The sequence below is a fragment of the Artibeus jamaicensis genome, unplaced genomic scaffold, assembly GCF_021234435.1.
Source record: "Artibeus jamaicensis isolate MK-2021 breed Jamaican fruit bat unplaced genomic scaffold, CSHL_Jam_final scaffold_916, whole genome shotgun sequence".
Lineage (NCBI taxonomy): Eukaryota > Metazoa > Chordata > Mammalia > Chiroptera > Phyllostomidae > Artibeus > Artibeus jamaicensis.
In genome coordinates, this window is record NW_026522059.1 from 35610148 (window position 1) to 35671095 (window position 60948).

Below are 60948 nucleotides of genomic sequence, written 5' to 3' on the forward strand. Positions count from 1 at the left end.
AGGATAAAGTTAATCAAGTATTCAAATACTCCTTTTCTAAAAAACACAATGGCTGAAAATAGGCTATTTTTTTCCTAAATAAAAATGCTCTGTTTTAGGGACATGGATACATGGAGCAGAATGACAGCTCTTAGTAGGAGGGGACAAGGGGGCTGGATGAAAAAAAATGAAGGAATTTGCCAAAGAACATCCATAGACACAGACAACAGTGTGGTGATGGCCAGAGGGAAGAAAGGGCAGGGCCTGAGGGGAGGTGGGCAAAGTAGGGGAGAGAGAATGAGGACGTCTGTAATGGTGTCAACAATAAAAACAAAGATAAAAGAGGTTTGTTTTATATTTCCTTATTCACTATCACGGAATTATACTGTATATAGCTCATTTTTTCTAGTACTGTCTGTACAATATTATGGCAATTCAGCCCTAATTATATTATGATCTATTTTTTTTGTTTAAAATCTCTAAAGGCTATTAATTATTTTGATAATATATTCCAATGATTCTCAATTCCACAGCAAGAAATTCTTGCTACAGAACCTAGATTTAATGTTCTTTAAGAACTTGAGGGCTTTGTTTCTACTGTAGGTGAATAATGAAATGGACACAATTTTATCCTCAGTATTTCTGGTGCACTTCCTTCGGCACACCCCCAACTCTTTTATAGGAACACCTGTCCCCCCGACCAAGGAGAATCCCTGATTCAGGAGTTCTCATTCCCCTTTCTACCCCACCCTCACCCCCACCCCATCTCCATTCAAAGCTTCACTCATGGGGATAATCTCCTAAACACACTTGACACATGAAAATATTTTAAAATACTAAATAAAAATATCTTAATCTTTTTCTAACAGCGTTTTTCTCTTACCAGAAATTCTAGTTTTCCGTACACCTTTTTAGCAACCATAAGAATTTGAGTTCCTGAATATATCAATTATAAGTGGTTCCTATTAGAAAGAAGTAGAAAAAGAAGGAACTAGTGATTGGAAAAAGAAAAGATAGAGTGGACGGCAGAGCAAATATAGAAATGTTTGCATCAGCCCTCTCCAGAAATGAAGGAAGCTGAGGAAAAGGAACACTGGGCCTTGGAATTATGCTTCAACTTCTGTAGGGAGGGAGGAAGTTGAGTTACATATTGAGTATAGTGATTGAAATGTTACTGATTGTACTTTTTATTTCATGCACTATGTTCATTATTTTATTTACTTGATTTATAGATTATTTATAAGAACTTTTGTAGGATTCTAAAAAATTTCAGTGTCTCTAACTCCATTTTTCTGATAATGTCTTATATACTTTATGAATTTTCCTACCAAAAGTTTGTAAAAAACTTGGCCCTCTCAGTCTGTGGGGGGGGTGGGCATGTGGGTTCGGAAGGTAAGGGGAACCTTCTCCGTTTGCATGTGCAGAGTAGGTGAAGTCTTAAATCTGGAGTGGGGAGCAGGGATGGCAGGAAACAAGTCACGTTTGCCACTAAGGCACCTTACTGCTCAGAACCAACTTTGGCTGAGTACTGAAATTGTTCATTTCACCACCCTGGGCAGTCATTAAGTTCAAATGATCACCTAACCTACTGCCAGAAGTTTAACCTATTCTCCTTTCTTTTCTTAAATTGTTATTTATTATTATAAAATATAATTGGTAAATCATATTTTATGTATTGAGGCAAGTATAAGTAGTATAATAGTTTGAGGGGAAATTAGCAGATTTAAACATAAAGAGTCCTTCACCTTCTACTTGTATTACTCATAATCATAAATATTCCTATTGTTCCCAATCTAAAATAATTTTGATAAAATCTTCTTCTATGACAATTATGATAAATGAACAAAACTTGTAATTAAACTACTAAAAACTGTCCTGATGAAATTTATAGAAGAAAAATAAAATTGCTTCTAATCAAAATATTGTTGCTTAGAAAAAAACATCTAAAAATGTTATGGAATACAATGAATTAAACTGACTTTTAATCCAGTCAATATACATGCTGAGATGGTTCTGATTCCCTTTACAATGAAATAATGGGTTAAGTCTTTGAATTAATGCATCTATAACCCCCTTTAATACACGCTAACAATATTCACCCAACTATATGTTCTAAGAGACATGACAAGGAAGAGTGTTTTCTATGAGCCAGCCTCTCTTTGAAGGCTGGAAGGTCACTTAAAACACTCTAGGGAAAAAAAAACACACTCTAGGGTTTCTTTCTCCACTTTCCTCCAAATCTCATCACATAGCCTGACATCTGTTCCATCTGCAAAAATAAACTGTGGCCCTAGAGAAATTATTAACTAATGGTTGGAGAATGTCAACATTTTCTTTAAAGAAAGGGAGGAAAAAGACTTCGGCAAGAACAATAGTACTTTACATTTGCAAGGAGCTTCACGGGATGTAAAACACCTTCACGGGATGTAAAACACCTTCGCATCCATTATTTTATTTGATTCTTAAAATAACCCTATGAGCTAGGTAGAGCAGCTGTTATTTTTATTTTACAGAAGGAAACTGAGGCTCAGAAATGTTAAGTGACTTTCCTAAAGTCCTCAAATTGTTAAGTGACAGAGTCATAATTTGAACCCTTTTTTAAATTCTAGGAATAACACTCTTTTCATAACCATTCAGGAAAGACTGAATACCAGAATACCAGTGGAAAGCTTCCTTAAATATAGTCCAGTCCCTCAGGAAAAAAAGGAAAAAGAATGGCTAAGAGATATGATTCTTTTTCTCAACTTTCCTGAGATATCACTATTTTCTTTCAAGGAAGCAACAGAGAAACAGAATGTTGTCTCCACTCTCAATCTTCAAGTGGAACACTCTGAGACATCTATAAGCATCTTATCAATAAGTCAGACTGAGAGAAAGCGGAAGGTGTAATAGACAAACCAGGAAATCTGTTTCCACACAGTACTGAACAAACAGCTCAAGGGGGTGAGAGAACAGATCCAGGCTGCGGTCCCCAGGCAGCCAGCTCTCTCTCCTCACAGCTTCCTGGTGTACGTCTTTGCCTGTAAGCAGTGTTATGAAATAGTGTGATTTTAATCAGCTTTGACTGTACCTTGCTCTAAAGGTTTACTCAGTGCAGTCCTTAGAGGCACATTACCATTCGGCTCTATTCCAGGGAAGAAGTCTGTTCTTCATCAGCTTTAGAAAAGACAGGAGTGCTTTTGTCTTACCATTCCAGAGCAAAAGAAGGACCTACAACACAGATGGCCAGCCATGGACTTGGCCTTGCCAAATTGCAGCCACACTGTAAATAGGCTAGTGTGTAACCCAACTCTCTAGTAATGACTTAGCAGAGTATGTCAAAATGACACAGTCTCTAAGACCACTCAATCCCCAGTGACATTTCCCTACAGCAATTTAGTGAAAACAAATGTCCTGGACCATCAAATATATTCTGAATAACCCAGCACAAATGTCGTCTAATGCTAACAACTGGTAAGGCCACTTGCACCCAGATTTCACAGATTTCTCCAGAATCTCTGAGGACTTTCACATAAATTCCTTCACTTATTCAACTAATAGATACTAGTATTATGGTAATAAACACTGATAGTTTAAGTGTTAGTTATATTACAATAAATAAAAGTCATAATCTCTACACTCATGAAGGTTATAGTCTAAGTAAGAGACAGTCAACAAACAGGTAAATTAGTAAATAAACAATATAATTACAAAGTAAGGAAGATGATACATAAGAAAAATAAATAAATAAGACACTGTTTTAGGAAATAAGAGTGCCTGGATGGGGAATGATTTTTAGAAGAAGTGACCATGGTGGATGGATTATAATAATCAAAGAGAAGAACTTTGAGATGAGAAAGGTAAGTATCACAGAGCAGAACATGTAAGGCCTTGTAGTTCATGACACAAGGTTTTGATTTTATTTACAAATACAGTGGGATTGTGGAAGAGGGGGATGGGTGGGGCAGGGGAGAGTAATGGCGGAGGGGATTGGGACAACTGTAATGGAATAACAACAAAATAAAATAAATAAATAAGTAAACACAATGGGAAATTGGTCAGGTGTTCAAAGCTTAGGATTAAAATAAACTTGCTTATATTTTTAAAAGACCATTCGCTCTCAATGGTATGTGGAAATGGGTTGGAAGGAGATAAAACAAGAAGAAAAATACCAGTTTGTTATGACTGTCGAAGTTTATGCAAAAAACATCTGTAGTGAATTGACTAAGATAATGTCAGCAGAGATAGAGAAATGTAAACAGAAATAAGATATATTTTAGAAATAAACTTTGAAAGTCTTACTGAGGGATTGAAGAAAGGGGGTGAATATTGAAGGAGAAGAAAGACTCATGGATGACTCCTAGGTTTCTGGCTTGAATGATAGTGCCATTTAGTTAGAAAAACACTAAAGGAAGAGCAGGTATCAGCAAGAATGGCAAAGCACTCAATATCGCTAGCCATCAGAGAGACACAAATTAAAACTACAATGAAATATCATTTCACACCTGTCAGAATGGCCATCATAAACATATCAACAAACTATATGTGCTGGCGAGGTTGTGGAGAAGAGGGAACCCTTGAACATCATTGGTAGGACTGCAGACTGGTCCACAATGGAAAACAGTATGGAACTTCCTCAAGGAAACTAAAAATGGAACTGCCTTTTGACCCAGCAATTCCACTGCTTGGATTATACCCTAAGAACCCTGAAACACCAATCCAAAAGAACCTATATACCCCAATGCTCATAGCAGCATTATTTACAATAGCCAAGTGCTGGAAACAGCCTAAGTGCTCATCAGTAAATGAGTGGATCAAAAAACTATGGTACATTTACACAGTGGAATACTATGCAGCAGGAAGAAAGAAGGCACTCATATCCTTCACAACAGCATGGATGGAACTGGAGAGTATTATGCTAAGTGAAATAAGCCAGGTGGTGAAAGACAAATACCCAAACGCACAAGTTGAGACCACTTTATAGCAAACAGGATCATCCCATTCCGGATGTGAGTGGAGCTTGTTCTAAGCTCTAAGTTCTAAGCCAAGGTACAAGTCAGCCTGATGGGAAGAAGAACAAAAGTTGTGTTGCTCTATGACCATGACCAGTAGTGTGCACTTGGTTAACTTCTTCCAGGCATAATAAAACATCACTAACAGAGCCCATTTGTTACTGCATAGTCTCTGGAAGAATTAAGCCATAGCCCTGCTGTGCTACATACCACTATAGCCTTAGACATGCTAAATAATATCCCTTTTTCAGCTGGGCAACCCAAACTAAAAATCCCTGAAACACATTTATAAACTGCTTACCTCACCATATTGGTCTCATCTGTTTTTAACCACTCAAAGAACATCTCTGAACACTCAGTAGTCCTAATATTAGGGCTTTTTACAAAGTAACAAGACTTGTGTTATAATAGTAAAATTACTATGTATTAGGTTTATCACAAACACATTTCTCTTACATGCACAAATAACATTTTACTGTAATATTTTCATAATCCATTGATTTCTTATCAAGCCCATGGGCATAGCCTTAAGAAAATAATGATAATTCTCAAAACACTCAACTTAAACCAAGAATACAATACTTTTGTTCCTTGGATTAAAATTTTTAAACAGTCATACCAAAACATTTACTTCATACCTGGCTAGAAATGGGGAAAATTGAAACATTTTCAAGTCCTAAAAAGCAAAGACTTGCAACACATAAATTAGAAATCAAAGGACTGATTTTGTTGCTCATCTTCTCACAGGTTGTTTCTTTTCAAACATTTGTATGAATAAAAAATGTTGCCATGGTATTTCAGCATGGTGTTTTGACCAGGAGATAACACAATCAAGAGGACTTGCCGTACATCAAATGAAACCTTATTCAGCATATATTTTCTAACTCCTTTCAGTGTTGTAAATGTTATAGGACTTCTGGATTGTTTGCCTGTGGGGGCTATGATAAGCAAGGCACTTCATGACATTTTAAACTAGATTAGATTGCCAAGACACCTGTTTCTCCCCAACTATCCCTATTATTAAATTGGACCATTCAAAATTATTTCAAGGTCAGCATAAGTTGAAATTCAAATTGTTAGGTTCCTCCATCACAGAGTTATTGCCCCAAGCATAGAACACTAAAAGTAAATATACATAGATTTCTTGGTGCTATGTTTCACAAGTTTTTTGTTCAGAGATAAGCAAAGAGCTACACAGATAGCAAATGTGTTAGCATTTACAATGTTCCAGTTAATCATGCTAGAGTCAGGGGTCACAAAAGTGCATAAGACATAGTCCTGGTCTCAAGTTGCATACAGTCTAGAAGAGAAAATACACTTGAATTACGAAAAATAGAGGCTTTCTCATTGTGTTATGGCATTAACTTTCCATTGTAAACCCATTTAGGAAAATTTGTTTCATAAACTAATTTTTATTGACTTTTTAAAAGTGATTCTTGAAAAGAACTGTCAATATCCAAAATTATCTTTTTGCCAGGCCCTAAAATATTTATGCTACATCAGTATTAGACCATCTATCTCCTTTACCCAGATCTCAGGAAACAGGAAAACAGTCCTGACAAATGAGAATGGGTTCTCTGATGAACAATCCACAAGATATCATTAGTGAACACAGTCAAGAAACAATTCAGTTACTACCACATTACATATCATTGGATACGGGCTATATTTTCTTCTTTTTTGAATTATATTTTATTAATTATGCAATTACAGTTGTCCCAACCTTCCTCCTTTGCCTCACTCCACCTGGCCCCAGCCCACTCCCTCAGGGAATCCCCATACCCTTGTCCATGTCCACGGGTCATGCATATGTGTTTTGGGCTGCTTTATTTCTTATGATGTACTTTACATCCCCATGACTATTTTGTAACTACCAATTGTACTTCTTAATACTTTCACCTTTTTTGACCATCCCCCCGTACCCCTCCCATCTGGCAACCATCAAAATGTTCTCCGTATCTATGATTCTGTTTCTGTTTTACTTGCTTGTTTGTATTTTAGATTTAATTATTGATAGATATGTATTTTTTACCATTTTATTGTTTCTATTTTTGATGTTCTTTTTTTAAGTAAGTCCTTTTAACATTTCATTTTAAAAAATGGTTTGGTGGTGATGAACTTCTTTAGCTTTTTCTTGTCTGGGAAACTATTTATCTGTCCTTCGATTCTAAATGATAGTTTTGCTGGGTAGAGTAGTCTTGGTTGTAGGTCTGTGCTTTTCATCACCTTCAATATTTCTTGCCAATCCCTTCTAGCCTCCAAACTTTCTTTTGAGAAATCAGCTGACAATCTTAAGTGGGCTCCATTGTAGGTAACTGATTTTTTCTTGCTGCTTTTAACATTCTTTCTGTCTTTAACCTTTGGCATTTTAATTTTGATTTTGGGTTCATCTCATTCAAGACGCTCTGTGCTTTCTGGATGTATATGTCTATTTCTTTCACCAAATTAGGGAAGTTTTCTATCATTATTTTTTCAAATAGATTTCCAATTTCATTCTCTCCAGCACCCCAATGATGTGAATGTTGATATGCTTGAAGTTGTTCCAGAGGCTCCTTACAGTATGCTCATTCTTTTAATTCTTTTTTCTTCTTGATGCTCTGATTGGGTGGTTTTTGCTTCTTTATATTACAAATTGCTTATTTGATTCTCAACTTTATCCACTCCACTGTTGATTCCCTATAAATTGTTCTTTATTTCAATTAGTATATCCTTCACTTCTGTTGTTTTTATGAATTTCACATCTTTTTTATGCTGTTGAAGTTCTCACTAAGTTCAATGAGCATCCTTATAACCAATACTTTGAATTCTGAGTCTAGTAGCTTGTTTGTCTCCATTTTTTAGTTCTTTTTCTGGAGTTTTGTCCTGTTTTTTCATTTGGGCCATGTTTCTCTGTCTCTTAATTTTGGCATCCTCCCTGTGTTAGTTTTTATATATTAGGTAGAGCTTCTATGTCTCCCAGGCTTGGTAGAGTGGCCTAACTTAGTAGGTGTCCTTTAGATCCATTGGCACGGCCTTCCCTATCACCAACCTGGTTACTTGAGATGGGTCCATTGTGAGGGCTATGTACACCCTCCTGTTATAGTTGATACTTGGTTGCTGTTAGCACATCCAAGGTCAGTCATAACTTGTGTTCTATCTGGGGTCACACAGCATAAGCTACAAAGTGATTTGCAGATGGCTACTACTTGTTCTGGACTTGGAGGTACCCAGGCAAGGCCAATATGTGAGCCAGGGCCAGCTGCTGCTAGACCAAGCCTGGAGCAACTTAACAAGAGGTATGGGGTCACTGAAGATGGATGCTGCTTTTTGATATAATTTAGAAAAATATGAAGCATGGGTCAAGACAAGCCATTTATATGAAAATCCACCATAAACAGCTTGGGTGGGTCCAGAAGTTGAGTGAAAAAGAGCCTCAAGGAGTCACCAGTGTGTGACAAACAATGTGAGCCAGATTAATGGAGTCTCAGATATGGCTCCCACCTGCTGGCTCCACAGCTCTGTGGGGAGAGGACTCAAAAAAAAACAGTGTCAGAAAAAAAAAAAAAAGAAGAGTGTCCTCGGCCAACACTTCTGATTCTGAGAGAAAGCTGCCCCCAACTCTTGTCCTGGTGCCAGACAGTTCAGTTCCTCCCCTTATGATTCTGATGCCTTTCAATCTGCTGCCCCCATGCTGGAGCTCACAGGGAGTGAGTCTGAGTAGGTCTGTACACAGGCCCTTTAAGAGGATCTGCCAGGGAGTCCAGCAGTTTGTTTTCCACAACCTCAATCCCCACTGGTTTTTACAGCCAGAAGTCATGGTGACTTCTCTTCCTGGCACTGAAACCCTGGGCTGGGGGTTCTGGTGTGGCTCTGGGACACTTCACTCCTGAAATATCCCTCCTGATTTTTATCCACCACACATGGGTATGGAACCAGCCCATTCCACATCTCCACACCTCCTACCAGTCATATTGTAGGGTTTTTTTTTAATTCTGTAGTTGTAGGGTTTCCATTTACCTCAATTTCTGATGGTTCTGAATAATGGTTATTCTATAATTTAGTTGTAATTTGGATGTGGTTGTGCAAGAGCTGAGCCATGTTTATCTACACCTCCATCTTGACCAGAAGTCCCCTATATTTTCTTCTGAGTTAGTCTAACCCTATCTTCGCTGATAGGCTAATGACATGCAAACCAAATTAACTAAAACAGTCACTTGATCTATAGATAACAAGCATAATATTTTTGAAGTATGTTAACAGGCTTTCCTCTTTTATATGCTATATAGACATCCTAAGGTGTTCATTTTCCTTGAGAATGTAGGTGAAGAGATTAAAACTATTGCAGCATTAATATAAAGAGAAATATAAGATAGTAATCACTTGTTGAATTTTCATAACAAGGATAGGAAATGGTCGTGAAAGTCAGGTTTTGTATGAGAGGATTTTCTAAATTTCTTTATGGACCTGCTTAACAAATGAAAAGGCAGATCTGGCTGACTCAATCACAGATTTTTACATAAAAGGGGCTCAGATAAGGTAGTAAGAAATGTGAAAGCCTATATCTTCCTTTGCAAGTGAATTTTGAGAAGAGAAAGGAATACAGAGGAAAGAGAAGCAGCAAAAAATACAAGTATTTACGCATCTCCCTTCTCTAGGGTTAAGTCCCAGAGAGAAGAAACTTTGAGATAAGAGGAAAGAAATATTGAGGGCAAAGGAGGTCTATGCCCATTGAGACTCAAGGCAGCCCTATCCTGCTAATACAGTACAGCCCCAACAGGGTAAAGAAGGTGGAAGAGGATAGTCAGAGAGAATGAGGGCCTAATCATCATTCTTAATTTCTCACTTGGTGGAGTAACCCAAAGGTTTCCACATACCCATGAGGAAACAATGAGAAGGTAACAGAATAATAACAGTCATGATGTGAGGCCTTCTATGGGGAGGATCAAGCAGCCCCACAGAAGAAGCTATATAAGGAGGCAGCCTGCATGGCAGAGACTTGAGACAAATGCAACATCAGTGAGAGCCAAGGTAAAGCTCTGACAGGATGAACCATCAGATTCTGACAAAGCTGAGTCTAAAGTTTCATCAGGAGTAATATCAATGGCAGACTTCAGGTGCAGATGCCAATATATTACTTAGGAACGGAGGCTATTCTATCTAGCTCACTGGTTATCAGCCGGTGCACACAAAAGGCCCACCACAAGGCCAGGGTTTAAGTCCCCATCCCTCATACTTGAATACTAATTTGAAGAGGAGCAACACCATCATTTGGATTTGTGCTTCAAATAATAGGAAGAGACAGCTGACCAGCCTTATATCTACTATAAGATGACAGGGAAAAAGAACCTATTTCTTCAAAAAATGAGTGCTAAATGTACTTTTTTAATCTGAAATTTCATTTGGCTAAAAAGTTCAAATACCTATAAATTAAATATATGTATTGCTTATAAAAATGATGTACATGTAGAAAGAAAATGTTACTGAGATCTCCCAAGGGCCAGAGCAGCAAACCATGAATTCTAAAATTCTGTTTCAAGTAGGTGCTGTAGGAAGATTCTGACCTCAAACCCAAATCTGCAGAAATGCTGAAAAGCAGCAGAATGCAAATTGACAAAATACGCAAAGGGTATCTTATGAAATTTTAGCTAGATGGTCCCTGCTCTCCCTTGCAAAAAAGCCCAGTAAGTGCCTTGAACAAATGGGCTAAGTAAGAAAGACCACTGTGTCTCAACATTTTTAAAAAATCAATCACCATTCTTCTGAAATAATGTTCCACGCCTACATGAATTAAGTTTTCTCTCAAATTCTAGGCAGAGAATATACAGTGGGAATCTCTCAGTTCACATCACAACTCACAATTATCCCTCTCTAACCTCTTTCTCATAAACCTCAGACTAAGATTCCATCTTATTCAGATCATGTAAATGGTAGGAAGTACTATCACAATTACAATCCCTCTTTATATCTCCAGTTGTGGTAGGCACTTAGACAAACATGAGCAGAGCAAGGAGGACAGACCAGATACAGAAGGTCACCAGGGCAGAAAGCACCAGGTGCCTAGTAACAGACAAAACTAGGAAAACAAGGACGCTGCCCCCAGCATAACCTCTCCTCCCCTAGTATATTGCTAGTCATGCAGTTTAGACCCCTTGACCTTTCATGTCACTGGTCATATGGTTCTGTCCCTCCCCTGACCCTTACTCCCCTGGCATGTCGCTAATCTTGCAGTAGACCCCCTTGGAAGAGGAACAATGGGTCAAAGAGTGGCCTCATGTGACTCCCATGCAGACCACTCCCTTAAGCATTAACCCCTAGGGATAATGTCTAGACCTCAGCTGGGTTTCAACTCTGGCCCAGAAAAAAAAACAGCAAAGCCATACAAGCAATGACATGGCTGACATTAGGCCCAGCTGCATTGACTAATGACTCCCTGCCCTGATGCCAACCAATCAGTAGAGACCACAACTCTGAAATGATACACCTGGAAAGCAGATGAATATTCTATCGGGATCCTCCCCTGATCCAGATAAATACCCTCAAGATGGAAGACGCAGTGTGGCTCTTTCTATAGAGTACACATATGCCTTTCCCCGCCCTCCTCTCCCAGGCCATTTTCCTTCCCTCTCTCTTTCTCCTACACTCCAAGGGCCCTTTTTTGTCTCTGTAACTTGTTTCCTGAACCCATTTTTCTATAGCTCACTTCTTCTACCTCTGTTACTTTCTAAATAAAGTTTCCCTTATATTTTGAGTTTTGTCTCTGAGTTCTTTCTTAGCCAAAAGTCAAGTACCGAGCTTGCTGAAATGAGATCTGGCCTGACTCCACTGGTCTAACACCTTGCATTGTTTCACCACCAATACAATCATAAAATTATTCAGGATCTGACCATAAAATTATGCAGATTTAACCTTTCTTGACCAAAATATGGTTCATAATATCAATGGTGATTTCTATATTTTTGTGAAAAAGAAAACAAAAGTATTTTTTAATTATTTCTGTTTCTCAAATAAATAAAACTCACCAAATTTTACAACAGACTTGAGACTATTGCAAGTGACTGAATTCTCCTAAGACTTGAAGACTGTTAAGGGTCCTTTAAGATCAGCGACCTTATCTTATTTATCTCTATCTCACTGGCTATTGCTGTACTGAGAACACAGCACTGCTTTTTAAACCTGGATTGATATGAACAGCTGAACTTAACCTGGTTATATATAAACATTTCTTTAAAAATCATGACGTACAATGATTCCAACACTTGGTAGAAGGAATGACACTTTTAATAAATCTTTAAAGGGGTTAGTGATGTTCCTCAAAAAGTTAAACACACAATTAGCATATGATCCAGCAATTCCACTCCAAAAGAATTGAAAGCAGAGATTCAAACAGATACTTGCACATGGCAGTATTCTTCACAATTGCCAAAAGACAAAAATAAGCCAAATGTCCATTGACAGATGAATGGATAATCAAGATGTGGTATACACATACAATAGCATAGTGCTCAGCCATAAAAAGAAATAAATTTTTGATACATGCGTGACCCTTGAAAATACTATAAGTGAAATAAGCCAGACACAAAAGAATATTATATGACTCAACTATATGTGGTACCTAGAATAGTCAATTTATAAAGAAAGTAAAAAAGAGGTTACCAGGGGCTGGAGGGAGGTAGGAATGGAGAGTTAATGTTTAATGCATACAGTTTCTGTTTGAGATGATGAGAAGGCTCTAGAAATGCATAGTGATGACAGTTGTATAACATTGTAAATGTACTTAATGCCACTGAATTTTATAACTCCCTAAGATGATAAATTTTATATTACATATATTACACCACAATAAAAAAAGAAGGTAACGACTCTTAAATATTAATATAAGATTTATAAAGTGCTTTGTAATAATGTACTCTACAAAGTGAAGGCTCTAAGACATACATGCTACATAAATGAGTATCTTACTTATTGATGTAAACACCCAACAGAAACAAAGACTAATCTGTTAATGAGAAAACAGATAAAACAGCCAAAATACTTAAAATGAAGGTGGAAGATAATTTTCTTATCAGAAGCTTTACCATTTTACAAACTAGTATGAGGTCGCTGTACATTTTGTTCTTATTTAGAAGTAAACTAAATAAAAATGGATAAAAATAAGTTGTAACAGAATTTGAAATAGCTCTAGAAAGACAGCTGCTCTCTATTGTAGTCTCATAATTAAACATTTTTAAGTCCTTAGCAAATTAATATTAAAATTTATATTGTTTGGATGTAAAATATAAAAGAATATGGTGAAAACAAGCAAATTAGAACACTAAGTCCTCCAAAGAGTTAAAACAAGCTGTATCCTCTGAGCAGTCACACTCTAGAACTGTGTCTTCATAAATCTGATTCATTTATAGAGTGTTTTTGATGATAGGCAACTCTTTGTTGAAAGCTAAGTGCTCTTTTATATGAATAAATAAAGAAGGCATTGGTTTGAACTAATGTATTATTTTGACAAATGTTTATTGGAAACCCAATTATGGGTTCATAAATCAGGGTCCTTTGTGTTCCATCAGGTGGGCTCACCAGTGCCACCAGATGTCATGGGACATGTTGATAGGGTAAGTAAAACAACTCCATGGAATGCTGTCCCTCTTCTTTACAATGACAGTAGACAAAGCAGAGAAAGAAATGACTTATCAACTTTAACTGACTGAAAATGCTTTTGCAAGATGTCATGACCACTCCTTCAAGAAAAAAATAGTTTTCTATTTACGCTGAATTAAAATCAAGGTCAAGAATGATGCACAATATATCAGAGAGGTGATTTTCAAACATTTCTCACAATAAAAAGTGGGGGAGAAACTCATCTTCACATATTCATGACTAAACTGTCTTTAGAAGGATTATTCCTTTTTCTTTTTCCTTCTTTTTTTCCCCTTCCTTGTCCTCCACTCTGATTTTTAAAGTAGCTGTTATTTCCTGAAGAAGCAAGTCCTATTATTAATAATGGTTAGTGTACCTGGGCCAATGCACACTCAGCTGCATATTGCATGGATTGGGTTGTATGAAAAATTTCATCATAAGATTACATTCTTCATTACCAAAAATGAAACACTTGACAAGACATTTCTTAAACTCAAATTGGAAGCACTTTTTACTCTTAAGACTTTTGGAAGTCCCTCTATAACCCAAATGTACTGACCATAAAAAGAGAGGAGAATGCGGTATTAAAAGAAAGCATGTATTTGAGTATTATAGCCCAAAGTGGAAATTTCCTAGAAACAGAGTCTAGGAAATTTCCTAGAAACATGGAACAGACTGACAGCTGCCAGAGGGAAGGAGAAAGGCAGGGGGAACTGGATGAAAGAAGGTGAAGGGATCAGCCAAAGAATATGTATGAATAACCTATGGACACAGACAACAGTGTGGTGATGGTCAGAGGGAAGTGGGAGCTGGGGCAGGGAGGAGGGGGAAAGGCTGGTGTTGGGGAGTAGGAGGACATCTGCAATAGTGTCAACAATAAAAATAAAGGAAAAAAGTAAGAAATTGTCTTGACATTTGATTGTTTAAACCACAGTGAAGGGTGTAAAAACATCAGATCTGAGTGATTAGCATAATATATAAAATAAAACCTAAGAATTTTGTTTCATCAATATTGCCAATGATCTCATTAATATTTCCAAATTTATTACAATTTTCTCTGTTGTCAATCTTTTCTTGTTATGTCCTTAACTGACTGAGTCAGTTTAATTCCTATGTAGGCAAAGGATCTCTTCCTTTACAGAGAGAATGATATGTGTGATTTAAGATATTTGAGTACATTCTGTGGGAAATGGAAATTGTATGCTTTCTTGTACTATATAGCTAAAAAGGTCTTCTGCCCCTTTTAGTGCATACATCACTATTTAGCAGTGGAAACTGAAGGATCTCTTGACTATCACAGATTGCTAGACAGACCTCTACATAATTCATCCCAAATGATTGCAAGCAACACAGACCAGCACATCAGAGATTTGCCTCCAGACTAACTAGGCAGCCCCGTGTGAAGTGCCAGTAGGGTAAGGCCACACATGCAGAGTTCTGCTATGACTTTAAAACTGCACTGCCCAAGCCTGCTGGCTTAGGTTTTGGTGATAATATAAACAAAGGAGTAAGTGACAACTTAAAATGATAGCTGTTGATCTAGTCTAATCTTAAACCCAAGAAATTATGTCATTAAGAATGGCTTAAAAAGGACAATACCTAACCACAGCTGTTATCTGTGAAAGCTGAAAAATGTTAGCATTGTATCACAGAAAACTGTTTAGAAAGAACCGAACTAGGAACTGGGTCTCCTAGAGCACCTTTGATTTGAAATTATCTGGGCAACCTCATATAAAGAAGAGTTCTGTTTAAATGGGTACCTGAAGGGCCCCAAATTCCCATAATGAATCAAGAGACTCTCTTATTGGGTTGAACCGTATGAATCTTCAGAATGGCAGCTTAGTGGACAGTTGGCAGGACAAAAGATGTTATGAATAGTGGCATGATGCAGGAAGAGCTCCATGGACTCACTCCCTAGAGAAACTGGTGAGAACTGTTTTGAAATGCAGGCAGTTAAAGCCTTTGGAAATGGTCCTAAGTGTAAACAGCAAACAAAGGAACATGTATTCAAGAAAACCTAAGAATTTTTCTATAACATGAAAAGTCTATGCTATTTGAATTAAGACTCTCCCTACCCCACACCCAGCAGAGTGAGGTAGACACTCCACTGGAGACTGCTGCAGCCAGGAACACAGGGCTCCCCATCCTCTATTTCCTAGAGAGAGGGCTTTCTTCCTTAAAGTCAGCAGGACTTCAGTGTTTCTCATAACCACCGCTGCCTGTTTCTGAAGGTAAGTTCCAGACAAGTGCAGTCAGGAAATGAGGGTTGTCTTCTCTCCCTCAACTCTTACTGTGATACTGAGGCTCCACTGTGAGGTGTCACCCAGAAAGAGCTTTGACACTGTCCCCAAACCCAGCTCCAGAGAGAGCCCTGGCTCAGAGATTTTTACCTATGGGAAAAGATGTCATAAAACAGATAGCTCCTAACCTTTTCCCCCAAAACTGTCTTCAATTGCAAAAGAGCTTGGAAAATTTGTACCCAAGAGAACTCTCAAGAACAGTGGAGGTTGAAGTCAAAAGCAATTTGGGGGAGATTTGTGTACCTGATAAGGCTAGTTTGCAGGAGAGAACTGAGAATAAGACAACTAACTGGAAGAAGCCTTCCTGGGGTCAGAACAAATATCAGACATTGATCTCAGAAAGTCTGGATTTGTGTGTAGAACAATTTATGCCCTGGGGCATTTTGGTTTTTTTTTAAAAAAAAAAGACTAACTGGCCAGCAATTAGTGAAATTTTAACAGCTGAAGGGGGTCAGAAGAAGAGTAGAAGAGAGCCCTACAGTGCTGCTGTCAGCCCAAAGAGACTGTGAGCACGCCTAAAGCAATGCCTTCCGGAGGAGCAACACCAGAGGCTTAACACTGGAGGTATGGGGATGAGGGGCTGGAGACACATCGCTGAAATAATTCGGCCAATCACTAAATAAATAAGCAAATAACAATAATGAGCTCCAGAATGAGGAGACTAGTGTCCAGAGTTGCTACAATGCACTACCTAAAATGTCCAATTATCAACAAAAATTTTAAAGCATGCAAAGAAACAGGGAACCATGACCCACACTTCAGAAGAAAACAAAATCAGACAACAGAAATTTCCTGTGAAGGGAAGCAAATGTCTGATTTAACAACAACAAAAAATATTTCAAAGTTGCCATTATAAATATGTTCACAGAACTAAAAAATTAAAACCTGTCTAAAAAAGTAAAGGTAGACAGACAAGATGGAGTCATAGGTAGACATACTGTGCCTCCTCTCACAACCAAAATTAAGGACAACAAAAATTTAGAAAGAAAACAACCAGCACTGACAAAAAATTGAACTGTACGGAAGCCCAACAACCATTCATCCAGACCAGTTAGAGGGGCGGAGTCGGCAGCTGACAGAGAGCGGTTGCAGCAGGAAGAAGCGGTGGCTGGTGGACCCAGGTGCACAGGCAGCAGACGGCAGATCCCAGGCACAGGGAGGCAAAAAGCAGACCCAGTAAGGCACTCAAGGTGGCTGGCTGACTGCAGTCACACATTCCCATACAGATAAACTGGATGAAAATGGGCAGCAAGACAGACCTAGCAACCCAGGGCTCCAGTGACAGAAAATAAAGCCTAAAAACACCAGTTGAAAACACTTGTGGGTGTTGAGGTGCCAGGAGAGACTCCGAGCCTCACAGGAGAGTTCGTTGGAGAGACCCACAGGGCCCTAGAATATACACAAGCCCACTCACCTGGAAACCAGCACCAGAAGGGCACAATTTGCTTCTGGGAAGTGGAAGAAGTGACTGAAATCCAAGAGAGAGCTGACCCTGCGCCATTGTTCACTCTCTGACCCTGCCCCCACATAAAGAATCACAACCCAGCCATGTAGGTTGCCCCACTCAGGTGAACACCTAAGGCTCCACCCCTCATATGTAACGAACATGACCAGACCCACCCCCCACCAAAAAATGGCTCAAACTGAAGAACAGATCAAAGCCCCAGAGCCAATACTTTTAAGCGAACAAGAGATAGCCAACCTATTAGATGCACAGTTCAAAGCACTGATGATCAGGATGCTCACAAAACTGGTTGATTTTAGTCGCAAATTAGATGAAAAAATTAAGGTTACACTAAGTGAAATGAAAGAAAATGCTCAGGGATCCAGTAGTGATGAGAAGAAAACTGTGACTCAAATCAATGGACTGGACCAGAAAGAAGAAAGAAACAAATAAAGAAACAAGAATTCAAAAAAATGAGGAGAGGCTTAGGAAGCTCCAGGACATCTTTAAACAACCCAACATCCAAATTATAGGGGTACCAGAAGGGGAAGAGGAAGAGCAACAAACTGAAAAGTTATTTGAACAAATATTAAAGGAGAACTTCTCCAATCTGGCAAAGGAAATAGACTTCTGGAAGTCCAGGAAGCTCAGAGAGTCCCAAAGAAGGTGGACCGAAAGAGAAACACACCAAGGCACATCATAATTACATTAGCCAAGATGTAATTAAAATGCCATTAAAATGAAGGAGAGAATCCTGGAAGCAGCAAGAGATAAGGGGACTAAGTGGACAGTCACCTACAAAGGAGTTCCCATCAGACTGTCAGCTAATTTCTCAAAAGAGACCTTACATGCAAGAAGGGGCTGGAAAGAAATATTCCAAGTGATGAAATGTAAGGACCTACATCCAAGATTGCTCTATCCAGCAAAACTTTCATTTAGAATGGAAGGCAGATAAAGTGCTTTTCAGATAAGGTGAAGTTCAAGGAGTTCATCAACACCAAGCCCTTATTATATGAAATGTTAAAGGGTCTTATCTAAGAAAAAGAAGATAAAAAACATGAACAGTAAAAAGTCAGCAAACTCACAGTTATTAACAACCACACCTAAAACAAAAGCAAACTAAGCAAACAACTAGAACAGGAACAGAAGCACAGAAATGGAGATCACATGGAGGGTTAGCAACAGGGGAGTGGGAGGAGGAGAGAGGGGGAAAAGGTACAGAGAATAAGTAGCGTAGATGGCAGGGAGAAAATAGACAGGGGATGGGCAAGAGTTGTATGGGAAATGTAGAAGCTAAAGAACTTATGACACATGGACATGAACTAAAAGGAGGAATGTGGATGGGAGGGGGTATGCAGATTGGAGGGGAATAAAGGGGGGAATGGGACGGGGGGAATGATTAATGGCATAATCAATAAAATATAATTAAGTAAATAAAGGGAGGTATATTGACAATGTTGTACAACAAAATATAAGTAAAAAGAAAGAAATTATAAAAAGAAAATAGAAATTCTGGAGTTGAAAGTGCAACAACCAAAATTTTTTTTAATTGCTAGAAGGATCAATAGTAGATTTAAACTAGCAGAAGAAAAAATTGGTGAACTGGAAGATAGATTGATAGCAATTATGTAAGCTTTGGGGCCATTATTATATAACATAAGGGTTACTTGAACATAGCACTGTGATACCACAATAGTTGATTTCATGACCAAGACAGCTACTAATGGTCAACAGGCAGGTAGCATACATATACGGCACAGATACCCTGGACAAAGGGATGATTCACATCCCTGGCCAGACCGAGTGGGAGGAATGGCATTAAATTTTATTATGCTACTCAGAATGGTGCGCAATTTAAAACTTACGAATTGTTTAATTTCTCAAATTTTCCATTTAATATTTTTGTACTGCAACTGACAGCAAATAATTAAAACCATGGAAAACAAAACCACAAGTAAGGAGGGGGACTACTGTAATGGGATACATCATATCAACAGAACAAAAACCAAAAATCACATAATCCTCCCAAAAGAATTTCCAAATGTCATCGCCCTTCATGATAAAACATTAAACAAACTAGGTATAGAAGGGAACTTCTTCTTCAACATAATAAAGGGCATCTATGAAAAACCACAATTAACATCATAATTAATGGCAAAAGACTAAAAGTGTTCCCCCTAAGGGTAAACAACACAAGGATATCTGTTCTTACCACTTCTATTCAATATTGTATTGAAAGTTCTAGCCAGGGACTTCTGCCAAGATGGAGGCATAGGTGGAAACACTGTACCTCCTCACACAACCAAGTTTAAAAACAACAAAGTTTTAGCAACAAAAATGCAGCCAAATCACAGAAAACTGAACTATACTGAAGTCTGACAACAACAAACCACTCAGCCAGAAAGGTAAGAGGAGCAGAGCCAGCAGTGGAGCGGGGTCAGGCAGGAGAGATCTACCCGACCGACCCAGGCACGTAACCCAGGTGCACAGGCAACAGTGGGCGGATCCCAGGTGTGGAGTAGCAGGCAGATGCACTGAGGGTACAAGGCAGCAGGCTGACTGCAGTCACACATTGGAACGCAGACAAACCAGAGAAGGAGCAAGCAGTGAGACAGACCACGCAGGCCCAGGCAGCGGGAGCAACAGAGAGGACTGCTATAGCTCCCTCTCTGACCCCACTCCCACATACAGCGTCACAACCTAGAGACCTGGGCGGACCCTCCCTGGTGAAAACTTAAGGCTCCGCTCCTCATACACAACAGGTACGAACAGACCCAAACATGGCTCAAGAAGAACTCAAAGCCCCAGAACACATACTTCTAAGCAACCAAGAAATAGCCAAACTTTCAGATGCACAGTTCAAAACACTGGTGATCAGGATGCTCACAGAACTGGTTGATTTTAGTCACAAATTAGAGGAACATACGAAAGCTAAACTAATTGAAATGAAGGGAAATGCACAGGAAAGCAATAGTGATGAAAAGGAAACTGAAACTCAAGTCAAGGGAGTGGACCAGAAGGAAGAAAAAAATGAGCAAACAGAAAAGGATGAAGAAACAAGAATTCGAAAAAATGAGGAGAGGCTTAGGAACCTCCAGGAAATCCTTAAACGCTCCAGCATCCGAATTATAGGGGTACCAGAAGGAGAAGAGGAAGAGCAAGTGGAAATTTTATTTGAACAAATAATAAAAGAGAACTTCCCCAATCTGGCAAAGGAAATAGACTTCCAAGAAGCACAGAGAGTCCCAAAGAAGTTGGACCCAAGAAGGAACACACCAAGGCACATCACCATTATATTAGCCAAGATTAAAATGAAGGAGAGAATTCTAGAAGCAGCAAGAGATAAGGGGACAGTCACCTACAAAGGAGTTCCCATCAGACTGTCAGGTAGTTTCTCAAAAGAGACCTTACCGGCAAGAAGGGGCTGGAAAGAAGTATTCCAAGTCATGAAATGCAAGGACCTACATCCAAGATTGCTCTATCCAGCAAAGCTTTCATTTAGAATGAAAGGGCAGATAAAGTGCTTCTCAGATAAGATCAAATTCAAGGAGTTCATCATCACCAAGCCTTTACTATGTGAAATGTTAAAGGGACTTATCTAAGAAAAAGAAGATAAAAATATGAACAGTGAATGGACAGCAAACTCACTTTAGGTGTAGTTATTAACAACCACACCTAAAACAAAAGCAAATTAAGCGGACTCCTAAAACAGGAGCAGAGCCACAGAAATGGAGATCACATGAAGGGTTAGCAACAGGGGAGTGGGAGGAGGAGAAGGGGGGAGAAGGTACAGGGAATAAGTAGCATAGAGGGCAGGGAGAAAATAGACAGGGGGAGGGCAAGAGTAGTGTGGGACATGTAGAAGCTAAAGAACTTATGACACATGGACATAAACCAAAGGGGGGAAATGTGGGGGTAGGGGTGCAGGGTGGTGGGGAATGAAGGGGAAAAATAGAACAACTGTAATGACATAATCAATAAAATATATATTAAAAAAATAAAAATAAGAAAGAAAGTTCTAGCCAAAGGAATTAAGCATGAAGAAGAAATAAAAAGCATCCAGATTGGAAGAAAAAGAGTAAAACTCCCTCTATTTGCAGATGGCATGCATAGAAAATTCTAAGGAGCTATTAAAACTTAATAAATGAGTTTAAGAAGGTTGCAAAATACAAGAGTAGCATGCAAAAATCAGTTCTATCCCTATAGATGATAATGAGCAATCTTAAAATGAAATCAAGAAAACAATTTCATTAACAACAGTATCACAAAGAATAAAATAACTAAGAAAAAAGAAAATAAATGCAAAATTTATACTCTGAAAGCTACAAAATATTATTGAAAGAAATTAAAAATCTAAATAAATAAAAAATATCCCACATCCCTGAACTAGAAGACTTAACATTGTTAAGATGACAATACTCCACAAACTAATCTGCAGACACAACACAGTCCCTATCAGAATCTCAGGGTTTTTGTTGTAGATATTGGCAAGCTCAATTTTATAATTCTATAAAATTTATGTAAAACTGCAATGGACCCAGAAAAGCCAAACATTCCTGAAAAATAAGAATAAATTAGAAGCACTAGCACTTTGCAGTTTCAAAACTTACTACAAAGCAACAGTAACAATGGTGTGGTAAAGGCCAGTAGAACAGAATTAAGAGTCCTGATATATTCCATACCGCTGTGGTCAACTGATTTTCAACAACAGTGCCAAAACCAGTGAGTGGGGAAAGAACAATCTTTTCAACAAATAGTGCTGGGACAACTTGATAGCCACACGCAAAAGAATGAGGTAGGATTCTTACTTCACACCATACACAAAAATTAACGCAAAATGGATTGAACACTTAGATGCAAGAACAAAAACTATAAAACTCTTAGGAGAAAACATAGGGGCAAATATGCATGACCTTAGATTTGACAAAGTTTCCTTAAAGACGAAGCCAAAAATATGAGTAGCAAAAGAAAAAGTAATAAATTTCACTTCATCAAAATTTAAAACTTTGATGCTTCAAAGGACACCATCAAGAAAGTAAAAGAAAACGTGGAATGGGAGTAAATATTTCCAAATCCTATATTTGATAAGAGACTTAAATATACAAATAACCCTTACAAGTCAGTAATAAAAAGACAAATAAGCCCAATTAAGAAATGAGCAAAGGATCTAAATAGACATTTCCCCAAATAACATATTCAGATGGCCAAAAGTGAGTATATGAAATGATGCCTAAATACGAGTCAAAACGAAGTAAGATATCATTTTTCACCCACAAGGGTGGCTAGAATCAAAAAGTCAGATAACAACACTGTTTGTGAAGATATGGAGCTATTAGAACCCTCATACACCACTGATAGGAATGTAAAATGGTACAGCTGCTTTGGAAAACAGTTTGGCAGTTCTTCAAATGATTAAATGCAGAGTTGCCATATGTCCCAGCAATCCCACTCCTAGGTATTTATTTACCCAAGAGAAATGAAAACACATGTCCACACAGAAACTTGTACCAAATGTTTATAGCAGCATTATTCATAATAGCCAAATAGTGGAAACAACCCAAATGTCTATTAACAAACAACCAGTGGTCTATTCATACCACAGAATATTATTCTGCATAAAAAGAAACAAGTGCTAAGACATGCTACATAATAAATGAACCTTAAAAACATTATTTTAAGTAAAAGTAGCCAGTTACAAATGATGAAATCCTATATAATTCCATTCATATGAAAGTCCAAATAGGAAAATCTATAGAGACATAAAGTATATTAGTGGTTGCCTAGGGCTGAGAGTCGTAGAAGGGAAGATGGGGGGTTGTATTAGTTAGTGTTCTCCAGAAAAACAGAACCAGTAAGATGTGTATATAAATAGAAAAAGATTTAAGGAATTGATACACAGTCCTGGAGGCTGGTAAGTATAAAATCTGCAGGGTGGGCTGGCAGCCTGAGGATCCATGAGAAGCTGATGTTGTAGTTCAAGTCCAAAGGCCAGAATTCCCTCTTGCTCAGGAGACATAAGTCTTTTGTTCTATTCAGGTCTTTAACTATTGGGTGAGGCCCACCCATGTTATGGAGGACTTCTGCCTTACTCAACGTTTGCCTTTCCAAATGTTAATCTCATCCAAAAACAACTTCATAAAAACACCCAGATAATATTTGGCCCCATATCTGGCACTGTGGCCCAGACAAGCTGACACACAAATTAACCACTGTAGAAGTGATGAGTAAAGATACAGGGTTTTGGGTTTTTTTAATATATATTTTATTGATTATGCCATTACAGGTGTCCCATTCCCCCCTTCATTCCCCGCCACCCTGCACACCCCCTACCCCCACATTTCCCCTCTTTGGTTTATGTCCATGTGTCATAAGTTCTTTAGCTTCTACATGTCCCACACTACTCTTGCCCTCCCCCTGTCTATTTTCTCCCTGCCCTCTATGCTACTTATTCCCTGTACCTTCTCCCCCCTTCTCCTCCTCCCACTCCCCTGTTGCTAACCCTTCATGTGATCTCCATTTCTGTGGCTCTGCTCCTGTTTTAGGAGTCTGCTTAATTTGCTTTTGTTTTAGGTGTGGTTGTTAATAACTACACATAAAGTGAATTTGCTGTCCATTCACTGTTCATATTTTTATCTTCTTTTTCTTAGATAAGTCCCTTTAACATTTCACATAGTAAAGGCTTGGTGATGATGAACTCCTTGAATTTGATCTTATCTGAGAAGCACTTTATCTGCCCTTTCATTCTAAATGAAAGCTTTGCTGGATAGAGCAATCTTGGATGTAGGTCCTTGCATTTCATGACTTGGAATACTTCTTTCCAGCCCCTTCTTGCCGGTAAGGTCTCTTTTGAGAAATTACCTGACAGTCTGATGGGAACTCCTTTGTAGGTGACTGTCCTCTTATCTCTTGCTGCTTCTAGGATTCTCTCCTTCATTTTAATCTTGGCTAATATAATGGCGATGTGCCTTGGTGTGTTCCTTCTTGGGTCCAACTTCTTTGGAATTCTGAGCTTCCTGAACTTCCTGGAAGTCTATTTCCTTTACCAGATTGGAGACGTTCTCCTTTAATATTTGTTCAAATAAGTGTTCCACTTGTTGCTCTTCCTCTTCTCCTTCTGGTACCCCTATAATTTGGATGTTGGGATGTTTAAAGATTTCCTGGAGGTTCCTAAGCCTCTCCTCATTTTTTTTTAATTCTCGTTTCTTCATTTGTTTCTGTTTGTTTCTTTCTTCCTTCTGGTCCAGTCTATTGATTTGGGTCACAATTTTCTTCTCATCACTATTGGATCCCTGAGCATTTTCTTTCATTTTACTTAGTGTAACCTTCATTTTTTCATCTAATTTGTGACTAAAATCAACCAGTTCTGTGAGCATCCTGATCTGTGCATTTGAACTGTGCATTTGAAAGTTTGGCTACTTTTTTCATCGCTTAGATTTATTGGCTCTAGCGCTCTGAGTTGTTCTTGAGCCATGTTTTGATCTGTTTGTGCCTGTTAGGTATGAGGAGCGGAGCCTTAGGCGTTCACCAGGGCGGGACCATCCAGGTCGCTGTTTTGTGACGCTGCATGTGGGGGCAGGGTCAGAGAGGGACAATGGCGGTCCCCTCTGCCATGTTCTGCCACTGGGGCCTGCACAGTCTGTCTCACCACTTCACTTCTTCCCCAGTTTATCTGTGCTCTAATGTGTGACTGTGGTCAGCCCTCAGTGAGTCCGACACCTTGCACCCTCAGTGGGTCCACCCGCTTCTCCACACCTGGGATCCGCCTATGGCTGCCTGTGCGCCTGGGTTGCGCACCCAGGTCAGTCTGGTGGATCTTTCCTGCTCGACCCCACTCTGCTGCTGGCTCTACCCCTCTTACTAGTTTGGCTGAAGGGTTCGTTGTTGTCAGACTTCCATGTAGTTCAATTTTATGTGGTTTGGCTATGTTTTTGTTGCTAAAACTTTGTTGTTTTTAAACTTGGTTGTGTGAAAAGGTGCAGTGCTTCCACCTACACCTCCATCTTGGTGGAAGTCAGATTTGTTCTTCTAATTGAGCCATTTGGTCAGGTCCTGCCTGTTATGTATGAGGGGTGGAGCCTTAGGTGTTCACCAGGGTGGGGCAAGCCAGTCTCTGGGTTGTCATGCTATATGTGGGGGTGGGGTCAGAGAGGAAGCAATGGCATTTGTTCCTCACTCTCTCAGATTTTGGTCCCCTCTGCCATTTCCCACAAGCAAACTGGGCCCTTCTGGTGCTGGTTCCCGGGTGGGTGGGTTTGTGTACATTCTAGAACCCTGTGGGTCTCTCCAACAAACTCTCCTGTGAGGCTGGGATTCTCTCCCAGCACCTGAGCCCCCGGTGCTGAGGCCCTGGGTTGCTAAGTCTGTCTCACTGCCCATTTTTTGCCTGGTTTATCTGTGTACAAATGTGTGTCCATGGTCAGCCAACCACCTTGTGTGCCTTACTGGGTTTGTTCATTTCCTCCCTGTGCCCGGGGAACCAACCACCACCTTTTCCTGCTAGAACCCCTCTCTGCTGGTCGCTGACTCCACCCCTCTTACCAGTCTGGATGAATGGTTCGTTGTCAGACTTTGGTACAGTTCATTTTTTTGTCTGTTCTGCTTGTCTTTTTGTTTCTAAATCTTTGTTGTCCTTAAATTTGGTTGTGCAAGGAGGTACAGTATTTTCACCTACACTTCCATCTTGGCCAGAAGTCAGGTACAGGGGTTTTTTTAAGGTGATAAAAATATTCTAAAATTGACTGTGGTGATGGTTGAACATGCCTGTGAATACACTAAAAAACATTGAATTGTACACTTTAAATAAGTGAGTTGTATATAAATTATATGCCAATAAATCCTTTTTAAAAAAAAAAGAACATACTACCACAGTAATCTTCATATCCTTGGAGGATGCAAAAAATTACTATAATCACAATTTTTTAAGCCCTTTCGTCCACAGACCACCAGGAAAACACGGATCATTCTCTGGAGTGGTGATCGGTCAATTAAGCAACAGGTATCTACAAAGCCTTATCATAGCACAGCACTGAACACAGACATTGATGGATCGATTCACTGCCCCAGAAATGAATCAGATTATTTCCCCAGTGGTCTATGGAATAAAATATACTCTATTCACTTTCCAGGAGTTCTGAGAAAGAACAGTACTGGGCTGCTATTGGAAATCCCTGGAAACTCTATGCAAAGTCTTCTGAGGGACAAAGAAATACAATCCCTGATTTATGTAAGCTTATAGTCTAGTTAGCAAGACATACTATTGGACACAGGAAAAATAACTAAAACCATTGATTAATCTTAAAGCAACTTTTACTAAGTAGTTCTATGGTCCAGAAAAAATAAGAGAAATAATACTTACCGATAAATACTTAATGAAATTCATATAAGTGCATGGACATACACATGTTCATGCACACTTCCAAAGGTCAGAAAATTGTTTGCAATTTATTTCTTAATTCTGATCTCATTACTAACTAGTTGTATTTAATTAGAAATATATGGAATATAATATATGGAATATATTTTCTACATATCAGAAAAAAACACATACTACACAAGATTCTAATGAAAAACAAGGATATTATATGCAAAAGGATCAAATGTCTTTGCCATATAATTTTATATGAGTATTGCTATTTTATATTTATGAAAGCAGTTTTACAAAAATAATGACATCAAAACCAAGTTCACAATATACTACATACTGCAAAATAATGTAAAAAATAATTTAAAAATTGCAGGGATATTTATCTATAAAACACTGTCACATATATCTTACTGATGTTTCACAACAGCCCAGAAAGATAGTTGTTATTATTATGCAATTCTCACTCCAGAAATACATCAACTGAGATTTTGTGAGATTAAATGACTCATCAAGGCCATCCAGGTAATAATGTCAAGGCAATCAAATTCAGGTTTGATTGGGCTTTCAAGTCAAAATATCTACAATACAGTGAAAAGCAATAGCTGGTTCTTGCCAAGAACTAGGACTACTCAGAAAGGTGTTGATGTCTAAATACTAGGTAGCAAAAAGAAGTTTATAAAGAGCAATAGCAGCAGTAGTAAAGGTAACTTTCAAGTTCTATACCAGTTAGGGAAAAAGAAAATATAACATCCCTAAAAACTATACATTTTCATTTTTCTCTAGTCCTTTTCTACCATCAAAGTAACATATCTAGGAGAAAGGAATTATAAATTTCCTAAACTCTGTTAATCTTTATGGTCTGTGGATTGAGGTTGAATACATACTAATATTTTATTAAAGTACTTAGGTCTCACCTTCACAACATAAGAGGTACGTGTCTTAAAAGAAAAATTACCACCTAAATGTAGAATTTTCTCCACAACAAACTAAATCTATTATCAAAATGTAGTCTCTCCCCACTTAGAAAAATCCAGCTTTTAATCTACAGTGGTCATGGAATGGACATCAACCAGAGTTAGAGTTCATTGTATAACTCTGACCCCCACAATCTTAAGGACAAGCTTTGATTTATATTACAATTAAGAATGTGCCTCAAGATACTTTACAGGACATTAACGTTTGGCTTTGGTATTCTTGTGGCTTGTAGCAATACTGTAGTCAGTAGCATAAACCAGGAAACCTACTAAACAGCACAACTAATTTGTCTGTGGTTCCATTGCCCTCTAGTGGCTCTTTTGAAACTATTTATTAATAGTTATTAATAGCCTTCAAAAGTCAGCAGTGGTTCCAAAGCAGGATGGGCAGACCAGCAACATCAGCAACATCCAGGAACTCCTTGGACATAGAAATTGCAGGCCCCACCTAAGATTTACTGAAAAGAAACTGTGGATGGAAATCTAATAGATCCCTCTCGATAATTCTGATGCACACTAAGTATTTGAGAGCCACTGGAGTAAGGAAAGCTCCTATTTGTATTTCAAGTAGATATGAAAGTATGTGGTTGTATGTGAGCCTTAACTTTATGTGTTAGCCTGCCTGGGCTAAGGGATGCCCAGATAGTAAGCATTATTTTTGGGTGTGTCTGTAGGAGTGTTTTTTTCTCAGATTAGCAACTGAATTGGTAAACTAAGTGAAGCAAATGCCCTCCCAAGTATGGGTGATGTCATCCATTCTGTTGAGGGCATAAATAGAACAAAAAGTGCAGAGAGAGGGCAAAATCACTCTGGCTGCTTGTGTTAAGACATCCATCTTCCCCTGCCCTCAGACATGGGCACTTCCAGTTCTCAAGCTTTCAGATTCAGAGCAGGACACACACCATTAGCCCCACGATTCCCAGGCCTTCAGACCTGAACTGAATTACACCATAGGTTTTCATGGTTCTCCCCTTGAAGACAGAAGACTGTGGGACTCTTCAGCCTCCATAACCACTTGAGCCAATTCCTATAATACCCTCTTATGTATCTCTGTATAGATAGATGATAGATAGATAGATGACGGATATAGATATAGATGATATATAGATATAGATGTAGATGTATATAGATATATAGATATAAAACTTGTTCTGTTTCTCTGGAGAATCCTGACTAGTACATGACAAAGCATATGAGTTTTCTTTCTGAGACTATTGCTCATAATTATTCCCATGCTTTTCTTAAATTTCAAAAGGTCTCTGATATGTGCAGAATATAGAAGAAGCATACAATTAGCTAGGGAGATTTAAAAGTGCTATAATATCCGTGAGTGAATGGTATAGAAAAATACAGTGTATAAAAGTTAATTCATTAGATACATTTATGAAAATATTCTTTTTAAAATTTTGTATTTTTCCACTTTGCTTCCTTATATGCCCCTTCCCCCACAATCACCACACTGTTGTCCATGTCCATGAGCCTTTTTTCCTTTTTGCTCAATCCCTCCACTCCCTAACCTATCCCCAGCATATCTGTCATCCTGCTCTCTGACTGTCTCTATTTGGCTTATTCATTTTATTCATTAGATTCCACATATGAGTAAAACCATATGGTATTTGTCTTTCTCTGACTGGTTTATTTAACTTAGCATAATGTTCTCTAGGTCCATTCATGCCACTGCAAAGGTTAAAATTTTCTTCTTTTTTAGGGCCAAGTAGTATACCATTGTATAAATGTCTTATAGTTGTTTTATCTATTCATATAGTTGGTGGACACTTGGGCCACTTCCATATCTTGACAATTGTAAAGAACACTGCAGTGAACATAAGGGTGTTTATGTTCTTTCAAAATAGTGTTTTGAGTTCCTTTGGATATATTCCCAGTGTGGGATTGCAGGATCAAAAGGTAGATCCATTTTTAATTTTTTTAAGTATCTCCATACTGCTTTTCATAGTGGTTGTACCAATTTGCATTCCACCAAAAGTAAAAAAGGGTACCCATTTCTCCACATCCTTACCAGCACCTGTTGTTTGTTGATTTACTGATGATAGCCATTTGGACAGATGCGAGTTTGTATCTCATTGTGGTTTTAAATTTGCATTTCTCTGATAATTAGTGGTGTTGAACATCTTTTCATATGTCTATTGGCCATCTGTATGTCCTCTTTGGAGAAGTGTTTATTCAGGTCCTCTGAGGAAGAATCTTTTTAATTGGATTATTTTTTTAGTGTTGAGTTTTCTAAGTTCTTTATAAATTTTGGATATTAACTCCTTATCATATACATCATCAAATATGTTTTCCCATTCCGTGGGTTGTCTTTTTATTTTGTTTGTTGTATCCTTTGCTGAGGGATTCCTTTGCTGTGCAAAAATGCTTTAGTTTGGTGTAGTCCCATTGTTTATTTTTTTCTTTTGTTTCCCTTATCTGGGGAGACATATCAGACATTGCTAGGAGTAATGTCCATAATTTTACTGTGTATGTTTTTTTCTTCTAGGATTTTTATGGTCACAGGTCTAATATTTAAGTCTTTAATCCATTTTCAAATTATTCTTGTGTATAGTAGAAGAAAGTGGTCTAGCTTCACTTTTCTGCACATATCTGTCCAGTTTTTCCAACACCATTTATTGAATAAACTATCTTTATCCCATTGTATGGGCTTACTTTCTCTGTTGAATATTAATTGCCAATAAAGGTATGGGTTTATTTCTGGGCTCTCTATTCCATTGAGCTATGTGTCTGGTTTTATGCTACTACCATGCTGTTTTGATTACTATGGCCTTATAGTATAGTTTGACACTAGGAAGCATTGATTCCTCCAACTTTGTTTTTCTTTCTCAGGATCACTGTTGCTATGCAGGGCCTTTTGTAGTTTCATATAAACTCCTGAAATATTTATTCTGGTTCTGTGAAATATGTCATTGGAATATTGATAGAAATTGCATTGAATCTATAGATTGCTTTGGGTAACATGGACTCTTCCTATCCATGAACACTGTATTTGCTTCCACTTATTTGAATCTTCAATTTCTTTCTTCAGTGTCTTGTAATTTTCTGAGTACAGGTCTTTTACATCCTTGGGTAGAATTATTCCTAGGTATTTTATTCTTTTTGAAGCAATTGTGAATTGGGTTGTCTTCTTAATTTCCCTGTTCATTATTAGCATATATATATACACATATATATATGTATATATACATATATATGACTGAATGAAATAGAAAAAATAACGTGAATAAAAGGAAATTTATTAGCTATTAAAGATTCATTTAAGAGCTTGCTAACTAGCCAAACATCTGAGCAGAATCTACCCATTAGTTTCTTGGCTATAAATCAATGAAAAAATGTTTGTTGAATGGAATGACTATTCAATCCAGATTTGTGTGAGACATTTAATATTCAAGTTCATTAGCAGAGGTATATAGTTTTATAACCATTTTTCCCATTACACAAATTGCTACTTACATGTTCATTGTAGCATTATTCATAATAGCCAGGAAGTGGAAGCAATGTATAAATAATGTATAAATAGAGTAAATGTGAAATAGAGAAAACATACAATAGAATATAATTCAGCCTTAAAGAAAAAGATAATCTGGTCACATGACACAATATAAATAAATCTTGAGAACATCATGCTAAGTGAAATAGGCCAGTCACAGAAAGACAAATTCTTTTTTTTAAATCTTCTTAATCTTAATTTATTTTGTTCTTATTTGGGCAGCTATATATCTACCATTTAAAAACAACAACAATATAAGCACAAGATGAAAAGGCAGAAATCAGTGAGGTATAACTGAAAACTAGTGTAATCCCATGGAAAAAAGGAAATGGGGAGCTTCATCCATAAAGGATATATAAGATTTACACAGTCATTAAAAATGGTTAGTTCACACAGCTCTCAAAACTGTTTCAAATGAAAATTTCAGATTCTGGCTTTCATAGAACTATAGCAAAAGGAACTAAAATTTGTATTGCAGTAATCCTTTCCCCATACCTAACCTTTTTAAACAATGGTTTATTGCAAATGATGTTGAAATAATGGGCGGGTCACCTGGGATCCAGTCCCAACTGGCTACTAACTAAAAACCTGGAGCTTCTTTCCTCCTGGGGCTCATGTCCCTCATCTGTGAAACAGAGAAGTGGGGCTCTGAGAAAGACAAATTCGGTATGATTCCACTTATATATAGTATCTAAAGTAGTCAAATATATAGCAACAAAAAATAAGAGTTGTGACTGCCAGGGTGTAAAAAGAGAGGGAAATGGAAAGTTGTTCCATGGGAACAGAGTCTCAGTTCTGTAAGATGTAAAAGTTACAGAGATGCATAACAAGGTGAATATAGTTAACAATGCTGAACTATACACTAAAAATGGTAAACTTTATATTTTGTTTTTTTCCTCATCCCCTCCTTTCCCTTTTCCTCAACTGTCTGTTTCCAACTCAATATACGCACCAAATCAAGGAAAATACAGGAGAGAAGAATGAGGGTTCTGCTCACTTCCCTTTGCAGTTCTCCACAATAAATTCCTCATTTTACTTCAGGAAAATGGGTCAAAAGCTGAAAGAAAGCTTAATTCCAGCCTTCTAATTATGGGAGCTAGACCATTTCTTTCAATTCAGGCTCAGAATGGGTACTCTGCCAGACAACAGGCAAATATATCTAAGTTCTTAGGATCTTCAAAACTAAATGAGAAATTAATTTAAATCATAAAAATATTAATATACTCTCACATTCATAAATAATGTGCTATAACTGATCTCAAGTTAAAGAAAGCAAAACTAAGAAACAATTCACACACACACATTTTCTTTACTAATCAATGAAACAAAAAATGAGAAAATATTTCTCATAAATAAATAGCTTATTCCATTAGGAAATACTTCATTCTACAATCTATTTGAGCTGGTTTTCCATCAATTTCATCAGGTTTCATTTCTTCACTTCTCTTTGGATGCAAAGTCCCATAATAAACAATAAGAAGAAGAATTCCAAGGAAAAGAGTAAGAGCTATAATAATACTGATAGGTATAAAATAGTCTGAATTAAAAATAGAAAGTGGGCACAGCCACAACACAATCAATATCCCCAATGTTGCCAGTACCCTTACAATATAATAACAAGACATCGGACATTTGGTATCCTGTCCCTTAATATTAAAAAATGTAAAAATAAGAATAAATCCAACAACAATCCTGTACAAGAACTCCATAATCATGGAGACACAAAACTGAGTTTGGTTTTTAAATGCCCACAATATACCTAAAAACCAAAAAAATAACAAAAGACATAAAGCAATCTTAACATTTAAGAAAAAAAGAACTACAACACTCAGCATCCAAGATAATAATGTAAACAACTTATAAAGGAGATATGTGAGTTTGGGACAGAGGCCATTAAGAAGATTTTTATCAAGCAAGGATTTTCTTAAAGCTACTTGATAATCAACAGTTGCCCAAGAAATAGCACAGCAAGAGATCATGATGGCTGCATCTATAAAACAAACAAAAGAAATTTTAAAACATATATTGTTAGAGCAAAGAAAATAGCAATATTAAATTACTATATGCCATACATGCTTTATGTGCATTTACACACACCCAAAAACACGTCAGACACTTAATATACTCATCTCATCTGATTCTTTGATGTATGAATATTCTCATATATATGCAGAATGCTTAGAAAATATATATTATTTGACCCAAGTTATACAGCTAGCAAGCTGCAGACAGTTGAGATTTGAATCTAAATCTGCCAAAGTCCAAAGTTACTGTACTTCACCAATGCACTAGGCTGCATTTCAAGATTCTAAATAAATTGTACAAATCTTGGACACATTTCTTTTAGGAACTGGTATAGTGAAAACTACATACTCTAGAAATTCTCTGAGACACTACAGTTATGAGCTTCAACCCTAGGCATGTATCTAATTCCCAAAAACAACATGGGGGGAAAGGAACTTAACATAAGTATGAGTTGAGTACCAACAAGCCCAATTCCCAGTATCTTTAAGATCAAATAAATATGTTCTAAAAAACTTACAAATTTCTATAGGTATGACATCTTTACTCATTTTTTTCTCTAACAAATAACAGAAGTTTATTACTACTTTAGAAAGGCATGGTCATTAATCCGACTGTCAAAACTGAAACTTTTATAAAACTGTATCCTGGCTACACCTACATTGACCAATGTGAGTATACTTTGACAAAGGGCCATGAAAAGTTATTCAATCTAGCTTTATGGATTAGAATTTTCTACAAGACATCCCTCCCTTGTGAGGACCCTGAGTTTTGTTTTTAGCCATTCGACACCCTGGGAAACCATCAAAACTGAATATGCTGTTTATAATGTTCTATAAAAACCTCAGGGTATAAATGCCTTGTTAGTCCCACTCACCCCTTCTGAGTTCCTACTTTACTGCATATTTTGGCCTGTTATATTAGATTGTACTAGGCAGGCTTTTGAAAATATTTATTCAACACTTGTAGATATTTTCAGAGTGGGGGTTGATTCAAATAATTTAGTCTTTCAGTGATAAAGCTGATTTGAATAACAAGTTTTTCATCTGCTTTCCATCTTCTAAACAGTTGATATTTTTTAATTCTTTTGTTGTTGTTGTTCAATTATAGTAGTCCCCATTTTTCCCCCATTGCTTTCCCCTGCCCTGCCCACCCCCTTTCTCCCACATTCAAGTTCTTGATATTTCTAATCTGCTATTCTACTCTATGTTCTCTTTGTTTTTGTGGATTTATATTATTTTATTCCTTTACTCTCCTTATTAGTGTGGTTTCAGGAAGGAGCAAAGATAAAAGAATATGTTAAGTCTTCTGAAGTACGTCTATATGTAGCCTTTTTTTTTTTAACAGTTTGAGTTATTCTTCCTGATTATCAAAATAATACATGGTATTTGGAGAAAAATTTGGAAATTCACAAAAGTGCAGAAAAGATTAAATAAATTTATTCATAATCCCACCACTCATAAGCATCTACAGTTAACATTTTTTATATTTTTATTTTAGGCATTGTTCTATATAATAATCTCTATATAATAGAATAGAAATATTTGGAAATTCAGAAAAGTACAGACAAGATTAAATAAATTTATTCATAATCCCACCACTCATAAGCATCTATAGTTAACATTTTTTATATAATAATTTTAGGCATTGTTCTATATAATAATTACTTTGTATTCTAAAAAGTATGCAGATAGAAACTTTTATAAACTGCTTTTTGCCTGAATTTTCTTTTAGAATTATTCACCTATGTCATTAAAAGTTATCACTATTTCCACTGGGTACACAATTTTTTACTGTAACAGTGTACAATAACTTATTTACCAATTCTTCTATTGTTAGACAATTAGATTATTTATGATTTTTTGCTATTTTTTACATATATTTTATTGATTATGCCATTACCATTGTCCTATTTCCCTCCTTCATTCCCCTCCACCCTGCACACCCCTCCTCTCACCATTCCCCCCTTTCATTTATGACCATGTGTCTCAAGTTCTTTAGATTCTGTATTTCCCATATTATTCTTGCCCTCCCCCCTATCTATATTCTACCTACTGTCTATGCTATTTATTCTCTGTACCTTCTCCCCCCGTCTCCTCCTCCCACTCCCCTGTTACTAACCCTCTATGTGATCGACATTTCTATGATTCTGCTCCTGATCTAGCTGTCCTCTTAGATTGCTTTTGTTTTAGGTGTGGTTGTTAATAACTGTGAGTTTGCTGTCCTTTCACTGTTCATCTTTTTTATCTTCTTTTTCTTAGATAAGTCCCTTTAACATTTCATATAATAAGGGCTCGGTGATGATGAACTCCTTGAATTTGATCTTATCTGAGAAGCAATTTATCTGTCCTTCCATTCTAAATGAAAGCTTTGCTGGATAGAGCAATCTTGGATGTAGGTCCTTGCATTTCATGACTTGGAATACTTCTTTCCAGCCCCTTCTTGCCTGTAAGGTCTCTTTTGAGAAATCTGCTGACAGTCTGATGGGGACTCCTTTGTAGGTGACTGTCCCCTTATCTCTTGCTGCTTCTAGGATTCTCTCCTTCATTTTAATCTTGGCTAATGTAATGATGATGTGCCTTGGTGTGTTTCTTCTTGGGTCCAACTTCTTTGGCACTCTCTGAGCTTCCTGGATTTCCTGGAAGTCTATTTTCTTTGCCAGATTGGGGAAGTTCTCCTTTATTATTTGTTCACATAGGTGTTCCACTTGTTGCTCTTCCTCTTCTCCTTCTGGTACCCCTGTAATTCGGATGTTGGAGCATGTAAAGATGTCCTGGAGGTTCCTAAGCCTCTCCTCATTTTTCTGAATTCTTGTTTCTTCATCCTTTTCTGGTTGGTCATTTTTTTCTTCCTTCTGGTCCACTCCCTTGATTTGAGTCCCAATTTCCTTTCCATCACTATTGGTTTCCCGTGCATTTCCCTTCATTTCAATTAGTTTAGCCTTCATTTGTTCCTCTAATTTGTGACTAAAATCAACCAGTTCTGTGAGCATCCTAATCACCAGTGTTTTGAACTGTGCATCTAATAGGTTGGCTATCTCTTGGTCGCTTAGAAGTATTGGCTCTGGGGCTTTTAGCTGTTCTTCTTGAGCCATAATGTTTTGGTCTGTTCACACCTGTTACATATGAGAGGCGGAGCCTTAGGTGTTCACCAGGGTAGGGCCACCCAGTGGCTGGGTTATGATACTGTATGTGGGGGCCGGGTCAGAGAGGGGGAATGGCATTTGTCCTGCTCTCTCTTGGACCTTGGTCCCCTGTGCTGCTTCCAGCAAGCAAAACCAGCCCCCGTGGTACAGACTCCCGGGTGTGTGGGCCTATGCACCCTCCAGGACCCCGTGGGTCTCTCCAACAAACTCTCCGTGAGCCTGGGAGCCTCTTGTGGCACCTCAACCCTGAAAATCTTTCCAATTGGTGTTTTCAGGCTCTAATTCCCGTTGCTGGTGCCCCAGCCTGCGCGGTCGGTCTCACTGGCTCCTTCGCTTGGTTTATCTGTGCGCGAATGTGTGACTGTGGTCAGCCAGCCTCCTTGCATCCTCACTGGGTCTGCTCATTGCCAACCCACCCCTGGGATCTGCCAACCGCCACCTGCACTCCTGGGTCTGTCTGTCGGATCTTTCCTGCCTGACCTTGCTCGGAGAGCCGCTGACTCCACCCCTCTTACTGGTCTGGCTGAACGGTTCATTGTTGTTGGACTTCCATACAGTTCAATTTTCTGTGTTTTGGCTGCATTTTTGTTACTAAAAGTTTGTTGTCTTTAAACCTGGTTGTGCCAGGAGGCACAGTATTTCCACCTACGCCTCCATCTTGGCAAGAAGTCATTTTTTTACTATTTTTAACTAATACCCCAACTTCTTGCTTCAAGGAGAAACTAAGCAATGAGGATAGAACCATAATATGAAGATAACAGTCACTGGATCCCACTGCTGATCTAGATGTTATGAACTATTTGAAATCATCAGCAAATCTATCATAAGATAGGCTATAAACTGAAATGTAGAACTTCTAGTTTCAGTAACTATATGACACAGAACATCGAAGTCCCAACTCACAAATTATTTGTATCACAAGGAAAAAGAGATCTCATACACAGTACATTCATTTCAGTGTCTTACTAACAACCAAAGTAAAAATAATAATATTAGAAGGGACTAAAATCTAGAGGTTTATGGGAAATTAGGAACAGAAAGGCTATTCAGGGGAATGAGAGGATCTCACAGGTGAGTCTAGCATAGTGGGAACTCCAAGAAAGAGGACAATCTGGTCCTCTGATTTTAATCCAAGTCTGCATGCAACCTTAGTCATTAACGAAAAGTGAAACTATCATTTAACAAAAAAAAAATTAACATTTCAAATTGAACACCTATTAAAAGTTTTTAATGGAAATATCAAACTGTCCTTTAACATTGAATATCTTACCCTAATAAGGAGATATGCTATAATAGAGCAACATATTGGCCAACTTTCATGAGTTCTGTAGCACCTGCACTTTCATCTAATGATTCCAATTCTGGAAATTTACCCTATGGATATACTTCACGCATGCAAAATGACTCATGCATAAGATTATTCATTGCACTATTTTTGCAATAGTAAAATAGAAACAACCTAAATTAATATAAAAGGGGCTTGTTTAATAAATCATGATATGTCCATAATTTGTAATATTATGCAGGTAATACAAATGAATGAGGGAGCTCTTTCTGTACAGTTGTAGATAGATCTCTAAGATATACTGTTAAGTGCAAAAATCAAAGACAGTTTTTATCTTATGTTACATTTCTGTAAAAGAAGGGAAGAGAGGGGAAGAGAAAGAGGGAGGAACAAAGAGAGAGACAGAAAAACAGACAAAGAGAGAATTAATATAGGTTTTTTAAAAAACTTTTCTGGAAGAAGCAACAAAAACTTGACCACAGTGTCCCTTCTGGGCAAAGGAAGGGGGAAGAAAACATGTATTTATATATTTTTAAATATTTAAATCATGTACTTCTTTTTAAAAAATAAATAATTTTATAAATAAAAATAATTTAAAAGTTCTAAAACCTACCAAAGAGTTAATGTACTTCCCTTAAGACCTCAATGGCATCCATCTAACAAAGGCTATTAAGAAAGACTTACACTGACTGAAATTTGCTTGACCATGTTCCAGAAAGATATAGAGCTGAAGAACAAGTTGTGGACAGCCTTCCAAGTAGGTTTCAAATAGCCTGAGCATGCTCAAATCAGTCATTGTATCTATAGCTTCTTTATGTGGATCAATTTGTTCTTCTATGAAGTTATCAGTTTTGTTGCTATATTTGAAAGCCACATAATACCCCTTTTTCAAGGCAAACCAATACCTGTAAAATAACATCAATAACACAAACATTTATCTTCAATAATATATACTTTATAACATGTATGTTTATATACACAATATCTTTTAAAGTAGCATATACGTTTAAGTACAGATTTTTCCCACAAACTTTCTCTACTACAAATTTCTTCTCACGATTGCTTTATTGAGATTCATACTCCATAAACTTTTCTATTATCATCACCCAAGGACAAGCTTACTGGTTTAGATGGGGGGAGAGAGAGAGGGAGACAAACATCAATGTGAAAGAGAAACACTGATAAGTTGCCTCTTGTATGTTGTTTTTCTTTTAGAATTGCTTTTGTTCTGGTCTGTACATTAGGGAAGTTTCACTTTTGTTTACTAACATTCATTTTTAATAATCAAATATATAATTCTTACAGCTTATGGAATTTGATCTCTGGTTAGAAAGACTTTCCCCATGCTACTTGATTTGTTTGAAGTTTACCCAATGTCTGATTACATAGAAGTATAGTCCATAACATGGAATCTTACATTATTCCAACTCTAAAGTTAATCAAAAGCTTTACTGTTTTTTTTAACCTTTACTCTTTTTATGCTTCATATATTGGCTATTGCTTCCTCTTCCATTCTGATCTATTTCTACAATCTCTGTGTGGTCTGCCCATTTATATGGCACACAGAAAAAAAAAAAAAAAACCTCTTCTTGTCCATGTATGTCATTTGGACAGGTAGGATAAGTGCTACTCTGGAAACAAAACTCCTCTAGTTTATCCTCTCAGGTTTTCTTCTGGCCAAAAGAAAATGAGCCCATATTTTGTTACATCAAACGCTGGGAGCATAAAACATATTCTACAGAATTTTAAAATTCTCTTAGTACCTCTCTCTACATTTTTATCAATATACTTCTGAAAATTTCACCCTCATCCCAGAACAGGCTAAATTCTTTTCAAGATCATGTGCCAGGGCATGAGCTAAGTCTGACCTTCCAGTGAAGGTTCAATTATAGTTTACATAACTTAAGTATACATAAAGTATGCACAAGATCATAGAGATGAACCATATGTTAATAAATAAAACAAGCCTAAATAAATTTCAAAATTGAAATCGTAAGAGTATGTTATCAGACCATAATGGAGTAATTAGGAATTAATACTAAAATATTTACAAAAGTTCCAAATATCTGAAAAAAAAAAGTAAACACAGCCTAACATTTGGGTAAAGGAGAAATCACAAGGAAAGCTAAAAAGTATTTTGAACTAATGGGTAATAAAAATATAACAACATATCAAAACGTCCAGGATACAGTTAATGTATAGGTTTGAGAGAAATTTATAGTTTGAATGTTTTTATTAGAAAATAAAAAAGAGTTAATAGTAATAATGGAAGTTCCATAGAAATGACCTAGAAAAAGAGAAGGAAAATAAACTCTAATTACATAGAAGGAAGGAAATAATAAAGATAAAAGTATAAATCAGTGCAATAAAAAAGAGACAAACAATAGAAATTAAAAAGCCAAAATTTGGTTCTTTGAAAAGATAAGAGAAATAGCTAAACCTCCAACAATATGCTGAAGGGTAAAGAAAGGAAGTAGGAGAGGGAGAGAACAAAACAAGCCAATATCAGGAATGGAAAAGGTGACTTCCCTAGAGATCGAAACTATACTAATGATATATTGGGAACAATTTTATATCAATAAGTGAAACTTTGACGAAATGGACAAAATCCCTGAAAACCACAATTTACTAACACTGACACAAGATCATTAGAAAATATGAATAAATTTGAATTTTTCAAAGAAATCAAACTTGTTTTCAAAAATCTACACACAACATTATCCAATACATTTTATCAAACATTTAAGGAAGAAAAAACACCAGTCTTGCACAAACTCCTTCAGAAAATAAAGCAGGAATACTTGCCAACTTCTATTAGCAGGCTAGGATAAAACTAATCTAAAACTTGTAAGAGTTACTACAAGAAAAAAATTATAAAACAATACACCTCATAGACACAAAAATGCTTAATGAGGTATTTAAAAATGGAATTCAGCAATGTATAAAAAATAATAATCATCCCTGACTGGTGTGGCTCAGTGGATTGAGCGCTGGCCTGTGAACCAAAGAATCACCAGGTCAGTTCTCAGTCAGGGCACATGCAAGGGCTGTGGGCCAGGTCCCCTGCTGGGGGCACTCAAGAGGCAACCACACACTGATGTTTCTCTCCCTCTCTTTCTCTCTCCTTTCCCCTCTCTCTAAAAATAAATAAATAAAATCTTTAAAAATAAAAAATAAAAATAATCATCATCATCATCAATTAAGGTCTGCCGCAGGAATGCAAAGTTGCTTTAACAGCATTAAATCAGTCAGTAAGGTTAGACTCTCTGTCCTCTGCCATCATGGGTCACATGCACACTCCTGGAAAGGGCCTGTCCCAGTCGGCTGTGCCCTACCACCACAGCATCCGCACCTAGCTGAAACTGATATCTGATGACATGAAGGAGAAGATCTACCAACTGGCCAAGAAGGGCCTAGCTCCCTCACACATTGGGGTGATCCTGAGAGACTCACATGGCATTGCACAAGTACATTTTGTGACAGGCAATAAAATCTTTAGAATTCTTAACTCCAAAGGACTTCCTCCTGATCTTCTTAAGGATCTCTCCATTTAATTAAGAAAGCTGTTGTTGTTCAAAAGCATCTTGAGAGAAACAGAAAGGATAAGGATGCTAAATTCCATCTGATTCTGATTGAGAGCCATATTCACCATTGGTTCAATATTGTAAGGCTAAATGACTCCTCCCTCCCAATTGGAAATACAAGTCATCCACAGCCTCTGCTCTGGTTACATAAAATGTCTGTACTCAAGCTATAAAACCATTGTTTAACTTAAAAATTTTTAAATTAAAAAATAAATAGATAAATGGAAGAATGAATCAATGAAAAACCATGTGATCATCTTAATAAGTGCACATATATTGGACAAAATTCAATATCCATTCATAATAACAAAAAAAAAATCACAAGAATATTAAAAGAGGAGGAAATCTCTTTCATTTGGTAAGAAAAACTATGAAAAACCTACAGGTAACACCAAACTTTATGGCAAAACATTCAACACCCCTGAGATCAGAAGAAATAAAAATGTCACTCTCATCACTTCTATTTAATATTTCAATATTTCAATATTTAATATTGGAAGACTTAGAGAAATTAAGCAAAGTAAAAAAATAAAAAGAATTTTAAAGGAGAAAATCAAACTATTCCTATTTGCAAATGGCACGATGATCAACAGAAAATATGAGGAAAACAATAAAAAAACTAATGTAAGTAATGAGTCCGTCAGGTCTGAGAAAACATTACTAAAAGAAATCAATTGTTTTTTTATTCCATGGAAACAAACAATTGAAAAATGAAATTTAAAAGGCAATGCCAATTATAATAGCTGGTAAACTGATTCTAATATTTACATGAAAATAAAAACCCTCTAAAACAACCGAAACAATACTGAAAAAAGAACATAAGTAACAAATACATGACTTCAAGAATACATGACTTGACCTCTAGTTTTAAGTCTGTTGTAATAAGGGGACTTAGAAGTTGCCATTTCTTCCTAACAAGTAAAAGTCAAACCGAAAAAAATCAATGACTTCTTATGTCTGACAGAGAAGTAAGGGCAAAAGGCAAATTGTTTTCCCCCAAATTGGAGATACATACAGGTGGATACAAAGAATCAAAAATTATAGGAGGAGAAAACCTCAAGAAACACCCTTCAGAACTAGTGCCAGATTATAAAAACTTGAACTATATGAATTGCTGGAAGCACAGTGTGGACACATCTGTTAGTTAAAAACTCTAGCAGAGAGACTTCCACCAAGATGGAGGTGTAGGTGGAAACACTGTGCCTTTTTGCACAACCAAGTTTAAAGACAACAAAGTTTTAGTAATAAAAAACACAGCCAAAACACAGGAAAACTGAACTATACTGAAGTCCGACAACAAAGAACCCTTCAGCCAAACGGGGAAGAGGGGCGGAGCCAGCAGCGGAGCTGGGTGGGGCAGAAAAGATGCCCTGACCCAGGAGCTCAGGCAGCTGAGGGCAGATCCCAGGTGTGGAGTAGCAATGGGTGGACCCAGTGAGGGCACAAGGCAGCTGGCTGACTGCAGTCACACATTGGCGTGCAGACAAACCAGAGAAGGAGAGAGCAGTGAGACATACCGTGCAGGCCCCAGCAGCGGGAAGCAACAGAGAGGACCACCATTGCCCCTCTTTGACCCCGCCCCTCCATACGGCGTCACAAACCAGAGACATGGGTAGCCCTGCCCTGGTGAACAACTAAGGATCCGCTCCTCATACAGAACAGGCGTGAACAGACAAAAGCATGGCTCAAGAAGAACTCAAAGCCCCAGAGCCCATAACTCTCAGCGACCAAGAAATAGCCACACTTTCAGATGCACAGTTCAAAACACTGGTGATCAGGATGCTCACAGAACTGGTTGATTTTAGTCACAAATTAGAGGAACAAATGAAGGCTAAACTAATTGAAATGAAGGGAAATGCACAGGAAACCAATAGTGATGGAAAGGAAATTGGGACTCAAATCAAGGGAGTGGACCAGAAGGAAGAAAAAAATGACCAAACAGAAAAGGATGAAGAAACAAGATTTTAAAAAATGAGGAGAGGCTTAGGAACCTCCAGGACATCTTTAAATGCTCCAACATCCGAATTACAGGGGTACCAGAAGGGAAACAGGAAAAGCAACAAGTGGAACACTTATTTGAACAAATAATAAAGGAGAACTTCCCCAATCTGGCAAAGGAAATAGACTTCCAGGAAATCCAGGAAGCTCAGAGAGTCCCAAAGAAGTTGGACCCAAGAAGGAACACACCAAGGCACATCATCATTACATTAGCCAAGATTAAAATGAAGGAGAGAATTCTAGAAGCAGCAAGAGATAAGGGGACAGTCACCTACAAAGGAGTTCCCATCAGACTGTCAGCAGATTTCTCAAGAGAGACCTTACAGGCAAGAAGGGGCTGGAAAGAGGTATTCCAAGTCATGAAATCCAAAGACCTCCATCCAAGATTGCTCTACCCAGCAAAGCTTTCATTTAGAATGGAAGGGCAGATAAAGTGCTTCTCAGATAAGATCAAATTCAAGGAGTTCATCATCACCAAGCCCTTATCATATGAAATGTTAAAGGGACTTACATAAGAAAAAGAAGATAAAAAAGATGAACAGTGAAAGGACAGCAAACACAGTTATTAACAACCACGCCTAAAACAAAAGCAAACTAAGAGGACAGCAAGATCAGGAGCAGAACCAAGAAGTGAAGATCACATGGGGGGTTAGCAACAGGTGAGTGGGAGGAGAAGAGGGGAGAAGGTACAGAAAATAAGTAGCATAGACAGTAGGTAGAAAATAGATAGGGGGAGGGCAAGAATAGTAGGGGAAATATAGAATCTAAAGAACTTGAGACACGTGGTCATAAACTAAAGGGGGGAATGGTGAGAGAGGGGGTGTGCAGGGTGGAGGGGAATGAAGGGAGGGAAATAGAACAATTGTAATGGCATAATCAATAAAATATATTATTAAAAAAACTCTAGCAGGGACCCTGGAGCTCTGACTCTCACAATAAAGATGGAGAAAAAGGCATCCAGCAAACATAAATGAAAGTAGCCATTCTGAAATGCCCCAAAGCTGTATTTCACCATAATGTAAATGTAAAATACAGCTTTGGTGGGGATGGAACTGAGAGGCATTTGGGATGTCTACAGACCAGGGGAAAAGGCTCACTAAAAGACTGACACCTATCATAAGACTGTAGTATTCCTCCCACACTTCACCACCATATTACTGAAGGCCTATTTACCACAGTTCCTTTCACTCGATACAGCAAGTCCTCACTTTCATTAATAGGTTCTTATAACTGAAGTGAAATGACATATCAAAACCAATTTTCCAGTTGACCCATTGATATAAACAAGAGTTAATTCCTATGGTATCTCATCAACATTATAACAAAATGACATTAAGCATAATGACATTATTTAAGGACCTGCCATACATCATGCCCTATTTTCAACAAAGATTACCAAGCATACTTCAAATCACAGAGCAAGCATCAGTACCAGACTCAGAAATGGCAAGGATGTTGGAGGTAGGAAAATATGAATGTAAAACAACTATAGTCAATATGCTAAAGATAATAATAAAAAATAGACAACATGCAAAAACAAATGGCTCATGTAAGCAGAGAGATGGAAATTCTAAGCAAGAATCAAAAAGAAATTCTAGGGATCAAAAACACTGTAACAAATGAAGAATCATTGATGGACTTACTGGACTGTACGCAGCTGAGGAAACAATCCCTGAGCTACAAGATATCTCAACAGAATCAGGAAGATGGCGGTGGAGCAGGACAAAGGATTTCGCTTACCCCAACGCACCAGAGAAAAACCAGCTGATCTGTGGAGGAGCGCAGCGGACAGCCAACAGGGACCCAGCATATAGGAAGGATTCCAGAAATTGGAGCAGACTCTGAATGACCAGAAGGTGAGGAGAGACGGCAGCAGGTCACTAAGGTCCCAGGGAACTGCGCAGAGGCCACAGGCCCTCCACTGGGCCGCGCCAAGGCCAGGTCGCACCAGGTTGTTGGTCTGCCTCAGTCTCTGGGAGCCCAGGGCTGGCTCAAGGACCTTGGGAGAGAGCCAGTCACCAGCTCCCTCCCTACCCAGCCAGGCACAGTTTGAAAAACGCCAAGAGAGATCTGTTTGCTTGGAGTATCAGGGAGAGGAGTGGGTATGAAGAAGCAAAACAGAGCTTTGATCACACGTGGAGTTTGTGGACACCGGCTTGGGAGAATTGAGAGTCACCCTTGCGTCCCCCATTGCTCTGGGCCTGGGCCGGGTCTGCCCCTGACTCTGGGAGCTGGGAGCTGAGGGCTGGCTGCAAGGCCCCTGGGAGAGAGCCAGTCACCAGCTCCCTCCCTCCCCAGCCGGGCACAGTTTGAAAAACGCCAGGAGAGATCTGTATGCTTGGATTGTCAGAGGAGTGGGTATGAAGAAGCAAATCAGAGAGCATTGATCAAACGTGGAGTCTGTGGTCGCCGGCTTGGGAGAATTAAGAGTCGCTTTTGCGATCCCACATAGCACTGGGAAGGTTTCACGCCCAGGCTGGCGGGACCAGAGAAGCCTGGCCAGGAATGCACATCCACACCCCAGGCCAGGACTGTGAATCCTGGGGAAAGTCTGCTATCAGTGGGGCGCTGAGGAGAGGATTTTGAGAGAGCAATCGTGAGACCAGCTGAGCTCACCAAGAAGGGAGAAAGGTAGCATTAATCGAACCACAGACTGCTGCAGCTAGTGTGACCAGAAGAAAAGGCTTGACCAGCTGGAAACCAACAAGAGTGAGACAAAAGACTTGGAACGGTGAAAAGACCAGAGTTGGACTCAAAGAGGGAGCATCCGAACTGTAGAGACAGAGAGACAAAATTCACTTTGCTATAACAGAAAAACTACAAGTTAATGCATATTTAAATTTTTTTCATTATTATTACATCTTTTATTTTAATAGTATCTCTGTATTCCTCCTCCTTCTGTATAGTCTTCTTTACCTTGGCTGGATATATTGTATTGCTTGACAGGTTTCCCCTGTCCCCTCAACCATAGTGTATTGCTAACTTACTGTCCTTTACTTCCCCTTGCCCAGTTAGCAAACTATTCAAAGTCCAATACTCCCTAATCTTGGTATATCATAGATTCTGCCGTATGATTGTTGTTCTAATATTATTGTAAATAATCATTGTTGCATGCTGTTGTAAATACTACACAACACCCCCCCCACCCAGATCTTAGCCCACTACATTGTTGCCTAAACTATAATACTGTAGTGGTTGACTCTTTTCCCTTTCATACTACACCTATTTACCATCCCTTACTCTCACCTTACCTCAGAATTGGACCTCCCTCAACCTCACTCCTTTCTGGATCCAAATCACAAGCCTTCACTCCCCAACAAGAGCCTTATCTTCCTTCCACCCATTCTGAAAAGTGGCTAGGTGGGTTGAAGATTACGGTTGTCGCTGTACATAGTCGGGGGAGCACCTATCTCTTCTCTACTGGCTGCTACTGTAAATATCATAGAATACTCTCCTGTTGTCATAAACCACTTTGCCTTCCCCTCCAACTGATCACAAATAATAATAATAATAATAATAATAATAATAATAATAGGTGGAAGCAGTGAACACCAGGATATCCAAAGGAAGAGGAAACCCAACAACAAAGGAACTACCAACAGATAGCAACAGAGGAAGGTGAAGGAGAGAGTAGAAACCACACAAACCTCAACCCAAGACCTACCTGGAAATACAACTAAACAGCAGAGAAACTTCCCAGGGCAAATAACTGAACAAGAGCAAAACAGAATCTTCAAAACCCTGTATATGCAGAAGAACTAGCTTCAACGCAACCAGCCCTGACCAGCACAGCAAATTAAAACAGGTAGGGGACAGAGGGACCATCAGTTCACCTCTGTTCCCACCACCTCTGTGGTGGGAAGAACCCACAAAAAAAACACCCAGAAACAACAAAAACCCAAAGACAAACTCAGAGCCAATGTTAAGGACAGCCCAAGACCAGCGATCTGGGGAGATCAAGGAGACTACACCACTGAATCTCACAGGTATTATACTACAGAAGTGCACACCATAAATCCAGGAAGCCAGAAGAAATCAATTTAAGAAGCTGAAGGTAACAAGAAGAGTCTCACAATGTGAAGACAAAAAAAAAAAAAAACAACCCCCAATGAAAGGAAAGGAGGAAGCCTCAGAAAGAATACTAGATGAAATAGAGGCAAGTCAGCTATCAGATATTGAATTCAAAGCACTGGTTATCAGGAAGTTCAAAGAGCTCACAATGAGCTACCAGAAACTACAGGGGAGCTACAATGAACTCACTGCAAACTATATCATCATGAAAGAGGAAACAGAAACTATCAGCAAGGGCCAAAAGGAAATGAAGAACACAATTTCAGAGCTGAAGAACACAGTAGAAGGTATCAAAAGCAGGATCAATGAAGCAGAAGACCAGACCAGCAAGTTGGAGGACAAAATAGAAAGAAATGCCCAGAAAGAGCAAGAAAAGGAAAAGAGGCTCAGAAAGAACAAAGAGGGATTAAGAGAAATACAAGACAATATGAAACGTAATAATATCCGAATAATAGAAATACCAGAAGGAGAAGAAGAAGAGCAAGGGATAGAAAATCTATTTTAAAAAGTAATGATGGAAAACTTCCCTAATTTGATGAGAGAAAAAGTTGCACAAATCCAGGAAACACAGAGAGGCTCAATCAAGAGGAACCCAAAGAGACCCGCTTCAAGGCACATCATCATTAAAATGGCAAAAATTTCAAGATAAAGAGAGAATATTAAAGGCAGCAAGGGAGAAAAAGGAAGTAACCTATAAGGGAGCCCAAATAAGGTTAGCAACTGACTTCTCAATGGAAACACTCCAAGCAAGAAGAAAATGGCAAGAAATATTCCAAGTAATGAAAACCAGAGGCCTTCAACCAAGGTTACTGTATACAGCAAGGCTCTCAATCAAGATAGAAGGCCAAATAAAGAGCTTCCAAGACAAAAGAAGTGTAAAAGAACACACCTCCACCAAACCAGCTCTGCAAGAAATACTAAAAGGTCTGCTTTAAGGAAAGGAAGGAAAAGAGAGAAACAATGAGAAGCACAGGTATAAAAATGACAATGAATAAGCACCTATCAATAATATCCTTAAATGTAAATGGACTAAATGGTCAAATCAAAAGACATAGAGTAGCTGAATGGATAAGAAAGGATGACCCACACATTTGCTGCCTACAAAAGACTCACCTCAGGACAAAAGACCATCACAGACTAAAAGTGAGGGGCTGGAAACAAATTTTCCAAGCAAACGACCAGGAAAAAAAAGCTGGGGTAGCAATACTCATATCAGACAAAATAGACTTCAAAAAAAAACATAAAAAGAGACCCAGAAGGTCACTTCATAATACTCAAGGGAAGAATCCACCAAGAGGACATAAGCATTGCAAATATATATGCACCCAACATAGGAGTACCCAAATATATAAAGAAAATCTTAGAGGACTTCAAGAAAGATATTGACAGCAAAGATGTTGACTTGGGGATTTTAACACCCCACTGTCAAAAAAGGACAGATCTTCCAAAGAAAAAATCAACAAAGATATTGTGGAATTGAACAACGTCCTGGATGAAATGAACTTAGCTGATGTACATAGAACCCTTCATCCCAAAGAAGCTAAATACACATGCTTTTCAAATGCGCATGGAACATTTTCAAAGATAGACCACACGATAGGACACAAAATCAGCCTGAACAAATTTAAGAAAATTGAAATCATCCCAAGCATTTTCTCTGACCACAAGGGACTGAAACTGGAAACCAACCCCAAGAGAAAAGACCCAAAACATTCAAAATCATGGAAATTGAATAGCATGCTATTAAACAATGAATGGGTCAAGAACGAAATCAGGGAAGAAATCAAAAAGTTTCTGGAAACAAATGAAAATGAACTCACAACAACCCAAAACTTATGGGACACAGCGAAGGCAGTCCTGAAAGGGAAGTTCATAGCAATACAGGCCTCCCTAAGAAAGATAGAAACATTTCAAACAAACAACCTAACCCTACACCTACAAGAACTTGAGGAACAACAACAAAGACAGCCCAGAGCAAGTAGAAGGAAGGAAATAACCAAGATCAGAGAAGAATTAAATGACATAGAGACTAAAAGTATAATTCTAAAAATCAATGAATCCAGGAGCTGGTTTTTTGAAAAGATAAACAAAATAGATAAGCCTTTAAGCAGGCTCATCAAGAAAAGAAGAGAAAGAACCCAAATAAACACAATCAGAAATGAAAGAGGAGAGATTATAACTGACCCCACAGAAATACAAAGGATTGGAAGAAATTATTATGAAGAACTGCATGCCAAGAAATTTGAAAACGTAAGTGAAATGGAGAAATTTCTAGAAAAATATAATTTTCCAAAACTTGACAAAGAAGAAGCAGAAACCCTGAATAGACCATTAACAGCAAATGAAACTGAAGCAGTAATCAAAAATCTCCCGAAACACAAAAGCCCTGGACCAGATGGTTTCACAAGAGAATTCTACAAAGCATTTAAGGAAGAGCTTACTCCTATTCTTCACAGGCTATTCCAAAAAATCCAAAATGATGGAAGAATCCCAAACTCTTTCTATGAAGTCAGCATCATCCTAATCCCCAAACCAGATAAAGATACAACAAAGAAAGAAAACTTCAGGCCAATATCGCTGATGAACACAGATGCTAAAATCCTCAACAAAATATTGGCAAACAGAATCCAACAATACATTAAAAACATCATTCACCATGACCAAGTGGGATTGATCCCAAGGATGCAAGAATGGTTCAATATCACAAATCAGTAAATGTAATACATCATATAAACAAAAGCAAAGACAAAAATCACATGATCGTGTCAATAGATGCAGAAAAAGCTTTTGATAAGGTACAACACCCATTTATGATAAAAAACAGTCAGCAAAGTGGGAACAGAGGGAGCATTCCTCAATATAATAAAGGCCATATATGAGAGACCTACAGCCAACATCACACTCAATGGGCAAAAACTAAAAGCTTATCCACTAACATCAGGAGCAAAACAAGGTTGTCCACTTTCACCACTTCTGTTCAATATAGTATTGGAAGTTTTAGCCACAGCGATCAGACAAGAAAAGGAAATAAAAGGCATCCAAATCGGAAAGGAGAAAACAAAACTGTCACTGTTTGCAGACGACATGATGGCGTACATGGAAAATCCTATAGGCTCTACCCCCAAACTGCTCAACCTAATAAATGAATTTGGCAAAACAGCAGGATACAAAGTCAATATCCAGAAATCAAAGGCATTTTTGTATACCAACAATGAAACAGCAGAAGCAGAAATCAAGAAAAAATCTCATTCGATATAGAAAAAGGAAAAATAAAATATCTAGGAATAAACCTAACCAAGGACGTAAAAGACCTGTATGCAGAAAACTACATAACACTGAAGAAAGAAATCAAGGAAGACACAAACAAATGGAAACATATACCCTGTTCATGGATTGGAAGAATTAACATCATCAAAATGTCCATACTACCCAAAGCAATTTACAGATTCAATGCAATACCTATTAAAATACCAATGACACACTTCACAGATATAGAACAAACACTTCAAAAATTTATATGGAACCATAAATGACCCGGAATAGCAGCTGCAATTCTGAGAAAGAAGAACAAAGTAGGAGGGCTCACAATACCTGATACCAAACTGTATTACAAGGCCACTGTAATCAAAACAGTCTGGTACTGGCATAAAAACAGGCACATAGACCAATGGAACAGAACAGAGAGCCCAGAAATCAACCCAAATCTCTATGGCCAATAGTCGACAAAGGGAGCAGCAACATAAAATGGACTAATAATAGCCTCTTCAACAAATGGTGTTGGGAGAACTGGACAGCTATGTGCAAAAAAATGAAACTCGATCACCAACTTACACCATACACCAAAATAAATTCAAGGTGGATAAAAGACTTAAATATAAGCCGTGACACCATTAAAGTTCTAGAGGAGAACATCGGCAAGAAAATCTCAGATATTTCATGCAGCAACTTTTTTACTGATCTGTCCCCCAGAGCAAAGGACATAAAGGAAAGAATAAACAAATAGGATCTCAGCAAAATTAAAAGCTTTTGCACGGCTAAAGAAAACAGTATTAAAATAAAAAAAGATCCAACTGTATGGGAAAACATATTTGCCAATGATACCTCAGACAAGGGTTTAATCTCCAAAATATACAAAGAACTTACATGACTCCACTCTAAGAAGACAAGCAACCCAATTAAAAAGTGGGCAAAGGACTTGAACAAACAATTCTCCAAGGAGAACATACAGAGGATCCAGAGACACATGAAGAGATGCTCAATATCGCTAGCTATCAGAGAGATGCAAATTAAAACCACAATGAGACGCCACTTTACACCAGTCAGAATGGCTATCATAAACAAAGCAACAAGCAACAAGTGTTGGAGAGGCTGTGGAGAAGAGGGGACTCTAATCCATTGTTGGTGGGATTGCAGACTGGTACAACCACTGTGAAAAACAGTATGGAATTTTCTAAAAAAAAAACTAAAAATGGACCTGCCCTTTGATCCAGCAATTCCACTGCTGGGATTATATCCTATGGTGTTGTTCTCCCAACCATAGGTTCCAAAAGAACCTATGCATCCCAATGTTCATAGCAGCACAATTTACAATAGCCAAGAGCTGGAAGCAACCTAGGTGCCCATCAGTAAATGAATGGATTAAAAAAATTATGGTACATATACACAATGGAATTCTATGCAGTAGAAAAAAAGAAGGAGCTCCTACCCTTTGTAACAGCATGGATGGAACTGGAAAACATTATGCTGAGTGCAATAAGCCAGGCAGTGAAAGACAAATACCATAATGATCTCACCTTTAACAGGAAGCTAAACAACAAAACAAACAAGCAAGCAGAATAAAAACAAAGACACTGAAATAGAGAACAGGGGGACAGTGACAAGAGGGGAGAGGGGAGGGAATTTCAGAGGAAAAAATGGGAAGGATTTACAGGAACTAGTATAAAGGACACATGGACAACAACTAAGGGGGTAGAAATGGGAGGGAGGTGGGGAGCACTGGGGGGGTGGGCTGAGATGGAAGTAAAAACAGAAAACTGGACTTGAACAATAATTAAATAAATTTTTTAAAAGGATAACAATAAAAAATTTAAATTTAAATTTAAAAAAGATATCTCAACAGAAACCTGCAAAACTGAAAAGTAAAGAGAACAAAGACCAAAAAAAAGTAACAGACTACCCAAGGACTGTGTGACAACTACAAAAGGTATAATAGACATGTAATGGGAAAGAATAACAGGAGGGAAAAAAAAGGGAAAGCAACAGAAGCCGTATTTGAAATGATAACAAGTGATAATTTCCCTAAATTAATGTCAGACACCAAACCAGATATCCAGGAAGCTCACATAACACCAAAAAATAAATGCAAAAAAAATCCATACTTAGGCATTTCGTATTCAAACTGATGAAAATCAAAACTGAATTAAAAAGTCTTGAAAAATGCCAGAGAGAAAAAAATATTACCTACAGAAGAGAAAAGGTAAGAATCACATCCAGCTTCTCAGAAACAATGAAAGAAAGAAGTGGAGTGCAATATTTAAAATACTGAGAGAAATGTAGAAATCTGCATCTTACAAAATTATGCTTCAAAAGCAAAGGAGAAGGTCATCAGCAAGATGGAGTAGAAAGTCCCAATGCATGTCTCCCCACTCCCCAAAAAACAGTGGGTAAATAACTACAAGGAGGTGGGTCCCAGATGGCACCACAGGAGGACTCCACCCCACTGAGGAACATGCCAAATATATGTACGCATTTAGAGCAATTCTTCCTAAAAGACAACTGAGGGCCAACTGAACAGCTTCTGCGTAACAAAGAGAGAGAGAGAGAGAAAGACAGAAACATAGAGAAGGTTGGGGCGCTGTGAGAGTTCTCCAGGATCTGAGAAACCTGTGAAAGCCACTGTTTACATTCACTCTACACCTAGACAGTGTGGGCAAGAGCTCTACCCAGGTGCTCTGGCCAATCTGCAAGATCACCAAAGCGCATTCCCAGACACCCTGTCTTGAGCTCACTCCAACCAGACCAAAAGGGCACCACAGCACACATGCGCCAGATCGCCCAACCCAGAACCTGCTCCAGCCACAGACGAAAATTAACATGAAGCTGCCACACACATATGCATACTGGGCCACCCCATCCAATATAGGGGCATAAACATATAAAGCAAAAACTAAAAATTAACAGACACAGAGGGAGAAATTGTCAGTATTACAATAGCAGGGGACATTAATACCCAACTTACATCAATGGATAGATGATCCAGACAAAAAATAAGGAAGGAAAGGTCTTAAAAGTCACACCAGACCAAATTCATTCAATAGACATTTATAGAATATTTTAACCAAAAACTGCAGAATACACATTGAAAACAATGTGTATTCTGCAGACTAATGTAATAGACTCCAAGACTAGTCACATATTAGGTCACAAAACAAGTCTCCATAAACTCAAGAAGACTGAAATCATATCAAGCATTTTTTTCAGCCACAATATCATAAAATTAGAAAGTTTACAAGAAGTAACCTGAAAAAAAAACACAAATACATGAACACAAATGACAAGCTACTAAACAACCGATGGATCAAAAAGGAAATCAAAAATACCTGAAGACAAATGAAAATGAAAACACAACTCTCCAAAACCTTTGGGGTGCAGCAAAAGCAGTTATAAGAGGGACTTTCATGGCTATACAGGCCTACCTCAAGAAACAAGAAAAAAAAAACAAACAAATAACCTATCTTTACATTTTAAAAAAACTATAAAAAGAAGAACAACAAACAAAATACAAAGTAAGCCCTGACTAGCATGGCTCATTTGGTTCACTGTGGCCCCACAAAACAAAAGGTCACCAGTCATATTCCCAGTCAGGGCACATACCTTGGTTGCAGGCCCAATGCCTGGGTGGGTCACACATGAGAGGCAACTGATTGCTGTTTCTCTCAAACACTGATGTTTCTCTCCCTCTCTTCCTCCCTCCCTTTCCCCATCTCTAAAAATATATAAATAAAATCTTCTTTAAAAATTATTTTAAAAATCCAAAGTAAAACAAAGGAAATAATAAAGATCAGAGCAGAAATAAATGAAACATAGACTAAAAAAACAAAAGATCAATGCAACTAAGAGTTGGTTCTTTGAAAGATAAACAAAATTAACAAGCCTTTATAGAGATTCATAAAGAAAAAAAGAAAGAGGTCCAAATAAATAAAATGATAAATGGCCCTGGCTGGTATATCTCAGTGGATTGAGTGCTGGCCTGCAAACCAAACAGTCGCCAGTTCGGTTCCCAGGCAGGGTACATGATTGGGTTGTGGGCCAGGTCCCTGGTAGGGACTGTGCAAGACACAACCACACATTGATGTTTCTCTCCTGCTCTTTCTCCCTCCCTTTCCCTAAAAATAAATTTTAAAAATCTTTTTAAAAAATGAAAGAGAAATCCCATCTGACAACATAGAAATATAAAGGATCATTAAAAATACAATTATAAGCCAACAATTTGAACCTAGAAGAAACAGATAAATTTCTTAAAAAATACAACCTTTCAAGACTGAATCAGGAAGCACCTCAAGCCATGAGTTTAAGTGTAGACCCCATCTTACAGAAACTCTTGTTTCTGTAAGAGTAAAATCAAATCAAACTCTTGTTTCTCTAAGAATAAAATCAAAGCCTCTACAGATGACTTGGCGAAGGCTTCGCAATTAATTTTTTCAAGGGCAATGGCCAGAACATAATCACCGATACCACGAAAACAAGGCAATATGAGTACCCAATAATAAAAGCAAAGCCAGTAGTAACAAACCTGAAAAAGCTTCAGATGTTAAAATTGTAAATTAAACAACTATGCTTACTATGTTTAAAGACACAAACGGCAAGTCCTAAATATCTGCAGTGAACAGAAAACTATACAAAGTGACACGCATACTTGAAAGAACTAAATATAGCTTCTAAATATAAAAATTGTAAGTCAAAATTTAAAACTCAGTGGTTAGATATAGTAACATTTTGACTGCAACAAAAGAAAATACTAGTAAGTCATGAAAAAATTACACAGAAAAATGACACAGAGACCATAGTCAAAAAATAAAAATTTGAAATAACTAAAATATAAAAGTCATGTTAGATACAATGAGAGGTCTAATTTTAATTTGCTCGCAGTCCCAAAAGGCAAAAAAAAAACCCAGAAATACAGTAAAGGAAATGTTAGAAAGTAATGACTAGATTGTGCAAAACTGATAAGTTTCAAAGAATCATGAGGAGTAGCAAATCCCGAGATAGAGAACTAAACCTATACCTCAATATATGATAATTAAACGTGGAACACCAAAGACAAAGAGAAAAATCAAATTAAAAATTTAAATAAAAATAAAATAATATGAGAGAGAAAGTGTAAGAGCAGCTAGAGGAAATAAAAAAACAAAATACTTTAAAAAGACTGGCACCTAATACTTCCAAGAGAAACAATGAAAACCAAAGACAAGAGTGTGTAAAACAAAGACCGAAGATAACCAAGTACTTATCTAGAATTCCATAAGCTACTAAAACATCTCTCAAGAAAGATGATAAAATAACGACATTTCTAGACAACCAAAAATCAAGAGAGAATTTCACCAACGGATGCCCAGTAGATGCAATTATCGACCTCAGGGAAGCAGAAGACAAGTGATCCTGAGTAGAAAGTCTGAGATTCAAGAAGCAATAAAAAATAAGAAGAATAGCAAAAATATATGGCTAAGTGTAATCAAAATTTAATAAAATTTAAGTATATAAAATGACATAAAAATATGATCCACTGAGACTAAACACAAAAATTAAAATACCAGCAACATGGTATCAATACATGGAATTCAAGTGTTTTGAGGTCTTTATATTATTTAGGAGAGAAATTAAGGTTCTTTTCAACTTCAGAGTTGGAATAACTTAAGACTATACATTATGGGATAACTCAAGACTACACTTTATGGACTATGCTTCTATTTAGGATATAGTATATTGGAGCTCACCAATACTCCTGCCAAAACAACCAAAGAAACTGGAAACTAAGCTAATGTTTCTGCAGATACTTGTTGCCTGAAGGTACTCGCTGATTCTGTTGCTTGGGACAAGATGTTGAAAATCTAGACACTTCCCAGGCAGATAACTGTTGTTAGAAAACAGACAAAATAGCAGTGGTTTTGAAGATCTTTTAGGACTGAAGACAAGGATCTCAAAAGTACAGCCAGTTTTTCCCCCAAAACACTTGCCAAATTTTGAAACTGGAAGATAAAGGCTAAAAGCTAAGCAGAAAGTCTTGAAAAAGCAAAGCAGAATTTCTGGTAGTCTGTGATGCCAGGGAGATAAGGACTAGTAGTATCTGGGACATGTTGAAGGAGCAAGACCACAGCAGGCTCTCAGTGCCCAGAAGGTTGCACTCCAGGAACAAACCAAGAGTAGATTGATGCTTATTATAAATGACCACAAAAGTAAAACAGTATCATCTGAAGACTCTGTAATTTTTTCTATATAATGTCTAACATTCAATAAAAAATTACTAGGGATGTCAAAAGACAATGAAAATCAAGGCAATTTTGCATTTCTTTTATAATACAATTCATCACTTATAACATAATGTCTTACAGTACCTTCAAGTCATTATTGAAACACCAATGAAAATCATTCTGTAGATATGAAATTTTTATATTTATAGAATGGCAAATAACAAAGAATCTACCATATCTCTAACCTCTCTACAAGAGTAAATTTTATCCTTGTCTAGATATTATAACTACATAATTCTCACTATTGCTCATATAGAATATTCATTAAATCTTATTTATTATACATATATGCTTATCAGCACTAACTTTTATTCCATCCTTTTAAACATTTTCATCTTAATGAGAACACACAGTTTCAAAATTCATTTCCAGTATTAACACCTAAGGTACTCTCCAGCTTCCTTAAAACCTGTACTTTTTTCTCATTGCATATTCTGTTTCTCTTACATGTTATAACCTTAAAAACTCTGCCTTTAAAAGGACAAAGTATGTGAAAATACTTTGAAAACTATACATGTCCACACAAACTTAATGGCATTTATTATTATTATTAATTACCACATAAAAAGCCTGAAAAAATGTTAATACTTTCAACTAATTGCCATTAATATGTTTAACAGGACAGAATCTGAAATTAACCTTTATGTAGGCTATTAAAATAGTTCAAATTCCAAATCTAACTGTAACAAAATAGTATGTTATCCTCTTAATATGTTTTTAATTTTTCTCTTTTATTTAGATTAATAATTTATAGTATTGCTTTTATATTTAAAGCAATATACATATATATTGCTTTTAACAGAATTAAATCACTTAAGGTAATAATGAAAAGGTCATATGAAATTAGATATATAGAAAATCATGGAATTCTCAGAGCCTATTTACATTCTAGTTTTTCACTAGTAAAATAAGGTTTTGAACATGATTTATAAGGCTGTTTTTAGTTCTATGCCTGATTCTGCACCAGATAACCACATGGTTTCCACAGCAGTAAATTTTTCACTTAGTCAAACTAATGGCATAAGTAACTTAAAAATTAACTGTTCTAACAGAGTTGCAAATAATAGGCTATATTTGCATTATCAGGCTTAAATATAAAACAAAAGATCACAAGACAGAGAAATGTCTTCCCATAAAAGGTGAGTACCTATCAGAAAAAGTAGCTTAATTAGGCAAACTAAAACATTCTATTAGTAAACCTGGAATTCTGGCAGTACAGCCATGACTCATACAAATACCAATAATAAGGAGCAAGTAACCTTTGTGCTACATGTGTACAGGGGAACTTTGTACATTTGATGACCTATACAGAAAGGTACTTTCTATTCAGACAAAAGAAAAATAATGGCATTTATGATCAAAAGTGTAAGCTCACCTTGTAAAAATTCCTCCTTGCAAGCAGTGAAGTAGAAGAAAACAATGCTGACTTTCTTGGCCTGCTTTCTTTAAATCGGCCTTGAACCAAGAATAACTAAAACACTGGACCACAAGTGTTCCAAAGAGCATAAAGCTTACTGTTAAAACACCAAAAACATATTGTCCTTCATAGAAAAACCTAACAGATAACCAGATGTCCACAATTAAATCAGTTATATAGATTATCATGCCAAGAACTGACATCATAAAATTCAATTTAGTATATTTCATTATGAATCACTATAGCTCTTGGTTGTCTACTTTCTTCTCTTAAACACACACAAATATTAGTGCATTCTTTAGTATAGCACTGAATTGTATCTTCTATTCCCTAAATCTATTTAGAAGAATAAATATTATGAAACTGAAACACTAAAATCAAAGTGACTAATTTTAACTTTCTTTTCTAAATCTCTAATTTAGTTTCAATGTTACAAGGCTTTATTCAATCTTCTATTTCATAAGATCTTCACTGCAGGTGACAAAACCTAAAATAAAACATATATAAATATAAGATTCTGAAACTCTTGAGTATAATATTTAAAAACCCAAGGCTGTGAATTTATCGAAGCTCTGTTTTAAAAAATAATAATAATATATTACCACTTAATATAGTTCCTATAATAACACTGGGAAAGAAAATTCTTGGCAGCATACTAACAAATAAACAACTTCCTCTCGGCCTATTTACCTTTTAAAAAGCTTACCCTGCCCTGGTTCACTCAGTGGATTGAGTGCCGGCCTGTGAACTGAAAAGTCGCTGGTTCTATCCATCAGGGCACATGCCTGGGTTGCAAGCCAGGTCCCCAGCTGGGGGCTTGGGACAGGCAACTGATTGATGTACCTCTCACACATCAATGTTTCTCTCCCTTTCTTTCTCCCTCTCTTCCCCTCTCTCTAACAATAAACAAATAAAGTCTTCATAAAAATAAAAAATAAAAGGCTTACCCTAACTCACTCTGTTCTTTGCACGAGAAAATAACATCCTGCAAACCAGGAAGTGGGTGCTTTCCAGACACTGGATCTGCTGGCACCTTGATCTTGGACTTAATGCTTCCAAGCCTAAGTTTCTTCTCAGATATGCTTCTCCTGGAAAAGGCTTCTCTACCCTAACTCTCATCTACTTGCCAAATAGAGTCTGAAACTCACTACAGATGGATTCTTCCAGTTAAAAAACACTGCCCTCTATTAAAATACAGGTATTTTCTAAGACAAGTCACATATGACCATAAATTAGTACCGTTTGTAATTTTTTAAATCAATAACTATCGAGATCCTGAAGGAATGCAATAGATAAATGGTCTCCAAACACTTTTTTTCTTTTTTATTCTCCCCCGAGGACATTTTTTATTGCTTTTACAGGAAGGGAGAGAGAGAGACACATTGATATGAGAGAAAAACATCAATTGGTTGCCTTCTGTATGTGCTTGACTGAACTTTTGTTCTACAGGACAATGCTCCAACCACTGCACCACAGCATTTAGGGCTCCAAACACTTTTGATTATACATCTTTATTAGTAACAAATCTTGATATATATATATATATACATATACATATATGTATGTATGTATGTATTCGTGTGTATATGTACTGTCAGTCCACATATTTTATAAGGGATTTTTATATACATTTAAAAAATAATGAAATTTAAAAAGCTTAACTACTCACAAAGATATTTACCAGAGGGCCATTTATAGTGGCAAAAATTTGGAAACAATCTCAATGTGCAGACATAAGGAATTTGTCAATAATAGTAGATTCACAAAATGAAATATTACAAGGCTGCTAAAAATATATTTAACAAAGGTACAATAGCCATGAAAAGATTTAATATGCTTTTGATCCATCAATTCCATCTAGGAATCAAGCCTAGAGAAATATTCACAAGTGTGCACAAATATACATATGCTCTTCGCAGAAATTTTTATTTTTTAATTATATTTTATTGATTATTCTATTACGGTTGTCCCAATTTTTTACACAGTGTGCCTCTAATGGAAATAAATATTGCATATAAAATGTCCCCCTTTAATCTTTACATCAAAATAGATACCCTGATATTGGATTTCTAGTCTCCAGAACTTTGAGAAAATAAATTTCTATTGTTTAAACTACTGAGTCTGTGATATTCTGTTATGACAGCCTCAGTAGACTAACATGCTCTATGTTCTATAAAGAACATTACTTTAAAAGCTGGGAGGGAAAAGCTAGGAGAGTTACTAAAAACACATACAATCTACCACAGTGTTCTTGCCATTTTACCACTTACAAGTATTTTGTTAAAAAGCCTTCAGAACACATTGAAGGTATTTCATACTTCTTACAGAAAAAAAAAGTTCATGATCACTACTTTTCCCATCAAGAATGTTGTAGCCAATAGGATAAAAATACTAATTTTAAAATATAAGTTTTTCCAATATAGCAGGGCATGAGTTTCCCTGCATTAGGTTTCTTATATTAAAATAAAAAACATCATGCCCAACATAAACATGAATTTTAGTAGGATGAAATTTAATCAGAAAGTTCTGTTTAATTGAACAAATTAAATATTTCTTGGAACCCACCATGTGCTATTTTAGGCCCTTGGGATATATCAAGTGGCAAGGAGACAAAAATCCCTGCCTTTGTGGAATCTTAGCAGAGGAAGACAGTCAATTAACAATAAAATAAATAAGCAAATTAAATATTACATTCAAACACAAGCGCTACGGAAAAAAAGCATAGAGCATGTTAAGAGAGA

The 60948-nt window shown here is 37.3% G+C and overlaps 1 protein-coding gene and 1 pseudogene across 1 annotated transcript; one reads left to right on the plus strand and one right to left on the minus strand.

Annotated features, from left to right (window-relative positions):
• Positions 1 to 32461: 32461 nt before the first annotated feature.
• On the minus strand, positions 32462 to 58459 carry XKR9 (XK related 9). Its single transcript, XM_037148960.2, has 3 exons — positions 58166 to 58459; positions 38295 to 38515; positions 32462 to 33148 (listed from the first exon to the last, which is right to left on the minus strand). The coding sequence occupies exons 1-3, from the start codon at positions 58435 to 58437 to the stop codon at positions 32520 to 32522; spliced, it is 1122 nt and encodes a 373-aa protein (XP_037004855.2). The 5' UTR covers positions 58438 to 58459; the 3' UTR covers positions 32462 to 32519.
• Positions 40892 to 41345, plus strand: LOC128626720 (40S ribosomal protein S13-like; annotated as a pseudogene).
• Positions 58460 to 60948: the final 2489 nt, after the last annotated feature.

Bases quoted from the DNA above. Each gene is read 5' to 3' on its own strand.
- XKR9 (XM_037148960.2), bottom strand. From the start codon at position 58,437: ATGAAATATACTAAATTGAATTTTATGATGTCAGTTCTTGGCATGATA. The intron at 38,516-58,165 runs GTGAGCTTACAC...GTTATTTTACAG, and splicing joins CAAGGAGGAATTTTTACAAG to GTATTGGTTTGCCTTGAAAA. The intron at 33,149-38,294 runs GTAAGTCTTTCT...TTTGTTTTATAG, and splicing joins TCAAGCAAATTTCAGTCAGT to ATGCAGCCATCATGATCTCT.